This window comes from Rhinoraja longicauda, chromosome 3, assembly GCF_053455715.1.
Source record: "Rhinoraja longicauda isolate Sanriku21f chromosome 3, sRhiLon1.1, whole genome shotgun sequence".
Classification (NCBI taxonomy): Eukaryota; Metazoa; Chordata; class Chondrichthyes; order Rajiformes; family Arhynchobatidae; genus Rhinoraja; species Rhinoraja longicauda.
Window position 1 is genome coordinate 33370178 of NC_135955.1, and position 72089 is coordinate 33442266.

The window sequence follows — 72089 nt, forward strand, 5'->3', positions numbered from 1 at the left end:
CCACACCGGCAGCCAAAGGTCCACTGCTCTGGCGGTCAGTCGATAAATCTTTAATGAAGATAACTTCCTCCGGCATTACAAAGCAGTTGCAATCCCATTCATATTGTAATTTTCTGCAGCGCGATTTCCCAGTGAATCCATGTCATAAATAGAGATGATAAGTAGATATTTTCTCTCAACAGTGATGATGAATATTACAACCGCTGGTTCACAGCAGGGAACCACAAGAGATTCCTACACAAGAGATCGCCTTGTCAGTTTTTGAATCCAGCATCGCTAAATTTTTCACCAACAAAGTTGAGAATATTAGAATGAACATTTCCCCTCCCACCCGTGACCTAGCTGTCTCAGTAGTCTGTTCATCTAAATTGGACTGCTTCCAACCCGTCACTCTATCCTCCCTTGCAAAGCTTGTCTCCGCTATGAAACCTGCAACCTGCCCCCTTGATCCTGCCCCCACTGCCCTTCTGAAGGATGCCATTGCAATAGCCGGTCCCAGCATCCTCTCTATTATCAACAGTTCTCTGGCCACTGGCACTGTTCCAACCAGTTTCAAGCACGCGGTGGTCCAGCCCCTACTGAAAAAACCTAACCTAGACCCCATCTTGCCTAGCAACTACAGACCCATTTCCAAACTGCCATTCCTGTCAAAAGTCCTTGAAAAGGCAATTCTAAACCAATTAGTGCCCTACCTGCACCAAAACACCATCCTGGAAAATTTCCAGTCAGGTTTCAGAGCCCAGCACAGAGTCTGCCTTGTTGAAGGTACACAACGACTTGCTTCTCGCCATCGACACCGGCGACTGTGCAATCCTGCTCCTTCTCGACCTCAGCGCAGCGTTCGATACAGTGGACCACACCATCCTTATTGACCGTCTCCGGTACGCGGTTGGCATTGATGGCACTGCCCTGAGCTGGTTCGCTTCGTACCTCAAAGATAGGAGTTTCGCCATCAACATAGGCAGTTATTCCTCTGCTCCAGCTAGCCTCTCCTGCGGAGTTCCACAAGGCTCCATCCTAGGCCCCATTCTCTTCTCTCTATACATGCTCCCCCTTGGCCAAATCATTCAAAGGCACGGCATTTCTTTCCACTGCTATGCCGATGACACTCAGCTTTACCTCCCCCTGAAACCCAACAACCAGTCAAATTTAAACAGCCTCTCACACTGCCTTGAGGACATAAAATGTTGGATGGCACAGAACTTCCTCCAATTAAATGAGAGCAAGTCTGAGGTCATCCTATTCGGCCCCCCCGACTCCATCAAATTGATTACAGGCAGTCTTGGAAGCCTATCCTGCCTAGTCAAACCGCATGTCAAAAACCTCGGCATGATATTTGACTCTGCATTAAAATTTGATAAGCAAGTCAACGCTGTGGTAAAAGCCAGCTTCTTCCAACTTCGAACCATAGCTAAAATCAAACCTTTCCTCCAATTCGACGACACAGAAAAAATCATTCACGCTTTCATTTCCTCCCGCCTAGACTACTGCAACTCCCTATACACTGGGATCAGCCAATCTTCCCTGTCCCGCCTGCAACTGGTCCAAAACGCCGCAGCGAGACTCCTGACGGGTACCCGTAAAAGGGACCACATCACCCCGATTCTGGCCTCTCTCCACTGGCTCCCTGTACGGTACAGAATCAACTTCAAGCTCCTCCTATTCACGTATAAAGCCCTAAATGGACACTCCCCCCCCTACATCAAAAATCTTCTAACCCCCCTCTCTAACTCCAGGTCCCTCAGATCGGCCGACTTGGGGCTATTCACTATCCCGCGGTCTAGGCTTAAGCTCAGGGGTGACCGCGCTTTTGCAGTTGCAGCTCCTAGACTGTGGAACAGCATCCCTCTCCCCATCAGAACTGCCCCCTCCATCGTCTCCTTTAAGTCCAGGCTCAAAACCTATTTCTACCCCCTAGCGTTTGAGGCTCATTGAGGAGGCGCTGTGAACTGTTTGCGTGCTACTGTATGTTTTCATTTTTTTTCTATTGGAACCTAATCAGATGTACAGCACTTTGGTCAACGTGGGTTGTTTTTAAATGTGCTATACAAATAAAATTGACTTGACTTGATTGACTTGGATTTGGAGCCACAGGTAATTGCAGATATAGCAAACCCAGAGGCTTTAGCTATTGCACAAAGTTGTTCTCCAGCATCAAATCTTCGTAAAATATCAAGTTCTGAATCTAGATAGTCCCTTATGTGGTTTTTAAGGCGTACAGATTTGTCGGTTAATTGGCTTTGGTAAGTTGTAAAAATTGTCGCAGGCGTGTAGGATAGTGTGAGTGTACGATCGCTGGTCGGCATGGACTCGGTGGGCCTGTTTCCATGCTGTATCTCTGAAGTCTAAAGTCTAAATTCTGTGAGAGCAAATTATTTTTCTGCATCTCGGATATTTGCATGGTGCTTTGTAAATTCTGTAAGGACAACCTTCCCATAACCCTAACGGCTCTAACTCGAGGTTCATTTGTAATTAGATACCCATTTCCATTTCTCAACAAACAATGTTGCTGATAACAGTGAGAGAAATTGTACAAATAAGCTCCCCAGCTCATTGTTACATTTCAGCAACACTGTAAAGAACAGAGAAGCTGATGAAAAGCATGTAGTGTGCTAACTGGCACAATGCTGGAAGAGATACCAGAACTGGTGTTTATCAATGTCTCATACAATACAGGTATGCACTAATCTAAGAAGTGGTATCTCTTTTAAACAAGATCGATACTGCAATTGTTTCAAGAGCAAGATACAGTAGGTGCAGCACCAGGGGAGATTCCAGAAGCTATTTTTCACTAATCTCCAAACATAAAATACTGTCACACTATCTGTGGAATGAAATCACAGTACAGTTCAGCACAGATGTATTTAGAAAAAATGTTGCAATTTCCCAAAAATAAATCAATCACTCACTCAAAGAGAATACTTTGCCTCAAGCTAATTTGTGCAAAGTTCCTCAACACCACACACCAGGCAAACTATAGCTACTACACTCAAACTCTTGCACATGGCTTTATTCACAAGACAAGCTGACGTGTTATATGGACACTTATTAATTAATGGTTGCATAAATGTCAATATATTTCATATTATTAAACTAGGCTTTGGAAAAAAATTGATATAATTAGATTGTTGAAGTTATGAAACAACAAGATTCTTTGGCAAAATTCCGACCAAAGTGCTTCTAATTAGTTCCGTTAAAAAAAACTTCTGGCAATTTCAATTTATACAAGAAAACAAATGCTTTTGTTTAGTAAGAATGAAAACATAAAAAATAAAATGGGATTAGTGTAGGATAGTGCAAGATAGTCTAAATGGATGCTTGATGGTTAGTGCAGAAGGACCTGTTTCTGCACTGTATGTATAATTTATGACTTCTATGATTCCAAATACTGTTTTAAATTGTGTATAACAGAACACTTGAACTGAAATCAGAAAAGGCTAAGCAGAAAGTCAGACATATTGACACAAACCATTCAAGTGAAATTACCTAATTGCTGTACAGAATGTACAGGAAGGATAAGAAAATAACTGCAGATGCTGGTACAAATCGATTTATTCACAAAATGCTGGAGTAACTCAGCAGGTCAGGCAGCATCTCGGGAGAGAAGGAATGGGTGACGTTTCGGGTCGAGACCTGTCTTGCACCAATGTACTTGGGAAATTATGCTGAGCATTGATATTAAGGCTTAGTTGCAGTAATTATCAACCAACTGTGCAACTTTATCAAACTATAACAATTAATTGCTGTATACACATCCACATTCTTCTTTGTGATGCATAATGAAATTAATAAAATAGTTAATTGCTTGACCTCATTTCTGCAGCTACAGATCTGCTCAATTACACCCTCATCTCCTTTCCTATGAGCATTATCTATTAAAACCGTTCCCTTTGTCACACTCATCATTCCCCAGATATGACCCCTGACTCTTATCACTTCAGTTTTAAGAATGCAACCTTGAATATTTATGTTGGACACCTGATTGAGTAATTCAATGCTATTTCTGGCTTCCAAGTTTCCAAGAGTATCTTGCTAATTTTGGAAAGCAGTGTTTGTCTGAGAACAGAACCCTCTTATGCAATGCCATCAAAGTAAAAGAGATGAAACGAAAAATGGATTAGGTGAGGCATAAAATGGAAAGATCATAAGGAAACATTTGTAAGAAGGAAATGAGATAACAAAGGAAAGGTCAGAGTTTGAGGGTGTTGGGGTGGAAATAAAGAAATGGGATCAAGATGGCAAAGGGGCTTGAAGAAGTGGTTTTGATGCAGACTGATAGAATAATTGCCCTTGCTTTTGATGTTAGAGACTGGAATAACATACATTTACTCAGCCAGTTGCAAGGTACACAGTAGAACATTTGACTACAAATGTCAATGAGAACATTTCTTACGTGCAAATGACTTTCTCCATTTTCTACATTTATCTGCTACCCCAGAAGCATTTTTTTAATGCTTTAAAACTTTCAGTTGCAGATAAGTGCAAAAGTGACATTCATTTAAACAGGAAAAAACAGAAGTTCTTAATCTATGGAACAAAAGCTGTTTGGATGTTTACTAGGCAAAGTGACAACACCAATAGATCTCTCCATACAAAACAAATGTTCCAATCTACAGATTTAGCTATTTACCATTTTTTATCTCTGCTACTGTTGGATAGATCGGTAGCTGTGTCAGTATAAATATTAAGATTAAAATATAACCATTTTTCAAATCACTGAAGAATAAAAATGGAAATAAACTAGTACAGTAGTCAAGGTTTCTGCATGGACTCCTTCTGCATGCATCTCCAGACTCAGGAACAGCTTCATCCCCAGGGCCATAGCTGCTATGAACCGGATGGTCACATCGCACTGTGAACCGGCACAGATCTACTTGCACTTTATTCTGTTTTAAAATTGTTCCAATTTGTTTCATTGGGTTGTTATAAATGAATACTGACTAGCTAATTAATTTATTACATCATATGGGAGGCGCATTCCCAATCTCGTTGTACCCCTGTACAATGACAATAAAGATATATTGTATTGTATTGTATTGTATGGATGTAGTATGTGAAGCCTGTAAACTTTTTCATTAAATCATTCTTTGACCCCCACAAACACCCTAGGTTTGTGCTTGTCTCATTTTTAACACAAAATATCACTTCAGCAGATTTACTAAATGTCACTAAAGTGGGAACAGTTCAGGTTTTCTTTTCCCCATCATTTAACTGTCATGTTATCTTGAAATATATTCTGTATGATCCAACTCTTTGGTCATTTATTATTTAATTAGTATTTTGTGTTTTCAAGATGGGGGCCTCAGAAAAGGGACAAAGAAGGTGAGCTAGTATGTTACCAGGGATGATGGAACAGGCATGAGGAGAAGTTGGACAAATTCAGAATGCTTTTCTTGGAAATGGAAAAGGCCTGGAAAGCTTTGAGTTTGGAATTAGACTCGAGAGAAATAGGTCCTTCAGTAAGTTCATGCCATTCATCAAGCAACCATTCACACTAATCCTCCAGTGATGCTTTTTAAAATTTATTCTCACATGCCCATCTCAAGTGCCCTTTCTCCCCCTCCCCCCCTCCTCATCCCAAAGATTCCACCACTCACCCTTGCCCAGTTGGCAATTTACAGCAGCAATTCACCTCCCTAATGTGACAGATTAGGTGGTGAAAAAACAGTCCTCTGGAAAGTGAGTCAATAACTAAAATCCATGCACTTTAAATCATTGATGGGGATCTGGACTAATGATTAGGGGAAATCTTTTTTTTGTTCTTCGAGTTGTCAGGATTTGGAATATTTCACTTGCAAGGAATGACATTTGAAGGGAGTTGGATGTGGGGTTCATTTGTGGAATTTACAGTCATGAACTAAAAGAGGAGAATGAAACAAACCACAGCCATTTGTTTAAAAAGCCATAATTATAATAATCCATCTCCTTATGATTTGTATGACTCAACGATTCCATGATTGACTTGGCATTGTCAAAAATAGCTTAAGTAGAAATACAAGTCAGCATCTGCAGCAGTGCTGAACTACTATCTACCTCTTTGATGACCCTCGGACCATCCTTGATCAGATTTTGCTGGCTTTACCTTGCATTAAACGTTCTTCCCTTATCATGTATCTGTACACTATCAATGGTTCAATTGTAATCATGTATTGTTTTTCTGCTAACTGGTTAGCACACAACAAAAAGCATGTCACTGTACCTCATTACATGTGACAATAAACTAAACTGAAACAGAAACTGAACTGAAACTGCAGTGCAGAATGCAACATTTTTATTTGATTTTCAATTATATTTCCTGAAAAACATTAGCTAAAAATGATTGGCTACACGTGCATTTTGTTGTGCTGTTGCCTTTACATATGCACAGAGGATACTGGGCTAACACAATGGTGTCAATAAGCATGTACCAAATGGTTAACATTGCTTACATATTTAGTTTAGTTTAGTTTAGTTTAGTTTAGTTTAGTTTAGAGATACAGCACGGAAACAGGCCCTTTCGGCCCACTGGGTCCGCGCCGACCAGCGATCCCCGCACATTAACACTATCCTATACCCACTAGGGACAATTTTTACATTTACCAAGCCAATGAACCTACATACCTGCACGTCTTTGGAGTGTGGGAGGAAACCGAAGATCTCGGAGAAAACCCACGCAGGTCACTGGGAGAGCGTACAAACTCCGTACAGACAGCACCCGTAGTCGGGATCGAACCCGGGTCTCCGATGCTGCATTCGCTGTAAGGCAGCAACTCTACTGCTGTGCCACCGTGCTGCACGTATGTATGAGTGATGAATGAATTTGGCTTTGTTTGCAAAAACACGTCTAAACTGGGATGCTAATGGTGTGCATTTGCTAAAGAAGCATTACATTTTCTGTCAGGGAACTTCTTGTTTTGTCCACATCCAGAGTGATCACCACAGTCCTAACAATCTCTTTTTACTGCCAATATTTTCCATGGGCCATCATTTCACTCTCCCCTACAATCTCCACCAATGTAACTCTACTTTGCAACAACTGAGTTTCTTCATGACCTGCCTCCAATATCCCAGCAAGGCTTCTTGATCATCTCACTGATACTAATCACAATCCAAAAGCCCTAGAGAGGAAATAAATTTCTTCTCATTTTAAACCTAAATGTCCAATCCTTTGTCATGAGAGTATGATCTCTAATTCAAGACTCTTAAGCCAAGAGAATTTTTTTTTGTGTCAAGCCTTCAAAGAACTTCATGTGATTCAATGCATTAATTTTTCATTCTTCAAAACTCCAGAGAAGCCCTTACACTTATGAAACCATCTAATAAATCTATTTTTTCCTCTGTTAAGGACTCAAAAGGGATAGAAAGTATTCCAATGATGGTGTCAGCAAAGTTCTACATAATTGTAGTAAAACATTTTCACCATTCTATACTGCATTCCCATTGTAATAAAGACAATCATATCATTTTCCTTCAAATACGCTTATTGTACCTTCAAGTTAACATTGTGATATTTGACACCACAAATCTAACATTTGCTGCCCCAGCAAAACTTTAAATAACTTATTTATCTGAAAAAGGGTCCCGACACAAAACATCACCTATCTACAGTATGTTCTCCAAAGATGCTGTTACTCCAGCACTTTGTGTCCTTTTGTGTATTAACCAGTTTTTGCAGTTCTTTGTTTTTCTATTATTTGTTGTTACATTGTTTTCTGCCCATTCTATCCATCCTTATATTGTGCCAGTCTATTATATCCCAATCCAATAACCCCCGATCTAACGTAACAAGCTGCTGTTTCACAGTTTATTAACCCCCTTTTTTAATGAAAAAATCACAAACCTAGACCTCATCTATTCAATATATGTCAAACATTGTGAATTGTTTTATCAAAAACAATTATCCTTTCTTAAAACCATTGTTACACAAATTGTACTCTGATTTCTTGACAACCCGATTATTAAATTAACCCACAGGAATAGTTCTGCATTCTTGGAAATTTCAAGACCAAAGCATCATTGTTTTTTGTCGCATTTTCACACTCCACCCACCCCCCATTTACCTAATCTACAGGCATTCAAAACATCCAGGGCATAGTTCCTATTATTTTTCATGGATCTATATCATTACTATTATTAGTTTTAAGTTTACTGCAATCACTTCCACCTAACAGCTTATGGTAGATGTTTCTGTCTGCTATGACAACAGGCATGTACCATTTGGTTACCTCTTAAGTTTATATTTTGTACTTGCTCCCAACACTGCCTCTGATGACCACTATTCATTTCATTAAATTGTACATGTTTATTTTGCAATCTCTTCCTGTATTTCTTACCAGTTTACTCTCAAATTAAAATTTTCACCTTCAAAACAACTACTTTGTCATTCATTGCAACCTTTCTGTTCTTATGCTTACACCTTTTGGTGGTAACACTTTGAGCTTCTAAACCTGAAACATGTCAGTCTAGCAGAAAGAAAGCAAGTTGTTTGACTCAGCAAGTCTGCATTGACCGTCAAGCACTTACTTTTAAACTATTCGCACCCTGGCTCCTGTTATACTCCTCATAATCTCTTTAACTTTTCCAATTAGCCATGGCTGGATCACTTTTTCAGTGGAGATTTTATTTCTCAAGAAGCAGTGGGCTAACCATGAATTATGAATTACTTCCTTAAATGTTTGTCATTGTTTATCCAACATCCATTCATCTAATTTTGCAAACTGCCTCAGCCAACTGTCTCTTTATATCCCTGTAAATTGTTTAAATTTAAGACTTTAGTTTCAGACTTAATTATTTAGCTCTCAAACTTAATTACAAATTTTATTATGTTATGATCACTTTCCCTGGAGACTCACTCACGATAAGATGCCTGATTAACCCATGCCATTACATGATTCCTGATCTAATTTTTTTTAACTCAGTAGATGCCTTGACATAATGTTGCATAACAGTTTTGAATATATCCCAGGTATTCACCTCCAATCTACTTTTGCCCATTGGAATTTCCCGATTAAAAATCAAACAACCGTGAAATTCTTAGAACATCCTTATTACATTTTTTTTCAAATTATTTAATTTATGTTCTGTAATACTGATTAGCCAGAGGGTTATTTAATGTATACCTACAATTTTTTGTTGGTTTGATGCACTGATGCAGATACTACACTTTAATTTTCTGACAATTATCTTTTTTCTCAACTCCTTTTTCTTGCACTTTATTCTTAGCTATTTTTATTTTAAAAGTCAGAAGATTTGGAGTATGTAGATTCCACTCTTGGCCACCTGGAAACAGTTCTCACTAATAGCTCTCAGATCAAATACATTTATCTCTATTTGTCACATTAATTCATCGATCTTGGTATAAATGCCTCCCATCGTCACATATTGCATTTTAAACTTTTATTGCCTTTCCCTGGCGTGTTCTTGTCACTAGTGCACAGTCATCATTCTTAAGCTTTCTATCCTCCCGAAGACAAACCGCTCCTTCACACCATGGTCCCTCTGCAAAGTTCTGCCTTATTTATATCCCAATACCAGATCACTTGTGAAACACGTAATCATTCAATTAATTGGCCCTAATCCTTTTAAAGTGTTCAGCAAGTGTTCAGCAATTGGAGAAAGCATGTTGCAATGGCAGCCATATATAATGAGGACCCCCTGCATAATCCTAAATTTGTGTAACCCTGCACCTGTCTGCAGGCACATTGCAAACATGGAGAATCTTAAAACTTTGATGCATCTTCCACAATCTTGCTATTACATAGTCATATCCTATGATCTTGGCTGCACCATAGAATGCAGAAGTGGAGGAAAAAGAAGAGAAAAAAGGAGTGGATTATAAAGGTTCTAGGCAGGATGTGATGACGAGGGACCCTCTCTGGATCATCTTTCATTTCCAGGTAAATTGCTCAGAAAGCTCCAAGACCAATGTACTTCTTGTCTGCCTGCATCAAAACCTGGATGACTTTCAGACATGGTGTGACAGTTAGCAATTGACACCTAAGCCGCACAGAGTTGCCAGACAAGTGGAGATTTAAAAATCAAATTTCCCATTGATAACCAACAGCATTATCCATTTCAAATCTCCCACCATCAACCTCCTCGTGTGGTGGAAATGTCTCATGCATAATGCATCCTGCATGGAGGTGGGGGGTGGGTGAGTGAGTGAGTGAATATTGTGGGAAGGATCACAGCTGATCAATAATTTTACTAAACTTGCTGCATAATTGTTACAGCTGCAAGAGCATAACATGAGCAGGGAATTCTGTAGCATGGAACTCATCACCTCACTTCCCAAAGGTTTTCCACCATCTGTCAGCCACAGGCCAAGGCTGCGAAGAAGTGTTCTGCTTGTCTGGATGACTGCAGCTCCAGTAACACTCAGAATCTAAACAGCACTTACATACAGCAGCTGCTGTCTGGCATTCCCATCCCTCACCCTGAACAATCATGGCAACCACCACTGACACAATGTGCTGGCATAAGCATCATCTACAGAATGCGAGGAAACAACTTGTCAAACGTCTTTCATAGTACAGGGGCAGTAATTGCATAATCCCATCACCAACTGCATCTTCCCCTCTGCCCAGCTTTATGTAAGCACCACACTCACTGTGACATCCTTAGTGCTGATTTCTTCCCACACATTACATTCAGTTCCCCAGCATCTTCCCCTGCAACTATAGGAGGTGCAACACCTGCCCCTTCACGTCCTGCCTCACCACTATCCTGGGACCTAATCAGGCTTCCAGGTGAGGCAGAGATTCACAAGCATCTCCTCTAACTTGGGCTATTGTACTCAATGCTTATGTTTATGGCCTTGACTCCATGGGCTAGTCCAATCATAGACTAAACACCAATTTTGCAGAGCACCTGGTTTCTATCCACAACAGCCACATTGCGCCTGTTGTTAAAACAAGGAACTGCAGATGCCAATTCAGACAAAAGGACACAAAGTGCTCAGTGGTATCAGAAGGGTCCCAACCAGAAACATCACTTATCCAAAAAATGCTGGAGCAAATCAGCGGGTCAGGAAGCATATCTGAAAAGAAAGTCGATAGGCTATCCAATTTCTCCAGCGATGCTGACCAACCCATTATCACTCCAGCATTTTGCATGTATCTTTGGTTTAAAACAGCATCTGTAATTCCTTTTTAATACATCACCATGTTCTCCAGAGATCCTGCTTGAGTCACTGAGTTACTCCAGCACTTCTGAGCCTGTTGCATGTCACTTCAACTCCCCTTCCCATTCCACTCCATCCTGTCTGTCTTCAGCCTTGTCTACTGGCTGAGTGAGGCCAAATACAAATCAGAACAATCGTACCTCATAGTCTTTTAGACCCCCAAAAGTCCAGAGGTTTTTCTCTACCTTTGTTCATCTTTTCAATAGCCCTCCCATGTTATTATCGATACTCATTACACTCCTCACTTTGTTCCATCTACCTAATATCCCTCTCTTACCTGGATCCATTATTACTGTCCAGTCTCTAATTTTTCTTCCTATCTGTTTCCACTGATCATCTATCCAGCCTCTATCTCAACCCACCCTATCACTTCTCTACAGGCTATCTTCCCTTTATATGCTTAGTCCTGATGCAGAGTCTTGACTCAAAACATCGATCATCTCTTTGCCTTCTTGCTGTTGCTGCTTGACCCGCCAAGTTTAGTTTAGAGATACAGACCAATCAGTTAACCGAGTCTGCGCTGACTAGTGATCCCTGTACACTTGCACTAACCTACACACTAGGGACAATTGACAATCTTTACCAAAGCCAATTAAGCTACAAACCTGTACATGGTTGAAGTGTGGGAAGAAACCAGAGCACCGTGGGAAAACCCACATAGTCACGGGGAGAATGTTCAAACTCCGTACAGACAGCACCCATAGTCAGGATCGAACCTGGGTCTCTGGCACTGTAAGGCAGCAACACTATCACTGCGCCATGCTGAGTTCCTCCAGCAGTTTGTATTTTCTTTTATCCTGATTCGAAGATTTTGAGTATGGTGTGCCTTATTGCATATTCACCACTATCTACAAATTTGTCTCTAAATTATATTCCACCCCAAATTAAGAACGTAACCATCTCTTTACGTTCTGCTTCAAAATCATAAAGCTTCCTACCAAATAGGCCAAAATTTATTGTCCATCCTTAATTACCCTTGGTGATCCATTATCTTGCACAGCAAAAGTGCTGCTGTTGAAGGTACATCCAGAATGCTGTTGGGAGAGGTTTCAAGATTTAGATCCAGCAATAATAAAAGACCAGCATATAGATCCAAATCACTCTGGTGTTTGGTTTGGAAAGGAAAGTGCAAGAGATGTGATGCTGAGGCTCTATAAGGCGTGAGTCAGGCCACATTTGAGGTATTGTGAACAATTTTGGGCACCATATTTGAGGAAGGATTTACTGGCGCTGGAGAGGGTCCAGAAAAGGTTTACAAGAATGATCCCAGGAATGAGTGGGTTAACATATGATGAGCATTTGACGGCACTGGGCCTGTACTCGCTGGAGTTTAGAAGGATGAGGGGAGACTTCATTGAAACTTACTGAATAGTGATAGGATAGGGTGGATGGGGAGTGGATGTTTCCACTAGTGGAAGAGTCTAGGCTAGAGGTCATAGCCTCAGAATTAAAGTATGTTCCTTTCGGAAGTAGACAAAGAGGAATTTCTTTAGTCAGATGGTGGTGAACCTGTAGAATTATTTGCCACAGAAGGCTGTGGAGGCCGTCAATAGATATTTTTAAGGCAGAGATAGATAGATTATTGATTAATACTGGTGTTAGGATTTATGGGGAGAAGGCAGGAGAATGGGTTTTGGAGGGAGAGATAGATCAGCCATGATTGAATGGTGGAGATGACTTGATGGGCTGAATGGCCTAGTTCTGCTCTTCTCACATGACTTATGAGATGGTGATTCTAAGCAACCCCTGTTACTTGTAGTGCTGGAGATCGTGGGCTCACAAAGAACATTACAAGAGTTTTGGTGAGTCACTGCAGAACCTTTTTGTTGATGGTTTATGATGCTGCCATAGGGCTGGAAAGATTGAATGTTTAGAGTGGTGAATGGTGTGCCAAGCAAGCTGGCTGTTTTGTACTGGGTGATGTCCGTTCTTAAATGATGGAGTTACACTCATTTAGGCATGTGGGGAGCTTGTCATTACTTTTGACTTGTGGATGGTGGAAAGGAATTAGGGTGTCTTGAGGTGGGTCACTCATTCACAAGACCCAGCCTCCGATTTTCTCCTGCATCCATGGTATTAATTTGATGGATCCAATTAAGTTTCTGGTCACTGTTGACTCCCAAGCTGATGGTGGGCTTGTTCTATCTTGTCGACTAATTAGGGGGCAGTCACTGTTTCACTGCTGCTGTTGGCATTGATTCTCCGCAAAAGAAAATTAATGTTACTGAATGTGTTGCCATGTGCTTGGGTGATTTTCCTACCATAGTTGAAGAGGTGGACATGTGTAAAAACTGTGAAAGGTGTGAATTAGCAGAGGAGTGTGATAAGTGAGTATAATGATGGGACATATAATGTTAGGTAGAAGCTGTGACTCATAAAACTTGCATTTGGTTGAGGAATTAATGCGTGTAATGTGGTGCTGTATGTGAAGATAGAGTTATGGCTCTGTGGAAGAGGGATTTATTGATGTTTTTTTACTGGTCTTGATGAAGCATCTCAGATCATGCATCCAAATCCTGATGCAACACCACTGTTGTTGATGCATGTTAGCAACTGTCTGCCACTCATGCTTCACAATGAATACGAATATCTTTCCATGCCTCTGAACAATAACAGATCACTTTCCTCCTTTCTTCCCCAACAGTCAAGATGTACAGAGTAATGCCTCAACATTGTGGCGTTTGCTTTGTTATGGTGTCTCAACAAATTTTCCATATTGTTGGAAGGATTTCCAGCAGGGATTGGTGCCATTAGCCAGCATTAACTAATTTCGGGCAATGCAGGCAATCCTAGAAATTAAAAAAACACAAAGTACTGGAGGAACCCAGTGGGTCAGGCAGCATCTGTGGAGGGAATGGACAGATTCAGACTGAAGAAGGGTCCTGATCCAAAATGTCACCTATCCATCCCTCTACAGATGCTGGCTGACCCGTTGAGTTCCACCAACATTTTGTGTTTTGCTCAAGATTCCAGTCTTTGCAATTTCATGTGCCAAATGAAATTGATGCCCTAAAATAAGCACACATGTTGTAAATATGATTGGGATTAGCTGAACAAGGCATTCATAATAATAATTGTATGCAGCAACTGCATATGCTAGTTTACATTAAAATAGATACAAAAAGCTAGAGTAACTCAGTGGGTCAAGCAGTATCTCTGGAAAAAAAGGAATAGGTGACGTTTTGGGTCGAGACACTTTTGATAATAATGTTGAAGCACAGATTTCATGCTCAATGTGCAAAGGCTCACATATCATGGGTTAATCATGACTTACAACTCTATTGAACATTGCTCATCATTTTTCATTCCCTCTCTTTGTAATTCTTTTTAACAATGGCAAATTCAACATTAAGCCAAACCAAGCTTAATCAAGCTTAAGGGTCCTGACGAGAAATGTCGGCAGTACATTACTGCCTGACCGCTTAGTTCCTCCAGCACTTTGTGTTTTGTTCAAACTTTTACGTATACATTTGAACGTTGTTTAATTTACAGAGCAGTTGTTTTAGGTTTCCCTGGCAGCCACATAACCTATTGGAAAGTTCCATTTGATATGTCCATACAGAATTTAGGTATCGCTATAATAGTGTTTTATAGTAGCAGAGTAGTGTTCGTTATAGTGACTCCCAGCAAGAGATACGTTGTAATCATTGGTTTGCAGGCTGGAGGTGTAGGAATGTCATCCTCATGCCACTGTTGGAAAGGCAAGAGGCTCCATATTAATTTTATGCAAGTGGACTTGAATTTCAGGTCAGACCTGGAGTTGCACCTTGGAGCAGCAAATCAGTGGATTGTTTGCAGCAAGGGAATTCCAGGACAGTACAAGTGCAGGAAAACAGACTATTGAGGGTGGCCATGTTGGGAGAGAGGCCATTTATTGGTGAAATGCTGTGTGGAGGTCAAGTGTGAGTCTTTGGCTCAAGAGTCTTCGGCAAGGAGGATGAGGCAAGGGGCTATCACTCTTTTGTGTGAGTCTTGTTATATTATTATTGGTTTAATTGCAGAACCAGGGGACACAGTCTAAGAATAAAGGGGAGGCCATTTAAAACTGAGGTGAGAAGAAACTTTTTCATTCAGAGAGTTGTGCATTTGTGGAATTCTCTGCCACAGAAGGCAGTTGAGGCCAATTCACTGGATGAATTTAAAAGAGAGTTATATAGAGCTCCAGGAAATCAAGGGATATGGGGAGAGGGCAGGCATGAGTTACTGATTGTGGATGATCAGCCTTGATCACAATGAATGGCAGTGCTGGCTCGAAGGGCCAAATGGTCTCCTCCTGCACCTATTTTCTATGTTTCAGTGATCATGGCAAGTGAGTTGGTACAATGCTCCTCCTGCAGGATGTGAGAAGTCAGGAAAACTGTAGGTACCCCTGATGACTACACACGTGGAAATTGTGTCCAGGTGCAGCTTCTTAATGACCGTGTTTGCAAAGTGGAGTAGCAGCTGGATGACCTCTGGACCGTCAATGAAAATTAGAGCATCTTGGACACGATGTAGAGAAAGGCTATCACGCCGAAGGTTCAGGAAGAGAGAAGGTGGTGACCACGAGGAAGGGAATTACACATGGCGTGCAGGTGACCCTAGTAGCCATCCCCCTTGGGTGCTGTCGGGGGGGGGGGGATAACATATCAAAGTTGAGCAGCAGTAGCAGGCAGGGGTGTGACACAAACCTAGCAGTGAGGCTCAGAAGGGAAGGGCAGCGTTCGTTAAGGGTGAGAGGAGAGATTCTGCGGCAACAGTTGAGACTCCATGATGATGTGCTGCCTCCCTGGTACCAGGGGCCAAGATTTCTTGGAGCGGCTGCATGACATCCTCAAGGGGGAGGGGAAGGAGCTAGAAGTCGTTACATGGGGTTGAGAGAAGAGATACACGTTGGCACAAATGACATAGATAGGGAAAGGAAGGAGGTTCTACAATGAGTAGCATAAAAGGCTAAAAAACAGGACCTCCAGGGTCGTGATCTCTGGATTACATCCAGTGCCATGTGCTAGTGAGGGTAGGAACTGAAAGATAGTGGAGGTAAATGTGTGGCTGAAGAGTTGATGCAGGGGGCAGGGATTTAGACTTCAACACCATTGGAACCTCTCCTTGTGCAAAGGGGACCTGTATAAGAGTGGGTTATTTTTACAAGTGTGCTGACAAGAGTCCAGGACATACATGTTCCTGTTCGAGTGAAGGGCAAGGCAGGGAAGTGTAATTAAGCTTAGATCACACAGAATCCAAGGTCCACAGCATGGTCACATAGCATCAAGCAGTTAAAACGTAGTAGAGTCTGCTTAGTTTTCATAGACATCTTGTAATAGAAAATTAATCTAAATGTACACTCCAGAAATTGGCTAGTTTTAATATATGAGATGGAGTCTTTATGTGAATCCACATGAAAGTAATATTTTTCAATGAAATCATTGTGACATTGAAACAGGTACATGGATAGGATAGGTTTAGATAGATATGGGCCAAACGCAAACAGGTAGGACTAGTGTAGCTGGGGTATTTTGGTCGCCGTGGGCAAGTTGGGTTGAAGGGCCTGTTTCCACACTGTATGAATCTATGACTCTCTAAGACTCCATGGACAGTCCACCTGTGTAGATTGAATAAAAGAAATGGGACTTGAGGGTCCAGGCTCAAACTGGGTTTGGGTATCCTGATGCAAACATACGTTTTGAATATGTTGCTGACTTGATATCTAAAATAGGGAGCCAATGATTTTGCACTCCATAACATCAAGGAGGACAACTGGTCGAATTTTAAATGAAGCCAAGGAGTATAAGCAAGGCATTGCCTGAAAGAAACCACTAACTTTTCCTTATGAATAACACATAACATTTGGTAGCCCTTAACCTCATAAGACTCTTTATTACTTAGGCTCAACAGACTTTTCCTAATTAAAGTAAATTCTTAGATCAATAAGCTCCTTTGAATAAACTCGCAATAAGTCTTCTGTTGCTCTTTATACTCGTATAATTGTCCCCATGTGCATTAGTGCAATCTTTTCCAATTTTTGGTATGTTGAATCCTAGTAGTTCATGACTTCATGTATCCTTTCAATCCTTGAACTGTCAAGACTTCAAGATTAAGCAGCTCCTATTATTAAGAACGATGCGCAGATTCCACATTTGTCAAAATTATGTCTCATCCAGTACACGCATTGTGCTCTCACAGTTGAATATTTAATTCCAGTTTCTTTTCATGATCAGTGCTCTCTCAGCTATCAACATTTCCTCTTATTCTATTTTCCCATTAAAATGGGTATAGCTATTGAAACGGTCTGTATTAAATGGATGAGGCCTGCAGAACATAGAACGTTACAGCACAGGAACAAGGGCTTCAGCTCAGCATGTCTGTGCAACCATAGTACCAATCTAAACAAATCCAATCTGCATGCATATGATACCTATCTGTCTATTCCTTGCTTGTTAATATGTCTGTCTATATGTGGCAATCGGATATTAACCCAATCATCTCCGGGATCATTCTCGTATTCCTCCTCTGGACCTTCTCCAGTGCCAGCATATTCCCCTTCGGATATGGGGCCCAAATTTGCTCACAATGCTCCAAATGCAGTGTGACTAGTGCCTTATAAAGCTTCAGAATTACATCCCTGTTTTTATTTTTTTTAGATTTAGATTTAGATTCTACAGCGCGGAAACAGGCCCTTCGGCCCACCAAGTCCGCGCCGCCCAGCGATCCCCGCACATTAACACTATCCTACACACACCAGGGACAATTTTTACATTTACCCAGTCAATTAACCTACATACCTTATGTACTAGTCTTTTCAAAATAAATGCTAACATTGCATTTGTCTTCCTCACTACTGATGCAACTTGCAAATTAATATTTTGGGAATCCTGCACCAGCATTCTCAAGTCCCTTAGCATCACCGATTTCTGAACCCTCTCTCCAATTATAAAATAGTCTGTGCCTTCATTCCTACTACCAAAATGAATGACGGCACACATTGCTATGCCATATTCCATCTGCCACTTCATTGCCCACTCTCCTAACCTGTCCAAGTCCTTCAGCAGGCTCCCTGCTCCCTCTACACAACCTGCCCCTCCATCTATATTTGTCTGTAAATGACCACAAATCCATCAATTCTATTATCCAAATCAATGATATATAACGAGAAGAGTGGTGCCCCAACACTGACCCCTGTGGAACTCCACTAGTCACAGGCAGCCAACCAGAAAAAGCCCCCTTTATTGACTCGCCTTCTGCCATTCAGCCAACCTTCTATCCATGCTAGTATCGTCCCTTTGGCCTCTCATCGTGTTTAGCAGTCCTACTTGTGACACCTTATCAAAGGCCTTCCGAAAATCCAGGTAAACAACATTCACTGACTCTCCTTTGTCTATTCTACTATTTACTTCCTCAAATAGTTCCAACATATTTGTCAGGCAAGATCTCCCCTTCATAACACCATGCTGACTTCAGCCTAGTTTATCACTTGTTTCTAAGTACTTGGAAAACTCATTCAAAATAATGGACTCATACCAATATAATTCATACCAACCACTGAAGTCATGCCAACCAGTCTGGAGTTTCCCCTCTTTTGTCTGATTCCCTTTCTTGAATAGTGCAGTAACATTTGCAATTTTTGAAGTCCTCTAGGATCACGCCTCACTCAAATGATTCTTCAAAGAACACTTCTGACGCCTCCACAATCCCTAAAGCTAGCTCTTTCAGAACATTGGGGTATAGTCCATCTGGTCCAGGTGACGTCCACCTTCAGACCCTTCAGCTTCCTAAGAACCTTCTCTTTAGTAATAGCAACACCATTCATTTCTGCCTTATTGAAATGTATTCAATTCATCTGCCATTTTTTATTCCCCATTTTCCAACATCATTTTCCAGCAGCCCAATGTCCACTCTTGCCTATCTTTTACTCTGTATATATCTTAAAAAACTATTGCTATCCTCTTTTATATTATTGGAGGGGTCATCTTCATATTTCATCTTTTTTCCCTTTATTGCCTTTTTAGTTATCTTCTGTTGATTTTTAAAAGCTTCCCAATCCTCAAGTTTCTCATTCATCTTTCCAATATTACATGATTTCACTTTTAGTTTTAGACAATAGACAATAGGCACAGGAGTAGGCCATTCGGCCCTTCGAGCCAGCATCGTCATTCAATGTGATCATGGCTGATCATCCACAATCAGTATCCCGTTCCTGCCCTCTCCCCATACCCCCTGACTCCGCTATCATTAAGAGCTCTATCTCACTCTCTCTTGAAAGCATCCAGTGAATTGGCCTCCACTGCCTTCTGAGGCAGAGAATTCCACAGATTTTCAACTCTCTGAGTGTAAAAGTTTTTCCTCATCTCCATTCTAAATGGCATACCCCTTATTCTTGAACTGTGGCCCCTGGTTCTGTACTCCCCCAACATTGGGAACATGTTTCCTGCCTCTAGTGTGTCCAATTCCTTAATAATCTTATATGTTTCAATAAGATCCCTTCTCATCCTTCCAAATTCCAGTGTATACAAGCCCAGTCACTCCAGCCTTTCAACATACGACAGTCCTGCCATTCCGGAAAATAACCTAGTGAACCTATGCTGCACTCTCTCAATAACAAGAATGTCCTTCCTCAAATTTGGAGACCAAAACTGCACACAGTACTCCAGGTGTGGTCTCACTAGGGCCCTGTACAACTGCAGAAGGACCTCTTTGCTCCTATACTCAACTCCTCTTGTCATGAAGGCCAACATGGCATTAGCTTTCTTCACTGCCTGCTGCACCTGCATGCATACTTTCAGTGACTGATGAACAAGGACACCCAGATCACTTTCTACTTTCCCTTTTTCTAACTTGACACCATTCAGATAATAATCTGCCTTCCTGTTCTTATCGCCAAAGTGGATTACCTCACATCTATCCACATTAAACTGCATCTGCCATGCACCTACCCACTCACACAAGCTGTCCAAGTCACCCTGCATCCTCATAGCATCCTCCTACAGTTCACACTGCCGCCCAGCTTTGTGTCATCTGCAAATTTGCTAATGTTGCTTTTAATCCCTTCATCTAAATCATGAATGTATATTGTAAATAGCTGCGGTCCCAGCACCGAGCCTTGCAGTACCCCACTAGTCACTGCCTGCCATTCTGAAAGGGTGCTGTCTTTGACTTCCTTTGTCAGTCACAGTCACTGCTTATCCCATTAGAATTTTTCTTCCTTTTTGTGATGAAAATATCCTACTTCTTCTGAATTAACCCGAGATACTCCTGCCATTGCTGCTCCACTGTCATTCCTGCCAGGGTCCCATTCAATCACCTTTAGCCAGTTCCTCTCTCATGCCTCTGTAGCTACCTTTACTCAACAGTAATACTGACATATCTGATTTAATCTTCTCCCTCTCAAACTGCAGGTTGAATTTTAGCATATTATGTTCACTACCTCCTAGGGATTCTTTTACCTTAAGCTTCCTAATGAAAGCCGATTTGTTACACAACACATAATAGAACAAACAAATTAAATGTTCAATAAATGAAAAGAAAACAATATTAGTGCAAAACAAAACAAAAGCCCAAAATCCCTTGTGCAACCAAGACAGTTCGTATTTCGGTGTTTAGTTGGTATTTGTAGTGTTCAATGGTTGTTGGGAATAGCTTTTTAACATTTTAAAATGAGGTTAGGGTAGTGGAGACAGTGAGTGTTTGGAAGGGGCTGGAAATGGATAAGGATTATGAATACCATTGTAACAACTTTTACCAGCTGAGTTTTAAATATTTACCTTGCAGCTCCTTGAAAGGAAAGGTTGAAAGAAAGGCTGCCTGGTTAAAGAACAATTTATTTTTCACATGGATACTGATCTAATGGTGGTTTGAACAATAGCCTTCCTTCATAGAAGTGCTCAGAATATATGAACTCTTTTCATTAGAGAATTTGTCCTTGTTCCTGGGCACAGTCTGATGTTGGATCGAACTGTTTGTAACTTAGGTCTGACTTGACACTGGCCTGAGCTTTTGATCCATCCGTAAGACTGCTAAATTCCACCTCCATATCAATACCCATATTCACTCTTGCTTCAACCGATTTACCTTCATAATCGCTATATTTGACCAATTCAATGCTCTCAGGAACAGTCTTCTATTTGTATTCGTGACCTTGACATTCTCAATTACTGCAGATTTGCAATGCCTCATATCTAAAATTCTCTTCATTGTTTTTGAATAACTCACTGCATCTCTTCAGTTTCAGTTCAGAGAAGGGATTATGTTAATCAGGAATCATTCAAATGTCTTACCTTTACACTCCTGTTATTATCAAAAAACATAATTAATCTATTTTAACTTTGAACAGTTATTTTTCTTATACAGCAAAAATATTACCGCAGTGATAGCGCTACAGAAAAAAAGATACTTCCTATTTTTCAGTCGTAAGAAACTTTTCAAACCAACATACCTCCACTTTTTCAATAGTCATTGACATCCCAAAATCCATTGATTTCTGACTTTTGTCAGTTCTGTTGAATGTCCGGGAACCTGAAATAAGAAAAGAAAGAAGTCAGAAAATAAAAACAGACAAAATTACTCAGTTCCTTAAACCTGCATCTCTATTCAATATGATTAAAAGGAGAACTACCCCAAGCCTTATCTCTTTTGTGCCAGTTCCCCATCACCCTCAATTACAGGACCTTTAAAAAATGTATCAAATTATTATTTTTAATCCCCCAACTCCACAACCTGCTGGAGTTGGAAAATCTAGAGATAACTGTTAACACAATTTTTTTCCTCTCTCTACCAATGCAGTCTGATCTGCTGAATATTTTGTTTTAAATTTTTGATTGTGAACAACCATGCTATTTTGCTTTTTATATTATTTTCAAAAGGGATTGGCCTTGATCCAAAATTAACAATTAGGGAACATAAATCCCCAATATACACTGTTGGCTAAAAAGATTTATTTCTTCGTCTTCATATTATCTACCAACTAGATACCAGTAAGAGCCATTTAAAAGGATCATGTTCAGTAATCCAATATCACAAACAGATCAGGTTATTTCCAATAACCAATATATAGCCTCGCACCAAACAGTTAGCTTCCTTTATCAGGAACAAAAAACAAGTACGACCATAACTATAATTCTTTGGTATTTATTTTTTCCAAATTAGTGTGCATCAAAACACTATTAAAAAGCTTAAACAATTTACATTCATGCACTAATGTATTTATTTCCTTGTATCATAATAATTTGTTAGGATCATCAGCAGTTAATTTAGAAAACATTGGATTGTAATAGGACTGCCACAGACCCGAGGCACAATTATTTACCATTCTAATTGAAGCTTGGTTTCTCCAGTTTAAAAAAAAATGCATTTCTTCATTTGTATTGCATGTCTCTTAAATATACTTCATTGTGCTCCATTAAACAGAAACTCCATGTGTATTTCAAATATAAACAAATTTGAACATGTTTTTTTTTTCTGAAGCTTAACTTTCAAAAATTCACCCAACAAGTCTACTTGTGAAACAGGACACAAAGTCTGGGAAGTTTCAGGTGGATACAGATGAGCAACGTCGGCCAGAGAAGAAAAGTCAAAAATAGTGTGAGATAAGGAAACCCACAGCATCACCCCTCAACCCCCCTTATCCCCCCCTCCCCTCACTCCCCCCTCCCTCACCCACTCACCCACTCAACCCCCCTTATCCCCCCCTCCCCTCACTCCCCCCTCCCTCACCCACTCAACCCCCTTTATCCCCCCTCTCCTCACTCCCCCCACTCCCCCTTCCCTCACCCACTCAACCCCCCTTATCCCCCCCCCGCTCCCCTCACCCACTCCAACCCCCCCTCTGGAAGTGAGCTGCCGTTTGCACCATCACTGCCGTTTGCACCATCGCAAAGTCGAAATATCGTAGGTCGAAGCATCATATGTGGAAGCATCGTAAGTCGGGGAGCATCTGTATTAGATCGACGAGGAGAGAGAGAGAGAGAGAGAGAGAGAGAGAGAGAGAGAGAGATCTCTTTGAAGATTCTTACAGGTGTTGATTTTTTCAAGGTGTCTCTCCATTGTACATGGGGGAATAAGATTATTCCTTATAACTTAAATGTTCGGTAAAATGAGATAGGAACCTATGCATCTTAACTTAGAATATGTTATAAATTAAAATTTTGGAAATTTAACCAAAAAATAATGAATATAACAAATATTTTGCTGCCTCCTTAATTTTAAACTTTTGGTTGCTTCTAACATCCAAGTACTGTCTGCAGTTTCCAAATGTGGTGAGCTATGCATACATTGGTTACTTTAGCAAGCCAGCAAATTAACTTCATTGACTGAAAGCAAATTTAGTGCAGACAGTTTATTTATTTTGAAAGGTAATGCACAGTACCAAATTACAGAACTGTCACATCAATAACACTACCACGGATGCCAGGCAAAGTAATTATCCCTATCTTGTTTGTTTATAGCGTATGGGCCTAAAAAGTCGATACATTCTTAAGGGAGAAAAATGTTCACAATCTCCTTAAGCTACGAATGAGATATTAAAAAGTGGCAGAATTTGAAGATGAGAACGAAGGTTTATTTTCACTGAAGAACCACATTTAAATTGTTTTCTTAATGTTAGAGTTGCTTGAATAGGCGGAATTGTATCGTTTCTAAGTTCTCCCTAATGTGGATTTGCATTTATTTGATTAAACAAAAATTGTGATCAGCCTTTCAACATTTAGTCACTGATCTCATCTCTTTGAAGATTTCCTTTTATAACCGTCTTCCTTGGGGTCCTCGAAGCACAAAGTCCCACTTCCTTCTCTTCCTCAACATTTACCGCAGAACATCACTGACATATTCTTTCAGCCTGTTCTTGCCCCATGGAATCAATTTCTTATTATACCAATTTATTTGTCGATTACCATTATCCATTCTTTTCCACCTACAACCCAGATTGCTCTGACACGTAAACCAACAATCTTCCAACACCTTCTACTATCATTTTAAAAAAAACACTCTCCAGGTCATAACCAACTCATTTTCACCATGGGTGCGCAGTCCCATTCCACCCATTTAAGAGGGCTTAGCTATCTCTTCATTGATTGTGGATGATCAGCCATGATCACAATGAATGGCGGTGCTGGCTCGGAGGGCCAAATGGCCTCCTCCTGCACCTATTTTCTATGTTTTCGATGTTTTCTTCCATGAATATTGGCTAGAACATCTTTCAAAACCACTCCCCTCTGAGTTGTAAAGCCGTAGAGCCATGCAGAATGGAAACAGGCCCTTCAGTCCATCTTGTCCATGCTGACCAAGTTGGCATAGTGCGGTAGTCTCAGTTGCTTGCATTTGGCCTATAGTCCTCTTAATTGTATGTCTGCCCCAATGTATTTTAGAAATCATAATTGCATCCGCTTCCCCACTTTCCTCTGCAGCTCATTCCACATACGGACTGCTCTCTGAGTAAAAAGGAGAATAGTGAAAAAGAGAATAATCTCTGTACAAGGTTGAATTTGCCCTCATGTTTAGAAGTGTTTCCAGAAACTCCACTCCCTTTGAATCGACTGTAGAAACCCAATTTGGTTCTGAATCAGCCTTTTGGTGAAATATGTGGAATATTCTTAGTTGGTGACCTTTTAATGCATGACGCACTCTTTCTCTAGAATGCCAATGATCTTGTCTTTTCTATTTCGTGATCTCAACCTGAACTGACAATTTTCATCAACTTTGGGTTCGATCCTGACTACGGGTGATGTCTGTATGGAGTTTGTACATTCTCCCCGTGATGGTGTGGGTTTTCTCCGAGATGTTCGGTTTCTTCCCACACTCCAAAGACGTACAAGTATGGCAGTAAATTGGCTTGGTAAATGTAGAAAATTCTCCCCAGTGTGTGTAGGACTCTGTTAATATGTGGGGAATGCTGGTCAGCGTGGACACGGTGCGCTGAAAGGCCTGCTTCTGTGCTGTATCTCTAAACTAAACTAAACTAAATTTGGCACTTGACCTACACTTCCAATGCTAAATGCATCATCCACACTCATGAACATAATACTCATCCCTCACTCTTGTCGAAAAATGGTGCAAACAACAAATTAGTGCCAGTAGCTTTGTTGCTGACCTTTCTCAGAATGACACCCTTTGAGCTCTTACCTCTGCCACTCCAACTTGCGATTGTGCATATTGGAGATGTCCCCAAGCATGGCTACATTAACTAATTTGGAAGAAGGGATCATGGCAATCAGAGCTTGTGTGTTAAGTATGATGGGGAAAGTCACAGCTTCACAGATAAGGCCTTCAAAGATGCCAAGGCATTTGAAAACTCTGTATTCTAGCAAATTGTTTGGACGGGTCTGCACAGGGCCAGCAGGTCTGGGGCTGACCTTTCTCAGAATAACATCATTTGATCTCTTACCATTGCCACTCCAACAATGCCCTTGTGGTTGTCCATCAGTCAGCTCGCCTGGACTTAAGATGCTCAAGGTCATACAGTATCATTTCAACATTGGCCATCAAAACCCAAAGTTGATTCCAATGGCCCCTTGCATCCATTTTCAATCTTCTTCAATCCACGAGAGCAACAATCCATCAGCTTGGCTGCAACTAATGGGAGGAGCAATGATTCGGCATGGAAAAAGTAGAAAAGCACCCCAAAGATAGGAACTGATTGAATGCAGCAGAAAGAATAGTTTTTTTTTAAATTGTGGTTTTTATCCAAAATAGTTACATAAAAATGATTGGCAACACTATTCTCTTCATTCTTGGTTCTTGACTTTCAGAATCAGACTTCAGATTCAAATCAGAATCACTCTGCAGACTTGTATTTCTTTCTATGTATTAACATTCCTGGGTATGTATTAACATTCCATTGTTGAGTAGTCAACTTTCATTACTCAACTTTAATTTTTAGGATGGGTGGCATGGAGCTTTTTTTTTAACCTGACCCTCCATGGTGCTTGTGATGAGAGCAAATGAGCCTAGTACTAAAATAACACGGCCTGTGTTTTAGTGAATCGAACAAAGCAGAAAAAAATCACAAAAATCATGATTGTCTCTAAATTAATCCCCATTCAGAGATATTTGCAAAGAAATAAATAGAGAATTAAAAGACACTAAAGTAATTACACATAAATAATGATACAATTGAAAATAATACTTATTTAAACACATTGACATAGAAACATGGAAACATAGAAAATAGGTGCAGGAGTAGGCCATTCGGCCCTTCGAACCTGCACCGCCATTCGATATGATCATGGCTGATCATCCAACTCAGTATCCCGTACCTGCCTTCTCTCCATACCCCCTGATCCCTTTAGCCACAAGGGCCACATCTAACTCCCTCTTAAATATAGCCAATGAACTGGCCTCAACTACCTTCTGTGGCAGAGAATTCCACAGATTCACCACTCTCTGTGTGAAAAAAAACGTTCTCATCTCGGTCCTAAAAGACTTCCCCCTTATCCTTAAACTGTGACCCCTTGTTCTGGACTTCCCCAACATCGGGAACAATCTTCCTGCATCTAGCCTGCCCAACATATTATTATTTAATAACAAATCATAAATATTTAGCAATAGAAAATTACGGATTACTTTTGCCCAACTTCACTCCCTCAGTGAAGGTCAACAATGGTGCAGTTGGTAGAGCTACTGCCTCACAGCTTCAGAGACCCAGCATTGAAGATCTTGAGCTTTGATGCTGTCTGAGTGCAGTTCTCATGATATCGCTGTGACTGTGTGGTTTTCCTCCGGCAGCTCTGGTTTCCTCCAATATCCAACATACGGGTTTGTAGGTTGATTGAGCTCTGTAAAAATGCTCCTGGTGTGTAGGGAATGGATGGGAAAGTGGGAGAACTATTGTGAACGGGTGATCAATAGTCGGTGTGGACTGGGTGTGCTGAAGGGCCTGTTTCTGTGATGTATCTCTGAATAAAACTAAACTCATTCAAATGAAAGGGGCTATGCTAAATGAGCCAGCTTTGGCTGACATAGAACTAAAGTCCAAACAAACCCTTGCACTTGACACTTAAGTCCAGGAGCAAAAAGGCTAAGTGACTACATATTTGACCTATGCAGCATAACCTATTTATGTGCTATAGTATACACAGGTGTGGAAGGCTGGAACACACCACTAGACTGAGCAGACAGTTCTCTGGGGATTCATTGGCCAGTCATCAGCCCATTCTGGCTCAGTGACTTTCAGAAGTGTAGCAGAACATGCAACGGTTGCCATATGGTTCATTTACTGCTCACTCATTTCTAGACGACATGCACTGCTTTGAATAATTCTGTTGGCATTGACTCAAATCCCAACAGGTATGAGGGTCGACTTTAATCCTTCAACTGATTTATAAGGAACTGACTATGGTTTAACTGGCGTCATTAACCTTGGGCACAGCAGATTAAACATCTGGTTATGAACATTGCTTAAGGACCGTGAAACGGTCACTGCATGTTGAAACTAATGACATCAATGTCCATAGCACAGCTTTTCAGTGCTCCTACTGCAAATGAAAGATGACTATTTCATTAACGTAAAATAGTCGCACAACTTCTATTTCATTGCTTGATGGAATTGTAAATTTGCTCTCAGTAAAAGTGATTTACAGCTCACATTCTGATTTATGACATACAAAATTTGTTTAGTTAATGGAACATTTAAGTTATTGGGGCATGATGGCGAACATTATACAGTTGCCTCATAATTGTCTCATCGTGACAAATAAAGAAAAACACTCAGTCAGCACATTTAACAAACGGAAACAATCTTGCTGAAATTAGTATTTTTGGTTTAGCTGTTTAGTTCATTGTATTTCATTTTCAGTGAAGTATAATTAATGTGTAGAAGTTAACAGAAAGGTATTACAATTGTAATAGAAAGCAAGCATTAAAATGGTAAACTCAGTCATCATTTTGTAGTGTTAACCCAACTGCTGATCAACTCATGGTTCTTCGAAATGCAAAGATAATTTAAAATAAATATGTTGTTCAGTGACAAATATTAGATAAAATAATTGCAAAGTCAAAATATTAAATTTGTCCTTAAGTATCCATAGTTTGGAGTTCACATTATAAGAATAAAACTAGCTGTCACGGGAAAGGTTTGTCACGTTTATATAGTATCCATTAATTTGGCCGTGTTACAATAATAAGAATTCACCACTTTAAGTATTAGCTTATTAATTGTTATTAATATAATATTTATGTCATATACATACTAGTATTGTCTTGTTATAATTTTCACTGTCCCAGGAACAAGTGTACAGGCTGAGACAATCCAGTCTTTTTTAATCTCTTTGCCCACACTTGGGGCATTTCATCACTTGAGAACTTGTTCAATTCAATAGAAGATTTTGTTTTCAGTCACAGGGAATGCATTAAAGCTAGTGTGAGCAGAGTATATCAAACAGCCATATATCATATTGACACTGGATGCCAGTATAATGTTTCATCACCCTATTCCTCTAGACTGATTACTATCTAATGATTTATTATTTATTAACAACAAAACATGGGAGAGGAAAATGTCAAGTAAAGCATTTTATCTACAGTTTTTTCATGCTCTGTAGAATATACCAATTTGAATACTTAAGGATAAATACCCAAAACTACAGGTGGAACTGGACGTGAGGAAAAATAGCACAGAACTGAGACATGTATTCTTGGAGGTACACACCAAATTACAAGTATGTAAATTAGCAGACAATTTAAGGAAAAACTTAGATGGGCAAAGAAAATGTGTTCATTAATTTGGCAGTCAAAAGATAAATTTCATTAACTATTTGCTCGAGGTCACATTTTACCAATTATTTTTATTCCAGAAAACAACCTCATAAATCTGTCTGCACTTTCCCTGTCACTACCACATCCTTCCTGCCGTGTGCCAAAGGTTCAAGGTGAGAGGGGAGACTTTTAAAGGAGGCAGAAGGGGTAGGTTTTTTACACAGATGGTGGAAGTTATCTGGAACAAGATGCCAGAAGTGATGATGGAGGCAGATGCAATGTTTAAAAGATATTTATATAGGTATTGAGATGAAAGACACAGAAGGATAGCGGCCTAATCCAGGCACATGGGATTAGCGTAGAGAGGGATCATGGTCGACCTTTTCTCTGCTGTATGATTCTATGATTCTTCTACTTAAAAGTTGGGTCCAATGTTTGCAATTATTGCCTTAATTTGCTAAGGATTACTTAAAATTGACAAAATGTTTTTATTTTGTGTAGTTAAAAATATTTATTTTCTCTTTTTTTCAAAATTACAACCATGGTGACACATTATTTGATAAACAGACTTGTCAGAACACAGGCTGCTCATGGCTGCCATCCATGAGTTGACAACAAGAAGTGGCTTTGGTTCAGAGTAACTTACATGGAGTTGCTAATTTCAACATGAAGTGTTAAGCATCGAAGTCATCTTTCATCTTAGGATCAAAGGTCCAAATCCTATGTACCTCATAGATATTTACCTATCTTTCTAAACCTACCTATATTATCATGCATATTAATAGTAAAAAGACTGGTTAACTGACTTTGCCAGTGCCTTCCTCAACCAAGTACACATTAAAAAAAGGAGACACAAGAAAATGCAGATGATGGAATCTTGAGCAAAAACACTGAGTGGTGGAAGAACTCTGTGGTTCAGGCAGCATCTGTGGAGGAAATGGATAAGTGATGTTTTGGGTTGGGACTCTTCTTCAGACTGATAGGAATATGGGCAAGAAAGCTGGAAAAGAGAGGTAGGGGTAGGACAAAGCCAAACGTGATGGTGGCTACAGGTGAGGGGGGTTTTGATTGCATATGGAAGGAGTAAGTGACAAGGCTGGATGTGGAAGGGAAGACAAAAGGATGTCAGATAAGGAGAGCAGAGAATGAGTGAAATGTTAAACTGGATCTCATCGAAAGCATCAGGTGCTCCCGATGTGACCTCCTTTACATCAGCAAGACCAAGCATGGATTAGGCAACTGTTTCGCCAAACACTTCTGCTCTGTCCACCATTTAGAGTGATACAGTGTAGAAACAGGCCCTTCGGCCCGACTTGCCCACACCGGTCCCCTTCCCTTCCTACACCGGCCTTTCTGTATTTAGCCTCCTCCAATGCCAGAGTGAGGCAACTAGAAGAACAGCATCTCATGTTCCACTTGAGTAGCTTACAACACCACGACACGAACCTTGAATTCCCCAATTTCAAGTAATGCCCCCTTCTCCCACCCTTTATTTGACCCATTTCTCCTTCCATCTTCCAACCCCTACAACTCACCCTTCTTTCCTCTCCCTTGTACATTTATCTCCCACCCTCCAGTACCGCATCACCCTTTCGCCCCACTCTTTCCTCTCCATCTCTTTCTGCCCATATCCCTCCCTTCAGCTTCATAATTTACTCCTCCTCTTCTCTCTTTATCTGTCACCATATTGTCTCCTTTTCTCTTCCAGCCTTTTCACTTATTCCACCCATCTGTCAAACAAACTTCATTCATGTATTCACTATCATTTGCCAGTTATGCTCCACCCCACTTCTCTTTTCCAGCTTTCTTGCCCTACTATCAGTCCGAAGAAGGGTTGTGATCCAAAACATTGCCTGCCTATTCCCTCCACAGATGCGACCTGACCCACTGAATTCCTTCAGCACTTTGTGTTTTGCACATGATATTAAAAACCTTTCCTCCCCTTTCACAAATGTTACATAGACATTCCCTCATTCTACGATCTTCAATCTCTTACATCTGGCTGCTATTTCCCTTACCTTAGACATTCCAATCAAATAATCACAAATTCACATTCATTTAAAATAAAATTATCTTTTTTTCAACTTTGTTCACATTTGTGTTTTCTCACAATAGCTAACATTTTCCTGAATCTGTACTTATCATCCTCAAAATCATTATAATTTGGATCTCAAATCTGCACATTTGAGAAAGTCATTCATTAACAATGAAGTTTTAATGCCATAAATGTTTCAAAATTAAAGTTTCCAAAATTATTTTGGAAATAGAAAAAATATTGTCAGCACTTCGGTGGAAATGTGTAATCAAAAACTTTATTTTTGTAATGATATGCTTTCTTTACAAGTGCATGTGAGATAATGCAGGCTCATGATTACCTTTTCGTTGCCATTTGGGATTTCCTTCTCAATCTTTATGCTTAAGATTTATTTCTTCTCAAACATACTGCCCTAGAAATTCAATCATGTATGAAATACTTTTAAATGACATGAGTTGTCCCAGGCTGTTCAGCAATTTTTTTTGTAGCTCCTGTGAATGGAACATTATGAAATGCTGGCTACCTTTGAAAATCCCACAATATTGCCAATGCATAAAATTGTGGCCAAATTTCAGCTGTAAACTCTCAAAATGTGTGCACTAGCTTATTTGGGATCATCTGTGCAATAACTGTATGCCTCGCGCTGCACTACGTATACCAGTATGATGAAATATCGTGGGCTCCACAAATGCATAGAATAAATGGGCTTCTGCAATTTGCACATAAAACCACCAAAATGCGCTGGTTTATCACACGATCACAGTGAACAACAGATTTATTTTTATCCTTAGGTAACCAGGGTCCAAGTCAAAAAAAGGACTGGCCTGAATTCTGTCTTCAGCAAAGTTAGTGGAGGCCAATTCACAGGATATTTTCAAGAAAGTTAGCCCTTGTAGGGCTAACGGAATCAAGGGATATGGGGAGAAAGCAGGAACGGGGTGCTGATTCTGGATGATCAGCCATGATCATATTACATAGAAACATAGAAAATAGGTGCAGGAGGAGGCCATTAGGGCCTTTGAGCCAGCACCGCCATTCATTGTGATCATGGCTGATCATCCAAAATCAGTAACCAGTGCCTGCCTTCTCCCTATATCCCTTGTTTCCACTAGCCCCTAGAGCTCTATCTAACTCCCTTTTAAATTCATGCAGTGAATTGGCCTCCACTGCCTTATGTGGCTGAGAATTCCACAAATTCACAACTCTCTGGGTGAAAAAGATTCTTCTCCCTCAGTTTTAAACAGCCTCCCCTTTATTCTTAAACTGTGGCTCCTGGTTCTGGACTTCCCCAAAATTGGGAACATTTTTCCTGCATCTAGCTTGTCCAGGACTTTTATAATTTTATACATCTCTCTCTAACATCCCCTCTCATCTAAACTCCAGTGAATACAACCCCAGTCTTTCCAATCTTTCCTCATATGACAGTCCCGCCATCCCAGGGATTAACCTCATGAACCTACGCTGCACTGCCTCAATAGCAAGGATGTCCTTCCTCAAATTAGGAGACCAAAACTACACACAATACTCCAGATGTGGTCTCACCAGGGCCCTGTACAACTGCAGAAGGACCTCTTTGCTCCTATACTCAAATCCTCCCGTTATGAAGGCCAACGTGCCAATGTATTGAAAGGTGGTGCTGGCTCGAAGGGCCGAATGGCCTACTCCTGCACCTATTTTCTATGTTTCTATGTAGCATTCATCACTGAAGAAAGCTACCCACACAGATCTGATGCTGGATACCAGGGATCTATTTGAATGAAAAATCCAACCACAAAAAGGTGATGTTAGCAAGATCTTAGTGCTAATTATTGACTTCAGGAACAGCTCTACCAAGACTGCAAGAAATTGCAGAGAGTTGTGAATGTAGCCCAGTCCATCACACACGCTAGACTCGCCACCATTGACTCCATGTACTGCACACTTCACAATACCTCAGGAAAGCGGCCAACATAATCAATGACATTTCCCACCCGGGTTATTCCTTCTTTACCCCACTCTTGTCAAACAGAAGCTCAAAAGCATGCACCACCAGACTCAGAAACAGTTTCTTCCTTATTGTTATCAGACTTCTGAATGGTCCTTCCATAAACTAGCGCACTGTTCTGATTTTCCAACCTAACTCAATGCGTACATTGGACATTTTTTTCTGGAACTGATACTCCACAATGTTGAAAATATATATTCTGCACTTTGCTATTTGACCATTTTCCTCTACGTTTTGTACTTCTGTTTCGCCTCATTTTATTTATGTATAGTATTATATGATTTGATTGGGTAGCATGCAAACAAAAGTTTTTCAAAAGCGAGCCTGACTAATGACTGAATTTGTTAAAGAGGTAAATAAGCGTGTTGATGAGAGTAGTAGTGCAGCCCAGAGAACAAATCAATTACTGTCTTGGTAAATCCCACCTGGCCGATAATCAAGAACATAGAAATGCCTGTTTTCCAAGTGAAAGTGATAGGTGGTAAGTAGTAAGTGGCAGTGAGTCACAGGGAGAAAGTAATGGGTAATGGCCTATATTGGCTTTACTTATAGGAGGATCATTTGCTGTGCTGTAATCAGTACCGATTCACTGTCACAATCATATATAACAACATTTGGTTTTAATTGCAGGCATCATGATCAAAATATGAATATTGATCGCATGGTTGATAACAAGGGCAAGGATTCCAGCTGTAAGAAGATATCATAGAACTGGCGGTCTGGTACAAAACTGGCAGAGGAAGGAAGGGAGAGATGAGGAGATCTAGGTTGAAAACTCCTGAGCTTAGGACTAACACTGCTTGGTGTGCGTAAACAAGGCAAGGAAGTATGCAATTCCACGCTCAGTCCTGCTGCAGACTCATGACCCACCACAAAAAATATCTCTTTGCCTTCATAGATGCTGCATAACCTGCTGAGCTCCTACGACAGTTTGTTTTTTGCTGCAGACTACAACATGTGGAGTATCTTATATCTCTTGAGGAATTATGTGAACGATAACAGGATACTAAGTGGTGCAGAGAAGCCAAGGAATTTTGGAGTTTATGCTGACACATCACTGAACCTGGCAGGATGAGTAGATATGTTGGTTAGGTAAGCAAATATGATACTTTGCATCATCAATCAAGGCAGGGAATCAAGTGTGGGTGATCAAGCAAGAAATGCATAAAACACGAGATGACACAGTTTGACTAAATACTGTGCACAGTTCTGATCACCACACCACAGAAAGGCAACAGTTGCACCAAAGTGTATCGTGAGAGAAGATTCAGCAGAATATTGCCATAGCTGGAAGACTTTTGTTGTAATGAATAACTGGCAGCCTGAGGTTGCTTTACTAGTAAACAATGGTTTCTTTAATATCATGTGTACCAAGGTACAGTAAAATACTTTTTTTTACACACAAATGAGCAAGACTATCACCATACATAAGCACAATTCCCCGATTAGTACAGAATGTACAGGACAGCCCATTGAGTCCATATGCAAGAGGTGCTATATTGGTGCCATTTTACAATCCCAGCTGTAGCTGGTCACAAAGGCCCGTTGCAGCCGTCACCTCCATTCCGGTTGTCCCACGAACCGTTGTCCCTCTCCTTGCACAGCCCACTTCAGTGCTTGTCCTCTGGGGGGCACCTCCCGCAGCAGACCTTGAGGGTGTGTAAGGCACGCCCCCGTTCTTCTGACTGGGCCTTTAGTTCGGCGTCTGCCATTGCTGACTCCCTCCATCCTCCTCTCCGAATCCCAGTCTTCAGGGGCTCACAGGTGCTGGGCTCGCCAGGCTTCCCACTGTGGGTGGGTTCCTGGTTCCATGGCAGGCGAGCCAGGCTTGCTGTGTGGGTACGGCCACGGCATGCCAGGAGATCTTCTAATCATGAGTGGGGAAATTGAATTCATGTTGATTTAAGTGGAGACAGGGTGAACAGGAATAACTAATTTCATTTGTGAGGAGGTTAATATTGGGAAACAGAATTTAAAGTTATTTGGTGAGAGGATGCGAGTAAAGTTGAGGAATATTTTTTCACTCAACTTTCAGTCATAGAAGTAGTGTTCTATGACTCATTGAATGAAGGGATGGTGGAGGTGAAGAAACTCAAGATATTTATGTTACCTGGAAGAGTTGTGACTTGCAAAGGACCATGAGCTGGAAGATGGGATTGAACTAAGCAACAAAAGCAATACATACACAATGACCCAAAGGCATCCTTTCTATGCTGTAAGTTATGACTCAATGCTTCTATTTTGAATGCTGATGAACAGCTAATTCAATGTTAGAAATAATTGAGATCCCATATTACTTTTGCCTTCGGGCTATCCAGTGAGATGCAAGAAAACTCTCTCTTTGCTTTCTGGTCAGGTGTAAGCAAGGTCATGACTCTAGTTCTCTCTACCTCTTTGTCCTTTTTCATGCATTCTTCAACACCTACCAATTTCATCCAGCTTCAATCATCAGCACTAACGTTTCATCTTCAATTTCCTTTTAACGCTGCGATGAATTATCTTAGGACATTTGGCCGCATTAATGGTTCACCATCAATGAAAGTTGTTATTGATTTCATTGCCCACTGCGCATTTATGCTCATGCAGGACATTTGTGACCATGATGTCAATGATAAAGAGTAATGAACAGAGTTTGTCTCAGTCTCTTTCTTATATAATTTTGGCTCTATTTCCCTTATGCTACACACACAACTCAAACCCAAGTTTGTCTCAGCATAATACCATTAACAACTCATTATACAGACTGTGGGATTGGGGATGATGCCGATGCGCAACAGTGACCACGCCAACATTCGCAGAAGGGTGAACTTGTGGCGGTCCCTGGGGATCAGGCCACTCCTTGGGTCAGCCCCCTCGTCACTTGACGGACAGGCGTAAGGGGTTAAAAGCCAGCCCGTTGGGAGGCGTGGCTCATCCCTAGGTGGACTTCGCTGTGAGCAGGAGCTCACAGCCTAATAAAGACCTTTATCCAAAACTGCCTGGCGTCCTGCCTTTTCTCTGGCCTCCGCCAGGCCACTACACTGGTGACCTCAACATTCATCACGCGTCGTGATGTCTCGCAGTAATGCGCAACCCGGTCCTGCCGACCTCGATGCCGTCTCCCTCAAACTCCCGACCCTATGGACCGAAGAGCCTGAGGTCTGGTTCCAGCAGGCAGAGGCACAGTTTACTGTGCGAGGCGTGACCGTTGACCAAACGAAGTATTTCTACGTCGTCGGCGCCCTGGACCAAGAGACAGCAAGGCGAGTTAAGCCCTACCTGAACGACCCCCCCGCGGCTAACAAATATGCGGGCCTCAAAGACCTCCTTATCAGGAGGTTCGGCCTCAGCGAGGCCGAGCGGGCAGCTCGAATTATGAGCAAGGAGGGCCTCGGGGACCGACGGCCGTCGGCCCTTCTGGAGGACATGCTCGCCCTTATGGGCGGCCACCCGCCCTGTTTCCTATTTAAACACTCTTACCTTCGGCAGCTCCCAGCCGACCTCCGCTCGCAGCTCGCCGGGGACCCCTTCACCGCCACAGGACGTCTTCGGCAGACGGTGGGCAGGCTGGCACCTGTGCCCACATCACGTCATGGGACCTTCCATCCACACATCCCTGCCGCTCTGGAGGACTGCCAGTTTGTGTTCCTGTGCAGGGACGCTCACAGATCACCTCTCCAGCGGCCGTACGAGGGCCCCTTCCGGGTCCTGCAACACGTCTCGGCCACATTCGTTCTGGACATGGGGGGTCGCAGCGAGACTGTTTCGGTCGCACGGCTGAAGCCGGCACACGTGGACATTGATCGGCCGGTGCCGGTTGCGCAGCCCCGCCCGCGCGGTCGCCCCCCGTCCACGTTACCCCCGCCAGTGTCTGCTACGACCCCTCCACCTGTCGGTCAGTCGCCGGTCCCTGCGCCGGTCGTGGTGCGCACCCGGGCTGGTCGCCTCGTGCGCCCTCCTGTCCGTTTTGTACCTCCGGTTCTTGGGGGGGGTCCTGTGGCGGTCCCTGGGGATCAGGCCACTCCTTGGGTCAGCCCCCTCGTCACTTGACGGACAGGCGTAAGGGGTTAAAAGCCAGCCCGTTGGGAGGCGTGGCTCATCCCTAGGTGGACTACGCTGTGAGCAGGAGCTCACAGCCTAATAAAGACCTTTATCCAAAACTGCCTGGCGTCCTGCCTTTTCTCTGGCCTCCGCCAGGCCACTACAAACTCATGTATATAGCTGGTGATATCAGGCTTGGCTTAGCAGCTCAGTCCTGGTTTTCAAAGGAGACATAGCAATCTCAGGCTTCTCCCTGCAAGGTGCTAGCAGTCTCAGGTTTATCTTGGTGATCTTGGGTTTATCCTGGCAGCTCTGCTTTGGGTTGAAATGACGCACTGGCAGCCTCTGGGTTGTCCTAGCTGCTCAGTCTTTTGCCTCATTGTGTGGGTGCAGTATCTTGTTGTCCGTGGGCAGGAAGAGTTGTTGCTAACTCAAGGTTGCCCCGGCCACTCAGTCTTAGCTTCAGTAGAGGTGCTTGCTCTCTAGGGCTTCTTCCTGACAGCTCCGTCTTGAACACATGGTGGCGCTGGTGGTCTCAGGTATGTCCCAGTGGCTCAGCCTTCCTTGAACTTGCGACAGAGGAATACAGCTTATTGGGTGTGTCCCTTTGTGTCCCTCTATCTCTTCTTTCTTCCTCTTTCTCTCCTGCTTCTTCTCTCACCTTCTCCATTCTTCTCTCCTCTCTCCTTCTCCTTCTCCTTGCTTGTAATACCTACTGCAGATGTCAGACTTACTGATCCATAGCCCCAGGTTTTTCTTTGAAGCCCTTCCTAAATAAAGGCACAAAATTAGCCACCATCCAATCTTCTGGACTCCATCTATGGCTAACAATGATGCATATATCTCAGCCAGTGCTCCCAGAATTTCTTTTCTAGCTTCCCACAATGTTCTTAGGTGTACCTGATCAATCCCCAAAGATGTTTCTACCTTCATATGTCTTAAAACATGCAGCATCTCCTCTACAATTACACAGACAATCACCACAACACCACCATTCACTATACAGAGTTCCGTAGTCTTTATGTCTTCCTCCAAAGTAAAAACAAAGAGGACCCCACCCATTTCCTGGAGCTCCAATTATAGATGTCCACTTTTGAATTAATCTATGATGGAATTCAAGGACACATACTTTCCTTTCTAAGGTGACAATCATTCTGTTGAATGTTGCTTCAAAAGAGTTGTTCTTTTTCTGATTGGCAATTGGGGCTTGGGTGCATTGATCAATGAAATGAGTTGCAAAAAGAGCAGTGGAGAACATTAGAGCCAATGAGATGTGTTAGTGGAATAGACAGCTGATTGCCATATTCAATAGGATCTGTTGCAAAAAGCCACTGAACATAACAAAGATCATTACATTCCCTCACTATTTGTTGTGCATGCAGTGTAGATGAAGCCAAGTTATGATATATTGATCATTTCTCAGTCAAAAATATAATTAACCTAAAAATACATATGAAGCATTGTCTTATTAATGAACTTCTTGGTTATCAGCCTGATGTAAGGACCTAAGTTACTTTGTGTAAAGGTTCATTTTCTACACGTCTGGTTGCAGCTGCTTTCTAAAGATAAGGAAGTCATTGCTTAATATGAATGGACTCACTGACCCCCATAGTTGTGGATTTGCTAAGATTTGGAAACCAAATTACTAATTAATATGAATTGGTAGTGAGTCATATATAATTCTAAATTGCTAATGAAATTCATAAATGGTGGACTTTAGCACAGTTCGTTACTTGATGTGATTTGGTAAATTGGCGGTTTGTTTGTCGAGAAACTATGGTGGTTGGTTGAGTAACGGAAATGTAAAGGTGCTTCAGTTTGTTCACAGGCTGCTAATCTCTTTGTAAAAGGTTAGGTATAAATAACCCAGTTTAAAACCAGGTAATAGCCCACAAAATGCCATTCAAAGGGACACTAAAAATAAGAATTGGTCACCATGTTCATCCTAGGTTGCTGGGTTCTGATCAAGGTGCTTCAATCACTCTAAGATATATGAGTGAATAACTGGAAATGTTACACTTGTTTGGAAGAGGGAAGAAGACTGAACAGTAGCTATACATTGGAGTTGAGAAAAGCATGGGAGACCATTATCCAGATAATATTAGTTATCACCACTAAGCTTGTGTTTGTTTGGGATGAACAGCATAGATTCTAAACTATTTTAAATTGACTAACCAGAAGTAATTACTCCATAAAATAGCAAAGCAGTTCGATTAAGGTCATGGATGCACACATGAGAATGTTAAAATAGCAACAGATCAAGATACACTTAACAGATATTTAGATATCTGCACATTGGATGAAAAGGAAAGAATTAACTTGTGTTTTCAATTGATTAATGAGTAGGCGGAAAATAATAGCGGTGAGAGGATGGTTTTCCGATGAGATGAGAATGGGGTCTTTTGGATACAGTTACTGGGATCATTTTGTTTTGCTGCATATAAATGACCCGCAGCTGAGTACAAGAAATGCAGGTTAGAAGTTTCATTTGAAACAAAACTTAACAGCATTGAAAATAATGTGCAGAATGTTAGTAGACTTCAGGAGGTCATGGAACACACATGGGAGCTATAGTTTAATGTAGTTCAGAATGAAGTAGTCTGCTGTGGGGATAACAACATAGAGTTGTACTTTTGTTGAAAGGGCACTGACCTGAAACATGACCTCTGTTCACTCTCTACAGTTGCTGCTGAGCAACTGGGTTTTCTAACATTATCTGTTATATATTTAAGATTTCCAGCATCTGCAGTATTTAAAAAAATAAGATTGCCATTTTTTCCTCTGCCATTTCTATAATCTTAACATCTGACAGCTCATGGGGTTTTACATCAATGGCAAAAATGTCCAGGATGCTACACAAAAATATTATGAAATAAAATCTCATACTAAGCTACAGAAAGTGATACAGGGTCAGTGAGGGTAAAAAAGAGTCTAATTTAAAGTGTTTAAAAACAGGAGACTGGTTTAGGGAGGAAATTCCAACCAAGGCAGCTGAACTCACATATTTCTCAAAGTTACATGTCTCCATAAAATTCAGTGGTGGTCAAGAAACAAATAGAGACATGGTCAAGTGAGCAGACCCTGGAATGATACTCTGGATGCAATTGAAAAATGAATGGGACCAGTTGGATAACCTTAAATTCAGCAATTCAAAGCAAGTGAAGAGGATGGGCCAGACAAGCTTACCTTAAAGGATAAACGACTGAATACGAATTTAGTGCAATGCTAGCAAGGAGGAGGTAAACATTTTGTTAAAAGAACATATCACAGAGAAAATTACTGCACAAGAACAGGCCCTTTGGCCCACAATGTGTATGCCAAACATGATGCCAAGCTAAACTAATGTCATCTGCCGGCACATGGTCCATACCCCTCCATTCTTTGCATATCCATGTGTCTATCTAAATGCCCCTTAAACACAACTATCATATCACCCTCCATCCTCATCTAAACCAAAGATATACGTTGTGAACAATAGAGGCATCAACACTGATTCATGTTGCACCCCTTTTGTCACAACGTAATAATCCAAAATGCTTCATTTACTCAGGGTCTAAAGAAGGGTCCAAACCCCAAACATCATCTGGGCCATTCTTAGTCATGTGTGTGACCAAAAATGTGAAAAATTGTGGAATATATCTCTTCTCATTCTGAAAGCATTGCAGGTATATTGTTTTGTACTGTATATATGACTTATATATGTCAAAGTTTATCAAGTGAAAATTTTATATGTTATGCTGACAATGTTTGTTTAGGGTCAGAAGTCAAATATGACTGGTCATGTGTCAAATATGACTGGTCATGAAACAAAAACATTCCAGATAAGGTTTATTTTATTTATAAGAAAAAAAAACGGCATTTCTTTTAAAGACAAACGCGATTTTCCCATGTCATGATGGGAACCCAATGAGGAATGGGCCCACTTGGTGGAGTATATAATACTGAAACTCTCATCTTGTTTGTTCCCCCCATATGTTTGTTCCTGTTATTTCAGTGTGTATGCCCTTCTTATTCTCAAATACCAGGAAGCAGTAAAGTCTGCTAGAGCACAATACTTCTCCGACCTTATTTCCAAAAACTCTCATAACTCCAAGGTCCTATTTAGAACAATTACCTCTGTCATATGGCCCGCCCCCAGTACCAGCTTAGTTGGGTCCCCTGCTAAGTGCGAAGAATTCGCTAAATTTTTCACCAACAAAGTTGAGAACATTAGAATGAACATTTCCCCTCCCACCCGTGACCTAGCTGTCTCACTAGTCTGTTCATCTAAATTGGACTGCTTCCAACCCGTCACTCTATCCTCCCTTGCAAAGCTTGTCTCCGCTATGAAACCTGCAACCTTCCCCCTTGATCCTGCCCCCACTGCCCTTCTGAAGGATGTCATTGCAATAGCCGGTCCCAGCATCCTCTCTATTATCAACAGTTCTCTGGCCACTGGCACTGTTCCAACCAGTTTCAAGCACGCGGTGGTCCAGCCCCTACTGAATAAACCTAACCTAGACTCCACCTTGCCTAGCAACTACAGACCCATTTCCAAACTGCCATTCCTGTGAAAAGTCCTTGAAAAGGCAATTCTAAACCAATTAGTGCCCTACCTGCACCAATACACCATCCTGGAAAGTTTCCAGTCAGATTTCAGAGCCCACCACAGCACAGAGTCTGCCTTGTTGAAGGTACACAACGACCTGCTTCTTGCCATCGACACCGGCGACTGTGCAATCCTGCTCCTTCTCGACCTCAGCGCAGCGTTCGATACAGTGGACCACACCATCCTTATTGACCGTCTCCGGTACGCGGTTGGCATTGATGGCACTGCCCTGAGCTGGTTCGCTTCGTACCTCAAAGATAGGAGTTTCGCCATCAACATAGGCAGTTATTCCTCTGCTCCAGCTAGCCTCTCCTGCGGAGTTCCACAAGGCTCCATCCTAGGCCCCATTCTCTTCTCTCTATACATGCTCCCCCTTGGCCAAATCATTCAAAGGCACGGCATTTCTTTCCACTGCTATGCCGATGACACTCAGCTTTACCTCCCCCTGAAACCCAACAACCAGTCAAATTTAAACAGCCTCTCACACTGCCTTGAGGACATAAAATGTTGGATGGCACAGAACTTCCTCCAATTAAATGAGAGCAAGTCTGAGGTCATCCTATTCCCCCCCCCCCCCCCCCCCCCCCCCCCCCCCGACTCCATCAAATCGATAACAGGCAGTCTTGGAAGTCTATCCTGCCTAGTCAAACCGCATGTCAAAAACCTCGGCATGATATTTGACTCTGCATTAAAATTTGATAAGCAAGTCAACGCTGTGGTAAAAGCCAGCTTCTTCCAACTTCGAACCATAGCTAAAATCAAACCTTTCCTCCAATTCGACGACACAGAAAAAATCATTCACGCTTTCATTTCCTCCCGCCTAGACTACTGCAACTCCCTATACACTGGGATCAGCCAATCTTCCCTGTCCCGCCTGCAACTGGTCCAAAACGCCGCAGCGAGACTCCTGACGGGTACCCGTAAAAGGGACCACATCACCCCGATTCTGGCCTCTCTCCACTGACTCCCTGTACGGTACAGAATCAACTTCAAGCTCCTCCTATTCACGTATAAAGCCCTAAATGGACATTCCCCCCCCCTACATCAAAAATCTTCTAACCCCCCTCTCTAACTCCAGGTCCCTCAGGTCGGCCGACTTGGGGCTACTCACTATCCCGCGGTCTAGGCTTAAGCTCAGGGGTGACCGCGCTTTTGCGGTTTCAGCTCCTAGACTGTGGAACAGCATCCCTCTCCCCATCAGAACTGCCCCCTCCATCGACTCCTTTAAGTCCAGGCTCAAAACCTATTTCTAATCCCTAGCGTTTGAGGCTCATTGAGGAGGCGCTGTGAACTGTTTGCGTGCTACTGTATATTTCATTTTTTTTCCGTAGTACCTAATCAGATGTACAGCACTTTGGTCAACGTGGGTTGTTTTTAAATGTGCTATACAAATAAAATTGACTTGACTTGACAAGAAAACGGTACATGACCCATGCAATTTTAGGCCCACCTTACTCACCATTGGCCTGGGGCCACATTCATCCAAGTTTCATTCAAATTGCGTTTATATTTTTCAAGTCAGAGAGATTTTAAAGTTTTTAAAAGTTTTTAAATTACCTTAAAATAAAGATTGCTTGCCATGTTCAGCGTGTGACATCACAATGGGACCCACCCAAGTGACCACCAATGAGGGAGGGGGGGGGCACCGGAGTGACGGGAATATCCGAAGAGCCGCCACTGAATAATTCATACACTCCCCCCTGCCCGAGTGACGGCCAATGAGGGAGGGGGGGGCCTCCAGAGTGACGGGAATACACAAAGAGCCACCGCTGAATAATTCATACGCTCCCCCCTGCCCGAGTGACGGCCAATGAGGGAGGGGGGGGGGGGGGCACGAGCGGCTAGACCCACCAGAGTGATGGGAATACCCAAAGAGCTGCCGCTAAATAGACAGGTGCCCGTCCCGGCGCGCATTTGATGTCACATAGGGAACCCACAGGCTCCGCGCCTGCGCAGTTGGATCCCATTCATCTAATACTTACATCTCACTCCATTGATCCGGGCACCACATGGGGGGACTTCAAATTAAAGTAATTACATGTCGCCCGATTAGTCCGGGTAACACGTGGGGGGAATTCTAATTAAAGAAGAAACACATCATATCAAACCGTTTAATTTAACCAGGCAATGCTTTATTTTAAAGAAAGATATTTCCTTTTTTGAAACAGAGCCTGCCGCTGCGACTGAGCCACTGCAGATATGTTTTATTTCCTTTTGTTTAAAACGCCACTTTCATTTACATTTGTTTCATTTAAAATAAAGTAAATTTAAACAAATTTAAAAAATGCCGGTGGGTGGGGGAAGGGGGAGGGGGCAGTGAGGGAGGGGAGGAGGGTGGAGGGGAGGGGGAGGGGGTAGGGGAGAGGGGGTGAGGAGGGGATGGGGAGGGGAGGGGGAGGGGGGAGTGGGGTGGGGGGAGTGGGAGTGGGGGTGGGGGTGGACTGGGGATGGAGGAGGGGGTAATGGAGGAGGGGGGTAGTGGAGGAGGGGGTAGTGGAGGAGGGGGGTAGTGGAGGAGGTGGGTAGTGGAGGATGTGGGTAGTGGGGGAGGGGGTAGTGGGGGAGGGGGTAGTGGGGGAGGGGAGGGTGCTAGACCATTGCAGGAGAGGTTTGGGAGAGTTTTAAGGGGGGTTGAGGGGGGATGGAATGGGTGAGTGGGTGGGAGTGGGGGGAGGGGAGGAGGGGGATAAGGGGTGTTGAGGGAGGATGGAATGGGTGAGGTCATGGGGAGGGGGATAAGGGGGGTTGAGGGGGGTGGAGTGGGTGGAGTGGGGGAGTGGGGGTGGTGTGGGGGAAGGCGAGGGGGAGGGGTGGTGTCTAGACCAATGCAGGAGAGGCTTTGGGTCCACGGCTCGCTCTGGCTGCAGCGCTGGTGGCATGGGGCCTAGGAAAGTGGCTCCCAATCCCCTTCCCTGCCCCCCCTTACCGCCCACGGCCCAAAGGGATACTCCTACCCGGCAATGGGCTTCATCAGTTGAAGAGGGGGATCGTCAGTTGGGGGATGGTTGCCCCAGGACTGACCAGCAGGAGAGATTTGGACCCAACGGGTTCACCTCAGCTTTTCTAGTGTATTCTATGTTCCATTTTAGAACATCAACTTTTTTTAGGAGGGGAGCTGTTGATTAGCTTTCACCAGCTTTCACTAATTATTAGACATAACACCAGTATCCTGGTTGGTTAACGTTTTGCTTGTAATAAGTTTTGTACAGGCAGCAGAGGGGAAACGATGGTTGCAGATAATTGCTTACAAAACAAAGTCATTGCACTGCAGAGAAAATCAATATATAAAGCTCTTTGGGCCATTTGATTGCTTTGTTAAGATTCTGTGCAAACCACAGTTAAACGATATTCAAATCTGTTCAGAAGTTCTGATATGGTTTTACTTATCAATAACATTTCATGGCTGGTGAAATTAAAACAAATGAATCTGTTATTCATGTCTGGATATAGTTTCACTTCTACGCAGATGGTGTGCTCATTAAGGGTGAATATCTCTAATCTTTATCATTTACAGTCAAAACGTTTTCTTTTTACTTATATTAATGATTTCAATACCACTAGTGAACAAAGAAATTGTTATAATTCTGAAGTCACATCACACTCAGAAACAACTTATTTGAAGCACCATAGAATTAAATCTATCTATATACTAAAACCCTCGTTTGTTTGTTTGTTTGTTCCTGAACTACAGCCAAAACGGTACGTGCAACAATTTAAGCTCACCGTCGGCCCTTTGGTGCTAATGGAAGAAGTTTCATTGAAATAAGTGTTATATTTTTAAAGTTATTCACATTTTAAAGTTTAAATCTACTTCCTAGGGAGGGAGGGGGGAGGGAGGGGGGAGGGAGGGAGGGGGAGGAGGGAGGATGAGGGGGGTTGAGGGGGATGGAGTGGGGGTAGGGGAAGGGGGAGCAAAGAGGGAGGGGGAGTGAGGGGGAGGGAGGGTGCTGCACCAATGCAGGAGAGGTTTGGGCCCAACGGGTCCACTTGGTTTAGTGTATTACGAGAACTCTCATCTTGTTTGTTTTGTATGTTTGTGCCATAATTGTTTCTTTGTGCAGTTGTTGCTTTGTGTGGTTTTCATCCAAAAAACAGTACATAATAGTGCAACAATTTTAGCACCACCTTACTCACCTTTGTCCTGGCGACACCTTCATCCAAGTTACATTCAAATTGGCCGTATATTTTTAAAGTTAGAGAGATTTTAAAGTAGAAAAATTACCTTATTAAACCAGTGCATGCCATGTTCAGCACGCGACGTCACAATGGGACCCACCCGAATGACGGGCAATGAGGGAGGAGGGGGGCCCACGATGACCGCCGGGGGTGGGACCTGCCAGAGTGACGGGAGTGGCAGCCAATGAGGGGGGGCTGTGGGCCGACTAGCTGCCGCTAACTCACCCACTCCTTCCACCCTGAACCTCCTCCTCCCCTCCCCCCACTCACCCACTCCTTCCCCCCTCAACCCCCCTCACCCACTCCATCCCCCCACAACCCCCCTTATCCCTCACCCCCCCTCCCTCATCCACTCAACCGCACCCCCCGGGAGGATGAGCTGCGTTTTCGACGTCAGTCCGAGCCTGTGATGGTGCAAATGGCAGCGACCCGTAGCTAGCCGCAGCTTGCTTCTGGCCACGTGAGGGGGAATGGAGTGGTTGAGTGGGTAAGGGGGGCGAGGGGGTGGAGGGGGGAAGATAAGGGGGATTGAGGGGGGGGTGGAGTTGAGCGAGTGGGTGGGGGGGTGAGGGGAGATAAGGGAGGTTGAGGGGGAATGGTGGGTGAGGGGGAGGGGGATGCAGTGGGTGAGTTGGGGGGAGGGGAGGAGGGAGGTTTAGGGGGGATGGAGTGGGTGAGTGGGGGGGGGGAGGGGAGGAGTGGGAGATGAGGGGGGTTGAGCGGGGATAGAGTAGGTGAGTGAGGAGGGGAGGAGAGGAGGGGGAGATATGGGGGGTTGAGGGGGGATGGAGAAGTTGAGTGGGGGGGAGGAGGGGAAGGGGGAATGGGGGAGGAGAGGGTGCTGGACCAATGCAGGAGAGGTTTGGGGCCAATGAGGGGGAGGGGGCTGCTGAGCCCACGAGCTGCCGCTAACTTTAATAGATGCCGGGAGGACTGGCGCCCGTCCTGGAGTGCGCCACGCCTGACCTTCCACCCGTGATGCAGTGCAGCGGCAGAGGGTCCAACAAGATGGTTGTCTCCGCTATTCGCCGACGATCGCCGACGTGCTGCAAGAGAGGCTTTGGGTCCACAGCTCGCTCTGGCTGCAGCGCTGGCGGCACGGGGCCGAGGTGAATGGCTCCCTCTCCCCTTCCATGTCCCCCCTCGCCCGCCCATGGCCCAGGGGGACACTCCCCGCCCGGCAACGGGCTTTGTCAGTTGGGGGAGGGTTGCCCCAGGAGAGGCTCGCAGGAGAGATTTGGACCAAATGGGTCCATCTCAGTCAAGTTTAAAATAAACACGCGTTAACTTAGCTTTGCATTAAGTTGTAATATTGTTTCAAAATGCGTGTATTATGTGTGGACGTGATTTTAGAACGTATTGATGGAAAAAATAATTTATGATAATTGCTAAGTCAAGACATCTTCAACATTAATATTAATATTGACAGCATCCATGCAATGAACCAACTGATTCAATGCTCGCAGGTGAATTTAACATTGCTCCCAGTATTTCTGATTTTCTGATTTGCACAGTCTATTTTATGATTGTCCTGATTTGCATATATAAATTAAGAGAACATCGTAAATACACCATCTAATTTTAGATAAAATAGAATTTACTTTACTTTAAATAATGGCCATTTTTTTCTTAATTAGCATAATTTACCCATATAATCTGGATATAATTAGACTACTTTGCCACTGCAGTGTTTACTGTACCAATTATATCCCCTGAGTTCATTAAGCTAAAATTTAATATTTTTATGTTATCAGGATAATCAAAATTGACTTAATTGGTATTCAGAAAAGTCAGCAACAAGATCAGTGTGTTATCACAGTCCTACCTCCGAACAGGTAACCTGAACAATCAGTAAAGAGAACACATACAATTTTGAGTAATATATGAAAAGATGCTGATCTGAATATCAAATTTAATATTGGCTATCAAATATTAATGCTTTAAGCTATGGAGTGAGGGTGGGAATGTTACATTACTCAGGTTTAAATGTTTCAGTGTTGAAGATCCAAAAATAATCCCAAAATAGCGCATTATTGATTCTTTTGGAAATGTAGAATATGTTCTATAGAATCTACACAACATATGCAGCAGTTTACAGCATTGTCATCTTGGGTTGGATATCAATGTTTAATGGAGCTTTAAGGATATGTCAATAATCCAGGAATTTGCCCACCAATTGGTCATTCGTTTACTGAAGCACCACCCTGAGTGAAAGGCATTGGCTCACTGCAGTAAAGGGTGGTTGAGTCCTCTCAGGGGGCAGCATGCATGATCTCACCACATGCATTCTCTTCACATTGAGTAAGGAGTCCCTGATACTTTCTGATCATAACAATCAGTTATAAACTAGAAGAATCGTTCTGTTTCCCACACATCAAGAACCAGATACATAAGTTTAAGGTAAGACAGGTAAGATTTAATAGGAATCTGAGGGACAAGATTTAATTAGGACCTACATGGATAGGAGAGGTTTAGAAGGATATGGGCCAAACACAGTGCAAAAAGGACCTGTTTAGATGGGGCATCTTGGTTGGCATGGATGAGTTGGGCCAAAGGGCCTGTTTCCATGCTGTATTACTCTTATGACTCTATCAGTGATCCCGAGGCCAAAAAATGAGGGCTATCAGACTTCAGGTGCTGCAATCATGTTGCACAGATCTGTGGCTGGTGCTCTCACCCATCCCTCTCTCCCTCTGCCAATGCTGTCAGAACTGTTCAGAATTTCCAATAATTTGTTTTTTTAAATTTCAATTTTTTAACAAATGCAGCACTATTATTTTCTTTGCAGCTTTGCTTATGTCTGGAGTTTTGGGTGACTGCAATTATAGCTTCATGTGTTTTCACAGGATAATTGGTAAGAGTCACCACATCATAGTTTAAAGAAAGTGGTACTTCAAGCCATGTACAATAAATCATGCTGTTTAAAGGAGATTAATTTTGGAAAGCCAGAAATTGAAATTATGGTAATATTTAGAAACATAGAAACATAGAAAATAGGTGCAGGATGAGGCCATTTAGCCCTTTGAGCCAGCACCGCCATTCATTGTGATCATGGCTGATCATCCACAATCAGTAACCCGTGCCTGCCTTCTCCCCATATCCCTTGATTCCACTAGCCCCTAGAGCTCTATCTAACTCTTTCTTAAATCCATCCAGTGATTTGGCCTTCATTGTCCTCTGTGGCAGAGAATTCCACAAATTCACAACAAAAAAACCCCAACAAATGACCCAAATTATGTGATATTTCCCAGGAAAAGAATAATCCAAAAGCCTGGTTTAAATTCTGAAAATGGAATTCTGTGGGAATTCCGACCAGATATATTCAGCAAATCAAAGACTGTCAGAAACCTCCTTGCTCACATCTTAAACCCATGATAGACATCCCAACATGGGGAAAAAAATATTTACCACATCCTATCTATCATTCTCATAATTTTGCGTTCCTCCTTCAGATTGCTCCTCATCCGACTGATATAAACAAGCCCAGAGTATCCAGTCCCTTCACATTACTGAAATTCTCCAATCCAGGCAATATCCTGGTGAATCTCCTTTGCATCCTTTTAGTGCAATCACATCCTTGCGAGAGTATGACAAGTAGAACTACAAATAATACTCCAGAAATGTTCTAACCAATATCACGTAAAATTCCTGATACTTTCTAACCAATGTGTCACAAAGTTGTAATATGATTTTGTAACTCATATTCTGTGTCATGGCCAATGAAAGCAAGTATACCATATGCCTTCTTCACCACCTTGTACACCTATGCTGCCATTTTCAGGGGTCTATGGAATTGTATCCCAAGGCTCTTTAACACCTCGAATCCTACCATTAACTGACCGCATCCTACCTTTGCATGCCCTCCCATAATACTTCCATTTACATTTGTCAGGTTTAAATTTCATTTGCCACTTCTCCACCCAACTTTCCAGCATATCTATCATGCTGTCATCTTAGACAACCTTCCTTATTATCTGGGATACCCACTGACGTTTGTATCATCTGCATGATAAAGTGATCTCATTATATTAGATCTAATTCAACTGGGCATGTCTTGATGCTGCTGATTGGAGATGCACCTATTATCTAAGCAGATGATTAATGATTTAATTGCGAGATTCTCAGGGAAAGGTTGGTGGATTTCTGTAAGAATTATAACCAGAATCTCTTTATCAAATGACAGAATTTGAGCACATCACTGATAGCACTGAGTCTTGCTCCAATATTAATTAATGGCAATTGTACCTGGCGGAAGCGAGACCTGGGTGAATAACATCCACAACAATCTTTAGTACAGGAACTGCACATAAATAACTTTGATTCAGCTAGCTGAGGCTTTATATTGAGTATGATGAGAAATCATTGAAGATAAATATTTAAATGGTCAAACATTATGGAACAGGAAGAAATAGATTACAAATGTGCAGAATGATGCAGCAGTTAGAATTGTATGCTGAAACAATGCATTGGATAAACAGGGATTATTTCTGAAGAAGTGGGTCAAAATAGTGATTTGGCAAAGTATGGTTCATGATTATTGCTACAGGCCCAGGAAAATTAAATCACATCAGTAAAGTAAGGATCTGTTTATGGATAAATGGTTTCCATTTACAAGATATGTCCTCATGTGCTCTACCATTAGTTTAAGCCATGTTAGCCAAATTGTGCATATTGCACAAGTGCAACCTTATGGAAAATTTAACCAGAAAGAGGTGAGAGTCATAAACACAATTACATTAATATACTAGCATGTTTTTGCTGGCAAATCTCAAAAGAAAAGTTGGGGAAAAGTGAGCCATAAAGGATCTGACTAAAATATCCTGACAGCACAGACAGGTTCAATAATGTTGATTTTGTCGTTTGCATCCAGACAGAGTATTTTATGAGGGCCATAAATCACATCAATAGTCAGGTCACCCTTCTTATTTTCCTGAATGCAAAATATTGTGTGATTCTCACAACATACTAGCGGGAAAGTCTAGGACCAGATGAAATAAAATGACATTCCTTTTGGGTGGAGATGAGGAGGAATTTCTATAGCCAGAGGGTGGTGAATCTGTGGAATTTATTGCCACAAATGCTGTGGAGGCCAGGTATTTGGGTATTTTTCAAGTGGAGATTGATATGTACTTGATTAGCAAGGGCGTCAAAGGTTACGGGGATAAAAGCAGGAGAATGTGGTTGAGAGGGAAAGTTAGATCAGCCGTGAATGAATTGCGGAGTATACTCAATGCGCCACATGGCCTAATTCTGCTTCTATGACTTATGAACTTGTGAACATTTGACCTTCCATAGTGCAACAACTCATACTTGCTTGGATTAAAGCCCATCTATCATTTGCTTTATCCCAACTTCCTTTTGAGCTAAAAGATTTCATGTCAGACCGATATAAAATACCCAAGATGGATAAAATTTGAAATTATAAATATTGTAGTATTTAATTACCTACCAATTTTCTGGGAGCAGGTTGGATGTTCTATCCCTTTCTACTTTTATCAAATTCGAAATTGAGAAGGCCAACTTTTAGTTTAAAATATTTAAAGTTATAACATTTCCTTCAATTCAAATACATCCTTTTTTGATGAAAACATGTTTTTTAGATGACTCCATATTCAGCTTCTACAGTTCCTATCTTAAAAGGTGTATTTTCCAATATAACATAGCTTCTTAAAACTAAATCCAATTCTGAAATACTTTTGGGAAAGTTTACTGTGAAACTAATAAATAGTTGAGGTCTTTCAGCATGGTTTTGATCTTTGATGTTGCTTCGATAACAATTTGCAATTTTTTAATGTATCAATTCTGGTTTCATGAAAACAATAATTTATCAATCCACCTGAACATACCTCAGATATTTCTCTGTGCCACATTTACTCATCAAACACATAATCTGAAAGATAGACACAAAAGAAAGACTGGATAGACTAGGCTTGTACTTGCTGGAATTTAGAAGACTGAGGGGGGATCTTATAGAAACATATAAAATTCTTAAGGGGTTGGAGAGGCTAGATGCGGGAAGATTGTTCCCGATGTTGGGGAAGTCCAGAACCAGGGGTCACAGCTTAAGGATAAGGGGGAAGTCTTTTAGGACCAAGATGAGAAAACATTTCTTCACACAGAGAGTGGTGAGTCTGTGGAATTCTCTGCCACAGAAGGTAGATGAGGCCAGTTCATTGGCTATATTTAAGAGGGAGTTAGATGTGGCCCTTGTGGCTAAAGGGATCAGGGGGTATGGAGAGAAGGCAGGTACAGGTTACTGAGCTGGACGATCAGCCATGATCATATTGAATGGCGGTGCAGGCTCGAAGGGCCGAATGGCCTACTCCTGCACCTATTTTCTATGTTTCTATGTTTCTAAAATGCTGGAGTAACTCAGCGGGACAGGCAGCATCTCTGGATAAAAGGACGTTTTAGGTCGAGACCCTTCTTCAGACCCGACTCGACCCGAAACATCACCCATTCCTTCTCTCCAGAGATGCTGCCTATCCCGCTGAGTTACTCCAGCAGTTTGTGTCTGTCTTTGGTTTAAACCAGCATCTGCAGTTCCTTCTGACACACAATCTGAAAGTATTACTCAATCACACAATTTTTTTGCAGGAGATTTTGAAATAATGTCTAAACATTTAAGTTACTGAAAGGTGGAAATTGTAAATGGTCTTGCACCATGTCAGAAAATTAGAATTACTGATGTAGGGTAGAGTCAAAGCATGAAAACCAACCCTTTGGCCGAACTCATCTACATAGACCAAAATGCCGATCTCCACTAATTCCATTTCCCTGCACTTGGCTCATATCCTCTATTCCTTTTCTATTCATGCGGCTGGCCAAATGCTATTAAAATGCCATGATTGTAATTTTGTCTACATCCTCCTCTGGCATCTTGTTCCATATATGACATTGAGTATTCAACTAAATTAGATTTTTAGTTATTTTGCTATTTTTAACCTCTTATACAAAGTGTGTTCAAACAAATGTTTATTTGTTATAACATTGTTTCTTTGGTGGTCTCACGTAAAACCCCCACTGTCGTCAATCGTTTAAATGTACCTGTCACTGTGAGACACGCTTACTTGCATTCTTGTGCAGTATTAAACTTTGGAATGGCAACCTCACAACTGAAATGCGTATGAAGGAATTGCAGGTGCTGGTATAAACCGAAGATAGACACAAAAAGCTGGAGTAACTCAGTGGGTCAGGCAGCAACTCTGGAGAAAAGGAATAGGTGACATTTCGGGTCGAGACCCTTCTTAAGACTGAGAGTTGGGGAAGGGAAAATTAGAGATATAGATGGTGATATAGAGAGATATAGAACAAATTAATGAAAAATATGCAAAAAAGTAGCGATGATAAAGGAGACAGGTCATTGTTCGCTGCGGTCTAGGTGAAAATGAGTTACAGACAATGAGACTCAACAAGACGACTTTGAAGCTAGTACAACGACTTGGTGGTGGAGGAATGGAGAGAGAGGGTTGCAAGGGTTACTTGAAGTGAGAGAAATCAATAATCATATCTCCGAGTTGTAAGCTGCCCAAGCAAAATATGAGGTGCTGTTCCTCTAATTTGTGTTTGGCCTCACTCTGACAATGGAGGAGGCCTAGGACAGAAAGGTCAATGTAGGAATGGGAATTAAAGTGTTTGGCAACTGGGAGATCAAGTAGACACAAGCGGACTGAGTGAAGGTGTTCAGCAAAATGATTGCCCAGTCTCCGTTTGGTCTCGCCGATGTATAAGAGTCCACACCTTGAAAAACGAATACAGTAGATGAGGTTGGGGGAGGTACAAGTGAACCTCTGCCTAACCCGAAAGGACTGTCGAGGTCCCTGGACAGAGTCGAGGGAGGAGGTATAGGGGGAGGTGTTGCATCTCCTGCGGTTGCAGAGGAAGGGACCTGGGGAGGGGATGGTTTGGGAGGGAAGGGATGAGTTAACCAGGGAGATGCGGAAGCAATGGTCTCTGTGGGAGGTAGAAATGGGTGGAGATGGGCAGATGTGACTAGTGGTGGGATCCCGTTGGAGGTGGCAAAACCGTTGGAGGATTACATGTTGTTGCAATGGTTGATGGGGTGAAAGGACTCTGTCCCTGTTGTGACTAGGGGGAGGGGGAGCAAGAGTAGAGCTGTGAGATACGGCAGAGACACTGATGAGGGCCTCATCTATGATGGAAGAGGGGAACCCCGTTCCCTATAGAATGGAGCATCTCCGATGTCCTGGTATGGAACACCTCATCTTGGGCGCAGAGGTGGCGTTGATGGAGGAATTGGGAGTAGGGGATAGAGTCTTAGCAGGAAGCAGGGTGGGAAGAAGTGTAATCTGGGCAGTTGTGGGAGTCAGTAGGTTTATAAAAGACTAGACCAAGTGAACCCTTTGGGCCCAAACCTGCATTGGTGCAGCACCCTCTCCTCCCCCCCTCCCACTCAGGAGGTAGCACCAATGCAGTTGTCGATGTAACAGAGATAGAGTTTGGGGATAAGGCCAAAGTATGCCTGGAACAGGGATTGTTCAACTTACCCTGCAAAGAGGCAGGCAAAGCTGGGGAACATGCAAGTACCCATAGCTACGCCTTTGATTTGGAGGAGTTGGGGGGAGTCAAAGGAGAAGTTGTTAAGAGTGAGGACCAGCTCCGCTATGTGGAAGAGAGTGTTAGTAAAGGGAAATTGGCTGTTTCTGCAGTCGAGGAAGAAATGGAGGGCTTCAAGGCCTTCCTGATGGGGGATGGAGGTGTCGAGTGACTGAATGTCCATAGTAAAGATAAGGGAGTGGGGGTCCAGAAAGCGGAAGTCAATAATGAGACGAAGGATGTGTGAGGTATCTTGGACATTAGGTCGGTGGGGTTTGGACCAGGGGGGTTAGAATGGAGTTGAGATGATTGAGGTGGAAATGATTCAGTGGGCCAGGAGCAGGCAGAAACAACGGGTCTGTTTGGGCAATTGTGTTTATGGATTTTGGAGAGAAGGTAAAATTGGGCCATGTGGGGCTGGGGAACAAGGAGGTGGGTAGCTGTGGAGGGCAGACAGCTGGAAGTGAAATGGTCATAGTGCAATAGAATTTTGAGGCCTTTGTTATCATCGGTCATGCATTCAGTGCTGGCTTGGGAAAGTGGCTTAATTAAATCTGCAGGTGTAGAGCATAATACTTCCAATTGGGAAATGTTTAAAATAAGGTCTAAAGCTGATTTAACAAGCTTTGTTTTAACTTATACTGTAATTGAGTGTTGTTTCAATTTCATATCTGTAAAAGGGCATCATGAATGTTGGAATGTCAAGTTTTCTCATTCAAAATATTGCTTAAAACCAGTCATATGTTGGTTAAAAATCAAACAACATTCTTCTATCCTTGTCACATAATCCCACATTGAAATTAATCATAATGGTTTTGTTTAAATTATGTTGAATCTCAAAATGTACAACTAATTACTACTTGAAGTGCAATAACTATTATTGCGCAGTCAATGGCCAATTAATTTAATTTTAATGGCATTGTGCATTTCAACTCTAGATTAAATAATGAAGCCGTCATAATTCTTTTAAACCTAAATGACCATTTCAGTCACAGGACTGCCAATGCTAAGTGCAACAACACGTGAGGCCCAAATGTACAGGGGTTGACATTATGAGTTACATCTATGCAGTCTAATTTGAAAGAACAGACCTGAAATAATTATCACGCAGAATGAATGTTATAAATTGCCCAAGGAAAACATTAGGTGGTGATTGTTAATTGTAATCAAAACTGCATTTGTGTAAAGAAACCTTTACTCCTTCGGAAAGATACTGAAGTCTATTGCTAACCCCAATGATACCGCAAAGACCCTAAGCCAGTTCCAATGATGTAACTATTTAATAGGAGAGAACTGCATCCATTTCAGCTTCTTGGAGTCCAATAATAAGCACATCACTGACACAAATCAAGGCTCTTTTAGTCCAAGCTGTCTGAACTTAATGAGTTTGTGATTACAGATTTTATATTTTTAATTTCAATTCATTGTATGTACTTTCCAGACAATTCAGATTGAGCATTGATAGCTTCAAAATAACATAATTTCTCCCCAGGACAATATACCTGCCTGAAAATCTTGCCACATTCCCATTCTGACAGAAAATTGATCAGAAAATAAAGATCAGTGAACTCTATCAGGTTTATTTAATGAGTTACCAAAGTAAATTATTTCAGAAAACAATCTATATTCATTATTGAAATACATACAGATTGAACTGTTTCAATCTCTGCTTTATTGTCTCTCTTCAAAAGGTTGGACTCCATTGATTCAATGCAGGAATTCTCATTTCCTAATTCAATAGCAACACTGAAAAAATAAGACAAGGATTTGGTTAAATCTTTTAATGCGGAAGCTACTTCATCAAAGCACCATTCAACATAGACAAACTTCCGTCACTCCTGGTCTGTGACTTCAGGGTCCCGACCCGAAATGTCACCTATCCTTTGTCTCCAGTGAAGCCCATTGAGTCACCCCAGCACTTTGTGTCTATCTTTGGTATAAACCAGCATGTGCAGTTCCTTGTTTCTATGTTAAATATCATGTTGGTTTCTCATTGTGCAGATTTGGTTACTTTTCTCTTCATGATTTTTGCTATGTGAATAAATAAGCAATACCAAAACTATCTGCCATGTTCTGTGGAACAGCTGGTCAGCTCCCATTCCATTGGAGCAATGGTTATTTGCTATTCCCCAGTGTATAAAAATGTGGCTCCTTCATTTAGCACTGCACACAACAAATTACTCACTAAATAGGAGCTGTTTGCTTTAAAACTATGGTTTAATAAAGGTGCTGCATAATTGTCACTAATAGTTGAATATTACAACGTAAATAAATTTACAATAGGCCTCAGAGCAGGATGGGCCTCATTCCTTCCCATAATTTTCATGACTAAATTAATTTCTTGCAAACTTTGGGGGGGCAATCTTGTTAAAGTACTCTCAAAACAGTAATCAGGTGTCAAAAAATGACCTAAATAGACATTTTCAGGATTGCTGGCTACATTTCCAGGATTGCTAGTTGCATTGCACTTTCAAGTCATAACTAATGATGTACCCTCCAAACAGAATATATTCAATATATCTACAAGACGTTGAGGAAGATACTGTGGATAGGTAAACTTCTCAATAATTTGATTTATTCATCAACATTCCTCTGCTCAAAAAATAGTTGAAGCTCAAGGACACCCCATAAAAATCTTTGACAGAACACATGCAGGTTGATGTGGTAATAAGTACAGAGTAAATGAAACATGACAACAAACCGATGCATCAGGCCCTGGCACATCGTAATAAAGTCATAAAAGGAAGTTGATAAATTCATATGAGAAGAGAAGATGTTTCCACTTGTGAGTAAAATTGAAACTGGGAGCTATTAATATTAGGTAGTCACTAATAAATCTAATAAGGGTTTCAGGAGAAACTTCTTTACTGATAGATTGGTCAGAACTCGGAACTTAATCCGAGAATGAATGGTGAGCAGGTAGATGGATGTATTTAAGAGTAACTTGAGGAAAAACAAACATATACAGTGCAGAAAGGAATGGATTGTGTTGATAAGCTGAAATTAATTTAAAGAAGGTTCATGTGGACCATAAGTACTGGCATGGACATTGCTTGCTGGGTTTGTAACTGTGTTCTGCGTGCAGTTTGGAAGAATGTGGCTTGACCTTATTTAAATATATAAGATCATAAGGGGGTTTGACAGGGTGAATGTTCAGATGTTTTTGCTAATGGGAATGTCATAAACAAAGGGACATAGGTGCAAGGAAACAGGCCATTCAATTGAAACTGCGGTGCGCAAAATTTTCTTCTATTGTGAATTCTTTGGAATTCTCTGCGCCTAAGAGGTCTGCAGAATATATCATCAGACACCTTTAATGTGGAGACAGATAAATATTTGAAGAATAGAAGAATTGAAGGCTAAGGGGAACTCACACAGAAGAGGAGCTGAGGCTTGCAGAGATCAGCCATGATCATGTTTAATGGCGGGGCATGCTTGACGAGGTTGGTGGCCTACTCCAGCTCCTATTTTCGTGCTCTTGTGTTCTTGTAATTCTAACACATTAACGGCATATATTGCAAATAACATATTCAGTTGGCCTGCGTCTGGATGTACAACACACCAGAATATCATGACATATTCACAGAACACAGGACAACATAGGAATAGGTCCTTTGGCTACAGTGTCCATGCCATACATAAAGCAAAATTAAACGAATCTCCTCTGCCTGCACGTAATCCACATCGCACCATTCACTGTATATCAATGTGCTTATTTAAAAGCCTGTTAAATGGCACTATTATAACTGCAAATCCAATTTCAATATAGATCAAAGACAATGGCCCTGAAAATCTAAACAAAGTCGAAATCCTGGCCCAATTGCTGTGATCACCACTACCAGTGGAATTTGTGGGTTCAAGGTATGAGTTAGAATTAGGCAGATGGTAAAGTGTTGTGACAAGTATCTGTCCACCTTTTGTCTGAAAAGATAACTTCCTCCTTTCATTGTTATGAGGTATTGGGGTAGTGGTTTTGCAGATCCATCTTCCCACATTCTTTATTTGGGCTGACAAATCAGAAAATAAAATAATCTAATGGAAATCCAAATTGCTTCAGTAGCCTGTTTACCATGAACGTGATTACTCATTCTCACACAAAGTAAACTATGCCACAACCAAACTGGAATAAAATACATAACCAAGAATAATATCTAATAAATTAAATAATAAATAATAAATTTATAATTATAATTATAAAACATGATTTTATAAGACGTTGGTGAGGCCACATTTAGAGTATTGTGTTCAGTTCTGGGCACCGTGTTATAGGAAAGATCTTGTCAAACTGGAAAGGATACAGAGAAGATTTACAACAATGTTGCCAAGACTAGAGAGTCTGAGCTTTTGGCAGAGGTTGAGTAGGCTGGGACTCTATTCCTTGGAGTGCAGGAGGATGAGGGGTGATCTTATAGAGGTGTATAAGATCATGAGAGGAATAGAGCGGGTAGATGCACAGAGTATCTTGCCCAGAGCACGTGAATCGTGGACCAGAGAACATAGGTTTAAGGTGAAGGGGAAAAGATTTAATAGGAATCTGAGAGGTAACCTTTTCACACAAAGGGTGGTGGGTATATGGAACAAGCTGCCAGAGGAGGTAGTTGAGACAGGAACTATCCCAACTTTTAAGAAGCAGTTAGACAGGCACATGGATAGGACCGGTTTGGAGGGATATGGACCAAATGCTAGCTGATGGGACTAGTGTAGCTGGGACATGTTGGCCGGTGTGGACAGGCTGGCCCGAAGGGCCTGTTTCCACACTGTATCACTCGATGACTCGATGACTCTATGACCTCTATAAGGTGTTTAAATTAAGTTTATTGTAAATTAGTGACCATATCATTCATGTAATTATTTTCAACAATATGATAATTACTTCTGGTCAGATTGATAAACAAATGCTTATAGTGAATTTGCATTTCACTATAAGCAGAAATCATAACACACATTAACGTTTCTACTAAGTGTATATGTATGTAATATTGATAAGTCTTGAGTGTATTTTTTCTTCCAGAACAAAATCCACAGGTCAAAGATATATCATTTAAATATCATGCTGAGGTATCTAAATATCTTGTATTAGCATAATTAGTATTGACCTTATGAAAAACACCTCCAGTTATCGTAAGTAAGTAAGGCAGGGTCTCTTCGTGCCTCCAAGCTCGTATTGAAGAACTGGGACAAAGATTGCTATTGATTCACACAGATATTGCTGGGACTATAAGATATTCTTCCTCTTAATTATAATGCTCGATCTTTTGAGTGCACCTGTAAGTGAATTATTGAAGCCAAAAAGATTAAACTTATATTTTTGGCATTTGTTAAATAAAGACCAAATGCTTGCTTCATTTAAATAAGCATAAAATATAGCTGTCCAAATATTCAAATGATTAACAAAAGCAAATTAAAGTTACATTTACCTAAAACTGGTTGCTAAACCTAAAATTACATTTTCCATTGGGTACAGTACAGCTATAATATCAAAATTCTGGAGCATGGTTCCCCAGTGAAAAATTGATCAATCCCCCCCCTAATGACTTTCAAATTGATTTTCTCATCTTGATGAGTGGAACCACTTACATTCCCTATTCTTAACTTTTGTAATTCACATCCATATTTTACCAGGCAAACTAAATAAATTACAAAACATCATAATGTGACATCAGAAATGACAACAAAAAAACACATTGTCACCAATGACTATTATTGAGATGAACCCATTTTATTTCTTCGATTTGAAAGAAATTATCCTCCAGGAATATTATCTCAATGATTGCTACACCGATCAACTCACAATGTATAAAGATTTAGAAAAACAAAGGCAAAGCCAATTTGATTAAGCAAAGTTTTGCACGCCCAAGCCTTATGGTCATATTGTTACATTAGGCGGGGCTCATGTTGTCGACCTCCCCATGGTGAGCCCTGTCAACTGATCTCAGTCAGGCGAACGACAACAAACAGAGACAGCAGAAGCAGAAGCAGCTTCATAACGTCTGCTGCCTCAAATGCAAGAAGAAGTTACATTAGGCCTGGTGGCTAATAAAACAAAGGTACTTTTGAGAAAGAGTACAGACTACAAATTGCATGCTAATTGTAAATCATTAAAATTGACATTTATGCTGACTTGTGAGAGGATAAATACAATGTCAATAAAATGCCTACAGTACCATTGGATTTTGAATTTGTAGTTACGACCGGACGGTCGGAAAAAAATGCTACCTCTTCCAATTGTCATGGATGCTTGTTCAGCATTTACATTATTCCATGGCATCAAAACAGCTGTGTGCAGGAATGTTAAAATTTCTGGAAAATGATAATGTTTTATAGATTATGTAGTTAAAAAGAAATGTGCCAGATCTTAATTAAATTCTGAGTGAGCTGGAAGGTCACCTTTTCAATCACTTTTAATTTATCCCTAGTTGGTGATATTAAAAGCTTCATGCTGTACTTCATTATTTATTCTATGCAAATTGAAATTTATTCAATCATCTGAGAAATCATACCCATCTATCCTTACTTTGTACCACACCAGTTAAAATAAATCTCATCATACAGAGATAACGAAAGGCAGGAGGACTCAGATGCAAATTTCGAAACGCCACTAAAATCACAAGCACTTTTTTCACTTGGGGAATCATGACAAAAGCATATCCAAGATTTAAATTGAGTTATGTGTGAGGTACAAATAGTATTTACAGAGATTTTGCCATGACCAGACATCTTTACCAAAGACAAGAGATAGAAGAGTCAGGTGTTGGTTTCTTTGGAAAAATTGGAAGGCACAGAATTATAGAGCTCTAAAATTTATAGAGCCACAAAATGAGACAAACAGATGCATCAAGTCTTAAAAACTAGTCAGTGCTTGCGTGCGAGTGAAGGAGTGTGTTCTCTCTAAGGCAATAAGCATTTTGATCAAGGGCACATTGCTGGATAATTGAGGGCCATGCAAGGTCCATATCCTACATGAAATTAAAAGCCTCACTCACAGAAGATTTTCAGTTCATGGACCCCTTACATTGTGCAAAATAAATTAGTTGAGTCTGGGGTCACGAACAGAACCAGAAGGTCCTGGTTCCCATTAAACAACAAATTTAGGGATGGCATAGAACACAGATCATGGAATTCCTGCAAGCCATATTTACCCCTCAAATCTTCAGTTCTGTCCCAAATTTAGATCACACAACAGAGCTTGCCAATCCACACAAGCTCAACTGAACCCCCTACTGTATATCAAAAATAAACTGCTGGAGGAACACAAATGGGTCAGGAGTATCTGTGGAGGGAAAGGGATAGTTGTCATTTTAGGTTGAGTATTGGGACTGTGAGTGTGGAGGGGAGAGCGCAATTATGAAGAGGTAAGGAGGAGTGATTCAGGTGGTTATGAGTGAGAGGTGGAGCCAGAAGAGGAGGTATTGGTAGGGCAGAGGGAGCCCAGTGGGGGAGGAAGAGGGGAGGAGTTGGGAGACAGTGGGTGTAAAAGGCAGAAACAGATAAGGAGGAGCAAGAGGAAAAAAGTGGGAAGAATCAGGCATGGGGAATGAAGGCTGGAGATAGAAACAGAGGCTGGAAAGTGAAGAATGGAAATGCAAGAGACTGAAAATGCTATTGATATGTGGGGAAGGTAATGAATGGAACATGATATGGGACCAGTTAGGCAGCATCTCACATACCACTTTGTTATGAATGTTGAATTTTCCAATTTTGGGGAAAGCTGTGCTCATTTCCCTCACCTTTTGTTTTGCACCCGCCATAAACCAGTTTCATTCCCCTCCTCAATTTGGTGTCAATACCCGGTTCTCCTTGCACTATATTCCACATTACACTATCCCCTTGCACCCCACTTCTCCTTGCTTTCACATATCTTCCTTTCATATCAGATGCTAGCATCTTCAAAAGCTTGCGTTTTCACTAACCACCATCCAACTTCTGCCTCTACTTCAATCTCTATCCACCCTGCCCCTCCCCCTCCCCCCCCCCCCCCCCCCCCCGCCCAACCTGGCTCCCAGTTCTTTTTCTCTTTGTATCCTTTTTTTCTCTACCTTTGCGCAGCAGCCACTCTCTTCCACTTTATCCACCCCAAACTCATCTGTCTCCATCTGCCCATCATCTCCCTACTCATCTAGTTCCACTAAGCACCACCCAGTCCCTGCCTCACCTCTCCCTCTCACCTCACGAAACGGGTCTTATCCCCTTTTCCCTCTCAGTCCTGATGCAACCTCTTAACCCCAAAAGGTTAATTATTGGTTTGTCTCCACAGATGCTGCCTTATGTACTGAGTTTCTCCAGCTGTTTGTTGTTTGCTCGAGATTGCAAAATCCGCAGTCTCTTGTGTCTCCCCTGGTTATGATTGGGTTAGGTGAGATTCTAATGCAGCATTTGTGCTTCGGTCTGGGATAGCTGGGCTGTGCTCTGTCTGCCCAGCTCAGTACTTTATCCAGGTAAAAAAATCTGTTTTGTATTATTGCATCATGCTCATTTCTTGATCAATATTTGATGTTTCATCCTCAGACAGATCAGAGAATGCTTGAGATTCTCACATCAATGACAATGTTTGGGTCAGGTCATGTTTGAGTGAGTATGGAAAAAGTTACAATTACTTGGACTCATTTGGTTGCAGATCATCAGTAGTCAATTCGAGTTGGGTCAGTTTTTTAATTTTATACCTGAGCAGACCTCGATTACACACCACACATTAACAGCACTGGCCAACACCATTTTGCAGAACGATGTCCTTGAGAAGGAAGGTCAACCACCAACAGACTAAGACTTAATTTATAAAAGGATTGGGGTATGTAATGAAGATTTTTTTTAACCCAAAGGCTGCTAAGGAACTCATTGCCCAAAAGGATGGTTGATGAAGCAATTAGCAATGTTTTTTTTTAAACTTGAAGGTCCATAAACTGTATGTTATGTATTTTGAATTCAAAAGTGGAATCAGGTTGGATAGGTCTTTGTCCCAGAGGCAATCAGGCATATTATTTTTTTTAACTGGTTTTCAACTGAGGCATTGGCTCTGTTTCTCTTTCAATCGATGCTGCCTAGCTGTAAAATGTTTTGGTCAACACTCCCACTCGGTCCTTATTCAAAATATTGATTAACACAGTAAGTAGACCTGAACAATCATAGAATTGTTTTAGCATGGAGAAGGCCATTTGGCTCACTGAGTCCATACTGGCTAATGTAGAGCAGTCAATCCTGTTGGCTTGCATTTTCCCGAACAGCCCTGCAAATTATTTTCATTCATATGCTTATCCAATTAAATCTTGATCTTGTTTCCACCATCCTTACTGGCAATAAGTTCCAGATCTCAAACATATTCTGCATAAAAATATTATTTGTCCAGTTTTTGTTCCAATCATTTTAAATCTGTGCCCTGGTTCTTGAACCATTCACTAATGGGAACAACTTTCCTCTACCCTACCTCAACCTATTGAGATGGATAACATTGTGTTGTTTGTGAGTGGCAGCATACATTTAAGAACTGAATGCATATTGAATTACCTTTGATACACTGCTGTACTAATCACTGTTCCTCATTACCTGTCTTCATTTATGTACATTTTGTTGCTCGCTGTACCATTGTTTGTTTGCTGTCGCAAATACAAATACCAAACTGCTGACATATACCACATTCACCTCTGTCAAATCTAGTCTTTTAAGCTTCTCCAATTCTAACCTTGTAGGCTACATCCTGTGTTCCTGAAACCAATTTAGTAAATTAAAAATATGAAACCCTGTTATTTACTTCCAAACACATTTTTACTCTATTTATTCTCTCAAACAAATTTAACAATCTCCTCTTATTACCCTGTCACTTACAGAACATCTGGATCGCATTCACTGCGAAGAATTCTAGTAATGCACAGCCATTCTTTCTGAAACTCATATCAGATACGGCTGCATGTTTTTATTTACCTGCAATAATTTCATAATATTAAAAAAAGTATTTTCTGTAATAAATATTTTTAAATAATTTTACAATTCTTGTATTAGCTTCATTTTCTATTAAAAAATGTCGTATCCTGAACGCTCTCCAATCTTTTTGCCAAACAGCCAAGCTACAGCACATAATATCTGAGTTCTCAGCAGTTTCCTATCTCATCTATATACTAAAACTCTCGTTTGTTTGTTTGTTCCTGAATTACAGCCAAAATGGTACACGATAGCGTGGCAATTTTAGGCCCACTTTACTCACCGTCATCCCTTTGGTGCAAATGGAAGAAGTTTCATTGAAATTGGTGTTATATTTTTAAAGTTATTCACATTTAAAGTTTAAATCTATCTCCTAGGGAGGGGGGGGGGGGGAGAGAGGGGGAGGAGGGAGGATTAGGGGGATGGAGTGGGGGGGGAGGGGGGAGGGGAATGGAGTAGGGGAAGGGGAAGGGGGAATGGGGAAGGGGAGGGTGGGAGGGGGTGTAGGGGGAGGAGAGGGTGCAGCACCAATGCAGGAGAGGTTTGGGCCAAATGGGTCCACTTGGTCTAGTCTTCTTTAAAATTACTCCTGGTACTTTAATTCCCTCCTAAGCTTGTCTGATTCTCACTCCTGCTTTAAACTTACGACTATAACCAACCTCATCATAATTTCTTAAACATTTACCAGTAAATTTGTTTTACTCATTTACAAGATATTGCATTATTGTCCAACAGCTTCTGCCCATCTTTGAGTGTTCTTCAACTCTTGAATTGCTCAGCCATCTCAGATGACAGTGCAGTCTCAAAGCAATGCCAGGGGTCTGCAGTTATATTAAGCAAGAAGATATGGACTTAATTTCTTTACCTTAATGAAGCAGATGGAGTTTTATGACAAACTAATATATTTGTGCTACCATTTTCAACACATCTATAATTCAAAATGCAGTATGTAACTGAATTACATTTCCACAGATACCATGGTAAAATTTAAACTCAGCTACCAGATTATTCATCTCTGGATTATTAGTCTTGTGATATAATACCATTATGATCTCAATAACTTTCCTATGAAGCATCTTGGGTTGCTATTGTAAGCTTAATGCAAACTTGTGCTATAATTAGTTGTACTGTACAATGAACTGCTTTAGACAAACTAACTCAAGAAAATTTCTCCTTTCCTCTGCTACAAAGCTTCTTCCAGAAACACCTTGGGATATGCTTTCCCTTTAATATTTTTTCTCCTCAAGACAAATCTGATGTATGTTGGATCCCCAAATGAGCTGACTGAGAACTGGCAGCTTTGCAAGGAAACGTGTTGTCAGCCATTCATGGCTCAGTTTCTTCGGGATTCGATTGTACACTTGGCCAAGTGCAAAAGTCTGAACTGGACTGGAGGTTAATACATTTCACCTCCCACTCCATTTTTGGTTTATTCAATTTAAAGGGATCACTGACCCTCAGCTAAAAGTTAAGTGCACTTGTATTCTGTCTTTACAAATATTTGTTTTTATTTTCAGAAACTTCTAATTTAACGTACTTGTTTTCCGTAATGCTTTATTTGTTTCATTAATTGAACTGTTTTCCAAATTTCACCAGCAGAAACATTTCAAAACACTTCAAAGCCTCTGAAGAAGAGTCCCAACTCGAAACATCACCTATTTATGTTCCTCTGACAGGCTGCCTGACCCACCGAGCTACTTCAGCACTCAATGTCTCCTCAAAGTCTTTGACGTTGGTTAGCTGACCATGTTTATTAGGGTGTTCCAAGTCAGGACCTCCATATAAGGCACCATTGATACCACGGAGCTTGTTCCATCTCATGGAACTCCTTTTGGGGTAAATGATTATGGTGATGGGTTCTCCGCATCTGGGAAAGATAAGTGCAGGTGAGTAGATATAGTGAGAGATAGTCAGTCAGATCCAAGGTGATCAGCCCAATTAATACCCCTAACTCCCTTTTTCTTGATTGCTCTTAAAATCCAGCAAACCTTTCCTCTCAGTGATCCCACATTGAACAATTCATCTTTGGTTGGCGAGTTTCAAATGCTTTAGGTTTCAATAAGAATAAGATTTAATAATAATAATAATTTGCACAGAAACAATTGCTGGGCAGGAACGAGGTCTAATGAGTATAAACAAAATTTGGAGTCAAAGTCACTCAGGTCTTCATCCATCCAGAGCAAGTGGTTTATCAATCAAAAGACAAAAATGCTGGAGTAATTCAGTGGGTCAGGCTGCATCTTTGGATAATACGGACAGGCAACGTTTCGGTCAGGAACCAACTTCAGTCTGAAGAAGGGTCTCGTCCTGACACACTGTCTGTCATGTTCTCCACACATGCTGCTTGACCCGCTGAGTTACTCCAGCACTTAATGTCTTCCGTTGTAAACCAGTATTTTTCTTGGGTCTACTTTGTGTCTTTTATTACAAAACAGCATCCGGTTTAGATTTTACTGCTGCACTGTGAAATCTTATCAAGATATGCCTACTTTGAAGAAGTTATCCTCCTCTCCCCAAGGGAGTTCTGTCAGACTCTCTATCACTGCTCCACCTCTGTGATTCCTTTTGCTCTCCTGCTCTTCAATCATTTCTGATGTGGACTCACTACCAAGGCCATGTGTGTTTCCTCAGCACCTGTGCAGCCATATTGTGTTCCATGGCTTCCAGCTCCATTTCCAAGCCTTCCATTTCAGGCTTAACCAGGATCTCAAGTATCCACACTCTATCCAACGCTTCTCACAACAGTTCTTCCTCCATGCCCTGTGTTCTACACTCTCTGCCATATGCCAGTACCTTTTTGCTCAGTCTCTCCCACAGCTGTGGGCCTCACCCACACAGACCTACAACTCCGCTTCATCCGAGCCGGATACATGCTTTAACCAGTCTGAAGAATGGTCTTCCGTTTCTCCAGAGATGCTGCCTTTCCCACTGAGTTACTCCAGGTTTTTGTGTCTAACCACGTGATTTAACTCAACGTTTCGTCACCGACCTGACCTCCACTAAGGATCACAATTGAATCTTCAGATGTGTCCCGTCCATGTTCTCCAGAGATGTCCATGTTCTCCAGAGATGCAGTCTGTCCCGATGAGTTACTCCATCCCTTTGTGTCATTTTTGGTGACCAGCTTCTGCAGTTTTTTCCATCTACATCTGGGTTACTGATCAAACTGGCAGTTCTTCTCCTTCCCGAAACATGTTCTCTCAATGCCATTATCAGTGCTAAAATAAAACCTTACTTACTCTATTTCTAAATATTAACATGTGAATGGTATCATCAGTTCTTGTCCATTCACATATTTACCTAACCACTTACAATTCCTTTTCTGAAATTCCTGAACAGTCACTGCCAATTTAAGGTTTCACTTTACTGCAATGATTTATTGCCTGGAAGATTTTTTTTACTCTAGCCAAGTATATTTGTTCAAATGCGGCAACCTTCATGAGTCCTATCTGTCTTGTTCCAATACCTCGTGTTAATCTTTAGAATTAATCTCAGCATTTTTCTTGAAATCAGACAACATTGTGAGGGCTTTATGTCATACTAGACCAAGTGGACCCGTTGGACCCAAACCTCTCCTGCATTAGTGCAGCACCCTCTCCTCCCCCCCTCCCCCTCCCCTCTCCCCTCCCCTCTCGCCCCCCTCCCTCCTCACCCTCCCCCTTATCGTGTACCGTTTTGGCTATAGTTCAGGAACAAACAAACAAGAGTTTTACTATCTAGATGCAGCGGAAGAATGTATTGACTCTTGAATCTTTTTTCTTATGCTAACAGTTGTGAAATCCTCAACAAATTCAAATCTCCCATCATGCGGATTTCACCACTGCTCAATTATTTATTTCTACCGATGAAACTAATTTACTATTACATCCTCCTTTGTTTGTAGCACAAAGTTAAACATGCCATGGCTGGATTTATGAATGATATACATTTTACAGCACTTGAGTGACCTACTTGATGATCTGCAATATTATTCTGGGTCTGGCTAAGTGTCTCGCCTTATTTACATTTATTCCAGTGGGACTAGCCTCAAATGAATCATACAATAAAATGAGGGCAAACCTGTCAGAACAACAGATGATATAAACAAGAGCTCTGAAACACTGAGCCAAAATTCGTACAAAAAAATTGTGTAGCTGAAGTGTAATTCAGACTCCAGTAGATTATTGAGGAAATTCTATCATGTATAAAATGTCTGATTTAGCCCTCTGCATACGACCATAATGTCACCTAGTCAAAACCACCATTTATGTGAATTTTCCAAAATCACACCAGCTTCCATGTGTTGTGGATCTCCACTTAAAATGTTATATCGTCATTGAGTCATATATACAGCTCAGAAAAGGGAAATTCGGCCCACCATGCCATATCAATCAAGTTTTGCCCATCTACAATAATTCCATTTAACAGCATTAAGTCAGAGGCCCTCTGCACCATTCCTATTCAAGTGCCTGTCCAAATGTCTCTTTTGCCGTTTAGATTGTACATAACTCCACCACCTTCTCTGAGTGCAAGTTCCAGATATCAACCACTGCCTGTGTAAAATAATTTCCTCTCAAAATCCATTTAAAATACCTTCCTCTTCTCACCCAATTGTTTTTCTCACCTTTTCTTACAATTCCTGTAATTCCCCCTGACTGTTCGGAAACCTTTTGTGTAACCCCAGCAAAGTGATTGCCCCGCTCTTGTTTCTAAATTCTACTCATACAGATGCTGTGATATTCTCTTTAATCAATAGTTCAGCTCCCACTCTGTACACCTGAAACCTTTATATGCTGGAACATAAAGCTACTGGTCTTGCCCTTCCTCAAACATTCCATAATTACAATAAGATCATTATTCCAAGTGTCGATTTCTGCTCTCAGCTCATCCCCCTTCCTGGTGAAATTCTTTGCATTAAAATATAGTTGAGTTTACCAGCCCTCCCATGCTTCCTAACACAACTGTGTATGCTTGACCCAATGGACTTGCTTCATTTCTCTTCTACATATTTTTCTCAACCTGCTGTACTGCTACTATGCTTCCTAATCCATTCCACATTAGTTTAAACCCTTTTGAGTAGTGTGAGCAAATCTTCCTGCAAAAAATGTATTCCCTTCAAGTTTAGACATAATCTTCTTGCATGGGTGCATTCAATCCAGAAGCTAACCCATTCTAAATACCTAAACACCTCCCTCCTGCATGCTCACTTTAGCCATCTGCTCATCTGTCCTGTCCTTCTATTTCCACCTCACCAGCCCATGGCAGAGGTAGTACTGGTGAGATTATGACCCAAGAAATCCTCATTTTTAACATTCTGCCAAACTTCCCAAACTCTTTTTTCATAACTTGCAACAGAATACAAGGATTCATATTTAAGTTAATCAGTAACTGTGTAGCGACCATAGGGATTGGTCCTGAGAGTTGAACCCTCGGATTGGCCAGCAAGGTCAGGTGGTGGTTTTGGCGCCCAAAACCAGTCAGTGGGAAGAGTTAATGGTTGTCTGTAATCTCGTTTTTAAACTTTGTAATTGAATATTGCTGGCGCAATAAACTTCTTTAACAAAGAACAAGCCTCCAGACTTGCTATATTGGTGACCCCGACGTGATCTTGCCGATCATCTACCATGGAGGGACAAGACGCCTCTTCTTCGGTTCTAACGCCCGGCGTACCGCAGCTAAACGCGGTCAGCGTTCATCTTCCTCTGTTTTGGGCACATCAGCCACACCTTTGGTTTGCCCATGCTGAAGCACAGTTCCACCTGAGAAACATCTCGGTATTATTACCTGGTCAGCGCCCTACCGCCGGCATTTCGAGAGCAACTTCCAGAAGATGTTAGGCTTATGCTCACGGATTGTTCTTTTAAGGACCCCGTGGCATACGCGGAGAAAGCCAATGCGCTCATGGCGTCAAAATCGGAAAAACACAGTTCGATCAACAGGGTCTCGGCACCATCGGGTAGCCCGCAGCGGCGCCAAGATGGCGCCGTGACTCCCGCCATTTCTCTGAAACCCCGCCAAAAAGATCCGCACAAACGCGGCTGGTATTATTATCATCTGCGATGGGGTGGAGAAGCTCGCAACTGCCGTTCACCTTGCACCTTCTCGGGAAATGCCTCGGCCGATCGTACATAGAGGCAGTTGCGATTGGCCAGAAACGACGCCTCTACGTCAGAGATCGATTCACAGACACAGAGTTCTTGGTCGACACGGGAGCCATAGTACGAATGGTCGTTTATCGTCGCGGAAGTCGGTCAGGCAATCCTGGGCGCAGATTTCCTCTGGGCCTTTTCGCTAGTAGCCGATGTCCGAGGTAAAGGCCATCGATCTTCCGCTAGCAGCGATGAGCCCGCTGCTCCACCGCCTGCCACCCCGCCCAGCCCGACTGTCCAGGCCGTTGTCGCGGCCTCCGACCCGTATGCTGCGGTCCTGGCTGAGTTTCCGGAGCTGCTCGTTCAGCGTTTCGACGCCCCTTCTGCAAAGCACGGTGTTGTCCATTACATTCTCACCAAGGGGCCCCCCGTTTTCGCTTGGGCCCGGAGGTTGCCGCCGGACAAACTGATGGTAGCACGTGAAGAATTTCAGAAGATGGAACAAATGGGCATTATCCGTCGGTCCGACAGCCCGTGGGCCTCTCCGTTGCATATGGTCTCCAAAGCATCTGGGGGGTGGAGACAATGTGGAGATTACCGGCGCCTTAACGCCGTCACCACGGCAGACCGCTACCCCATACCGCACATCCAGGACTTCTCGTCTGGGCTGGAAGGTGCCATGGTATTCTCCAAAATTGATTTGGTGCGGGGCTACCACCAGATTCCTGTGCATCCGGAAGACATACCAAAGACTGCCACGATCACTCCGTTCGGGTTGTTCGAATGGTTGCGTATGCCTTTCGGTTTGAAAAACGCGGCGCAGGCTTTCCAGCGGCTTATGGACCATGTTGGTCGGGATTTGTCTTTTGTTTTCATTTATTTGGATGATATCCTGGTCACCAGTCACTCAGAGAAGGAACACCTGGTCCATTTGCGGACTGTGTTCCGGCGGCTTCAAGACCACGGGCTCATCATCCACCCCTCCAAGTGTCAATTTGGCCTCCCCTCTATTGATTTCTTAGGACACCGGATCACCTCAGCCGGCGCCACTCCTTTGCCCGAAAAAGTGGAGGCTGTTCGTGCCTTCCCGTGTCCCACCACAGTAAAGGGGTTGCAGGAATTCGTGGGGATGGTAAATTTTTATCACAGGTTCGTGCCAGCACGGGTCATGCGTCCGCTCTTCCAGTGTCTCGCAGGCAAACCTGTCGAGTTGGAGTGGTCCGCGGCCGCTGAGATGGCCTTTGAGGCAGCTAAAGTGGCCCTGACTGACGCCACCATGCTCGTCCACCCAAGCAGCTCCGCCCCCACGGCCCTGACGGCCGATGCGTCGGATGTGGCGGTGGGAGGGGTTTTGGAACAGCATGTAGAGGGCAGTTGGCAGCCCTTGGCGTTTTTCAGCCGACAGCTTACCCCGGCTGAGCTGAAATATAGCGCCTTTGACCGAGAGCTTCTGGCTCTCTATTTAGCTGTCCACCACTTTAGGTATTTTCTTGAAGGCTGCCCATTTGTGGGCTTTACTGACCACAAGCCATTAACTTTTGCTTTTTCGAACGTGGCCGACCCATGGTCGGCCCGCCAGCAGCGGCACCTGACTGCCATCTCAGAGTTTACCACCGATGTCCGCCACGTCGCGGGTAAGCTTAATGCCGTTGCTGATGCCCTGTCCAGGCCAGCCATTTCCCCAATTTCAGCGGTGGAATGCGAGGTGGATTTCCAGGAGCTTGCGGAGGCACAGCGCCTGGCAGACACTGCCTCAGCATACCAGTCCACCACTTCCGGGTTGAAGTTGGCCCAAGTGGCTTGCGGGCCTGCGGGTACAAAAGTCTGGTGTGATGTTTCCCTTCCCCGCCCTAGGCCGGTGGTGCCGGCCGCCCTCCAGCGCCGGGTTTTTGAGGCCATTCATGGGCTGGCGCACCCGTCCATTCGCTCCACCT